The following is a 71,805-nucleotide window of genomic DNA, read 5'->3' as shown; positions in this document are numbered from 1 at the left end:
ACCAAGGCAGCAGAAATTTTAAAAAGAAAGATGTACTGGTTATGGATTGGAATCCAAATCACAGAATGTGTTAACATAAGAATATTTTATTCTACACTTCTCAAACATGCCATCATATATTCACCCAAAGCAGTAAATCCCAAGCTGCACAAGTAAATTATAAACAAATGATAGAAGCTGAAGTTTCCTCTCAAAAGAGACGAAAGAACAGATAATTTAGAAAGAACAGATTTCATTGGAACGTCAATAGTTTTCATGACACAGATACTTAAAGTACTCGTTTTCAACATTCCCATATAAAGAAAATTATAAAAGGTTTTTTTTTAAGAAAAGATAATTTGACAGATGGAGTCTTTTTATGGGATCAGTAGAAGTGATAAAATTGAATAAATTACCAAGATTTTATCTCCATTTCTGTAATTCTCCCTAAAGATTTAGAGAGATGGCAGATTGAATCAACTGGGAAATAAATTTGCATGTTTATAACATGTCTAAAACAGGAATTAAAGACAAAAACTGCTAACTTGTTTTCAAGAGTGGCTTGTCTTGTGGAAACCTGCTCTACTGAAATGAACACATTTCCTAACCAAGTCTCAAGGTTTATCAAATGGACGTGAGCGCAAAAGTTACGCAAACGTTGGTTGGGTGAAGTTTCCCGTCTGTTATTATCATTAGCATCAGAGGGAAAATAAAAATAATTAAGAACTAAGAAAATTGGGGAAACTCAGAAAAAGAATTAAATTCTAGGTAATTTTATATGTGAGATGACTTGCTTATGACGAGGCTATTCTCTCCGTTCTGTAATTTTTTTCTTTTTTGTTTGACACTATTCCATAATAACAGCTTCATAGATGTACTTTCTCTACATACCCATTGGTAAGAAAAATACATGGCAGGTAAGGAGTCCTGTGGAATATAGTCATCAGGTTTTTTTTTTTCTGCTTTATCTCCCCAAACCCCCTTGTACACAGCTGTATATCTTAGTTGCAGGTCCTTCTAGTTGTGGGATGTGGGACACCGCTTCAACGTGGCCTGACGAGTGGTGCCATGTCCGCGCCCAGGATCCGAACCCTGGGCCGCCGCAGCGGAGCGCACGAACTTAACCACTGGGCCACGGAACCGGCCCCCAGTCATCAGTTTTTTAAAAAGCAGAAAACCAACTCCTATTTCCTGGTATATTTTTGGCTGCTTACCCCTCTTGCAAATGTTTGCCTTTGTTCTTGTAGTCAATAAATTTTATAATGTGAACAGTGAGCAAATCTTACAATTTGGGATTCTTTATGCTTATGGATCTAATTGCACAGCAATGTGTTTGAAGCAGGACCACTCCCATCTCCAACTAAATCCATGGTGGGTGAAAAAAAAAAAAAACGCATGTTAGGATTTATTTTCCTATTGGGTGTTTGCCCTTTTTGGGTAGGATTCCAATTCTAAATTATTGTGGTTGCTCAGTATGGAAGAGAGATGTCAAGAGAATGTGACCCCAGGAAAATAAGGAATTGGAAAGAAATTGGTGCATCCAGACATAGCACATTGATGTCTTCCTTTGAGGAAACACAAAGATGCTATTCAGATAAAACACGACCCTAGAACAAACATGATGTTCACTTGGCTGGAGAGATGCTGAGAAAACTTTTGGAATTGTATTTTCCTTACTTCTCCAAAGAGCAGAACACGTCTGCTGGCCCAGGCCACCTGGCTGAAGGCACTCACCTGGAGACCTCCTGGTCTCTCCTTGGGCTGCGTCGCCAATGTCTTTCGAGAACAGGGGAGTATCGTTTCTTTTCTGGTGGAGTAGAGGGAGTGAGGCTTTAGAATCAGACTGGGGATAAATCCCAGTGCCATCAATTACCAGCTCTGTGACTTTGGGGAAGTCACCTGACTTTTCTGAGCCTCAGTTTCCACAACTGTGAAACTAGGATGATAATTTGTAACTTAGAAAGCTGCTGCGAAATTAAATGGGCAAAAGATGTAAAGCACTTAGCCGTTTCTGGCCTAGAAGAGGCACTCACTACATGTAAACTCCTTTCCATCCCTTCTCACCCATCTCCCCTACTGGGCTGCTTCCGGTCTGGGGCCAGGTTCTGGGAGCAGCCTGCTCTGTCCTCCTTGGCTTTGATCTCAGTGTCAGACCCTATCCTGGCCTCTCTCCAAGTCTAGTCTCATGTGCAGCTGTCTGCCTAAAGTTTTGAAGGTGTTCCTAGGCTAGAAATCTCACGGATGTTTTCTTTGTCTCCTTGCCCCTCTGCATCCTCTCCACTGCTTTCTGACTTAGTGATCCCACCCACAACTGTGGCTTTACCTCATCTATAGGGAAGGCTCCTAAACCCATTTCCTGTTGACTCCTTGGGCCAGTCTTTGCCCTCACTGTTCCTAGATCTCAACTGTTAAGAGGAAACTGTCTGCACTTAGCCATTTTGGAGACACAGCTTGTGAATGCCTATTAATGTCACCTGTTTATTGAGCACCCAGTGGATCCATGTCTCTGCAGCAGGATACAACACACGAGGGAAAAGATGTGATTCTTGCCACCAGGGACTCCTGGGTCAAAGAGGGTTCCAGTGCCAGGTACACGCATGGCATAGCTATAAACAGGTGTCACTGAAAATAGAAAGTTATTTCCATGGAAACACTATATCACCTTGGCCTTTAATGTTATCAGTGGAGCCAAGAATAAACCATTAGCAGCACTATGACATGGGAGAGGATAATAGAAAGAAAGAGAGAGAAAAGAAGGAGGGAGGAAAAGAGGGAAGAAAGAAAGAAAATTTAAGAACAGAAAAGGAGGAGAGAAACCATGAGGAAAGAGAAAAGCAAAGCACGGGTATATACAATATATAATAGTCTCCCCTTTTCAGTTACCATGGTCAACCATGGTCCGAAAATATTAAATGGAAAATTCCAGAAATAAGCAGTTTGTGAGTTTTAAGTTGCACCCTGTTTTGAGTAGCGAGATGAAATCTCGTGCTGATCCGCTCCGTCCTGCCGTGGACATGAACCATCCCTTTGTCCAGAGGATCCACGCTCTATACACTACCTGCCCGTCAGTCACTTAGGAGCTGTCTTGCTTATTAGATGGACTGGTGCGGTATCACAGTGCTTGCGTTCAAGTCACCGTAATTTTACTTAATAATGACCCCAAAGTGCAAGAGTCGTGATGCTGGCAATTCGGATACACCAAAGAGAAGCCATAATGTGCTTCCTTTAAGTGAAAAAGTGAAAGTTCCTGACTTAATAAGGAAAGAAAAAAAAATCATATGTTGAGGTTGCTAAGATCTACAGTAACATTTATTATACTATATTGTTATAATCGTTCTGTTTTGTTATTAATCATTGTTGTTAATCTCTTACTGTGCCTAACTTACAAATTAAACTTTATCATAGGTATGTACATGTAGGAAAAAGCATAGTGTATACAGGGTTCATACTATTGTGGTTTCAGGCATCCACTTGGGGTCTTGGATCATATACCCCACAGATAAGGGAGACAACTGTGCCACAGAAATCTCAGAATCCTAGTATTTTTGGGAAAGAGATAAATGTCACCTCGTCGAACTCCCATCTAATGCCTGAGTTTGCCCTCCAGCACTGCCACCCAGCTGTGTTATACTTCTGCCTCAAAAATTCCAGGGACAGGAAACTCACCTACTGATGAATGCTCCTGGAGCCCGTCCCATGCTGGACAGTGTTGACTGTGAGAATGTTCATCTGATGATATGTAGAACCTAAAATCGCCTTCCTACCATTTCTTCCACTGATTTTGGTTCCCTTCTGGGCCCTAAAGATAACCCACACTCCTTCCCCTGCCTTCAGGACCTGCGTGATTTGGACCCGCCCAGCTCTCACACTTCATCGTGTGCCGTTTCCTTCCTGTGTGCCGTGTTGGCTGGGGCTCCTGTCAGTTCCTCTAACACACCAGACACATTCCTGCCTGAGCCTTCTCACTAGAGTGCCGTCTCCTGCTCTTTGCATGAGATTTAAATTTGAGCTCAAGTGCCACCTTTCTCAAGGAGCCTCCCCTGCCACCATGGCTAAAATAGCCCACTCTTGGAAGGGAAAGTTTGACGACATCAAAAAAAGAATCTGGGCTGGCCCGGTGGCACAGCGGTTAAGTTCGCACATCCTGCTTCTGCGGCCTGGGGTTCACTGGTTCGGATCCCGGGTGCCGACATGGCACTGCTTGGCAAGCCATGCTGTGGTAGGCGTCCCACATACAAAGTAGAGGAAGATGGGCATGGATGTGAGCTCAGGGCCAGTCTTCCTCGGCAAAAAGAGAAGGATTGGCAGCAGATGTTAGCTTAGGGCTAATCTTCCTCAAAAAAAAAAAAAAAAAAAAAAGAATCTGATGGCAAAGCCCTTGTAAGCCAAGTCAAAAGATCAACAAAAACTATGAAAAGACTTCCATATTATATATTACAGGGCTAATTTCTCTAAAATATAAAAGGTTTCTATAATTCAGTAAGAAAAAGACCACTTGGCTTATTGGTGTAATGTGAGAAGGATAGACAAAGGATATGAACCAAACAAAGAACCCACATATGTTGCTCAAACATATGAAAAAGTTCAAATTCACCTATGGTTAAAAAAAAAAAAAGAGAGAGAGAGAGAAAGATAGAATTTGTCATCTATCAAATTGACAAAGATAAAACAATAATAATTTTGTATCACCAAGGGTATGGGAACAGGTACCCTCATATCCTGCTGGTAAGAGAGTAAAGTGGAACAACTGTTATAGAGGGCAAGTTGGCAATATTTATCAAACTTACAAACGCACAAACCCCTTCACCCAGTGATATTTACTTCTAGAAATTTGCCCTACAGATATGCTTCCGAGTGTGGGAATTGATATTTGTACAAAGGTACTCATGGTAGTGTTGTCTGTAATAGCAAGAGGCTGGACACAATACACCGATCTATCAGTAGGGGATGAGTAAGTAAATCACAGTGCATTCATTCAATAAGATAGTACACAGTTATTTAAAAGAAGGAGGGAGATGCTTTGTGGCACTAGGGTGCTGTGAGTTCATTTTGTATTCGCTTGCAGGCATTTTATATTTGCTATTTTGTATTTTTTTCTTAAAGAGGACCCCTCAAATTGTATCAGCTTCAGGGCCCTCAAAACCTGGATACGCTCCTGGCGCCAACACACCTGGGAGACATACACACTCGGGCAGTAACAGAGCTTCATTCCACGGTGACAGGAGGGAGAGGAGGATATGGAGGAATACGGGGGGTAGTATGAATATGGGGTGGGGGCGTGGGACTGGGGACAGGCATAGACCACAATTGAGAGTGAACAATTTCCACAGGTGATTCTGATATGCTCCACCCCTTAGAGAGTCACTACGACTCTGTGTTCAACCCAGGAGTCCCCAATCCTGCACAGCACCCCCGCGCCCCACCCCACCCCTTCTCCTGGAGGCTCCCAAACCCCTCTCCCTCTCAGATGAAGATAAACGCCTACAGCGAAAGCCCAGGAGGCCTTTATCCTCTTCATCGCACCTCCCTGCCTTGTCAGCCTGGTTCTCTGGGCCCCTGAGCTGCCCCTAAGGAGCTGGGACCCGCCATCCCAACTCCAGAGGTGTCTCCTCTCCCTGGCTTTTCCCACCTCCAGTTGAAACACAGCCACTATTCACCTCACGTTTAACAAGAAGACGGCAAAATACCCAAGTTCCCAGATCCTTCTAGAAGCCCCTCAGGCTTCCTGGAGGCCGCAGCCTCTGGACAGGTCTTATCGTTTTTAAATCGTCTGGTATTCACTTCCTGTTTGTCTTCCCCTTGCCAGTCTTCAGACGAACACGTGCTGCTGCTGGGGAGGTACGGAGAAATTTTGAGGAGGATGGGGAGTAAACTAGGCTGGCAGGAAAAAGTACGGTCACATGAATCAAGAAGCGAAGTCATGTGTTTGTTGTTGTTGTTGTTTTAACTACAATTTAGAAAAAAAGTGAAGGAGAGAACTTTGAAAAATAAAGGGGCAGACTCAGGAGTAGCTCCACAGTATTCAGTAAGACATGCTCTATTTACTTTCCTAAATTTCCCCCTCCATCTCTTCCTTCCTTTCTTTCTCTTTCTTCCTTTTTTCCTTCCTTCTTCCTTCCTTCCTTCTTTCCTTCCTTCCTTCCTTTGTCTTTCTTTTTTCCTTCCTTCCTGTTCAGGAATGAAAATAGCTAAAAACACTGTATACAGTTTTCTTTTTTATTATTAATATTATTTTGTGGTGCCTCTCAGGCTCTGTCTTCATTGGATTTGCCTTCAGACTTACAAAACGAAGGCACCTTCGGCCAGTCCCCACAGTGAAGATTCCAATTGATTTGAGGAAAGCAATTTATTCATTAATTAATTAATTTATTTAACGAAGATTAGCCCTGAGCTAACATCCGCTGCCAATCCTCCTCTTTTTGCTGAAGAAGATTGGCCCTGAGCTAACATCTGTGCCCATCTTCCCCCACTTGTGGGACAATGAGGGGACACCTGCCACAGCACGGCTTGACAAGCAGTGCATAGGTCCATGCCTGGGATCAGAACCAGTGAAGCCCAGGCCCCCGAAGTGGAACTCATGAACTTAACCACTATGCCACCTGGCCCGCTCAAAAGCAATTTATTTTTAAAAAAATTGAACCAAACCTTGAATACAGTTATACTGAGAGTAAACAAAAGAGATATGGCGTAAATGAGCTACTCTCCATCAATCAAGGAAACTGTCAGAAACTCCAACCTCTGTCACCCCCCCACAGCCCCTTCATTTCCGTGCTCAGTAGGAGCCAAAACTGGAGAAGGAAGCAGATGAAGAGTGAAACCAGACAGCCACCAGAAGGGCGGCAGACTGGGAGTTCTCAAGTCACGGAAAAGAGGCCGTGTTGCTGTGGATCACACTAAAGGGACACCGGCCTGCTTTGGATACAGTCTCGGCTCTTCAGGAGGGAGGTCCACACAGGTGGGCCAAGAGGGGGCACAGCACGAACTCTGCCTTTAGCCTCTCAGGGCTTTCACCGGCTGTCACCCGAAGAAGCTGGAGGGTGACACTAGCATCCATTGTGTGTAACTTACGGCTCTGATGGCTGGCAGGGGCCCTGGGGCACTGTCAAGACATCTGGGAACTAAATGGGATACTGAAGTTCTGGAAGTTCCTTTGAAGACCTGAAGCTGGGCAGGAGGTCATCAAAGACCTCTCAAATAGGATGATTAATCAGGCAGGAAGGCTCAAAAGGCATCTGCTTCTACTGCAAAGAGCTGGACACTGCAGAAGGACACCTAGAGCCCTTACTTTAGGAGGAAAGTAAGGCTGTGTTGTAACTGCAGAAGGTTGGCCCTTCAGGAGACCTCATGCTTACTGCCCCCACGAGTCCAAGCCTCAGATCTCACCACGACTACTACCAGAGCTTCCACCTTGTCTCTGCCACGCCCATCCTCCCCCACACATTCTCCACACAGCTGCCAAAGTCATCTCTTAAAAAAAGAGAATGAGATCATGTCCCTTAACAGCTGAAGTTTCTCCAACAGCTCTTGATCTCATTTCATAAATAAAAATAAATAGATAAAACCCAGGGACTGGCAACCTTTTTCTGTAGTGGGCCATACAGTAAGTGTTCTAGGCTCTGCCCAACATGTGGTGTCTACTGTGCCGTTGTACTGCAGTGATGAGCTCGCTGGGGTGAGGCAAATGAGTTGCCTAAGGAAACAAAGTTAAAGGGACCGTCACTCTCAGGGCCATGCAAGCGCAAGAAAAGACACAGACGATGCACAAAGAATGGCCGTGGCCATGTTCCAATGAAACTGTGTTTGGCCCATGGGCTGTATGCACCAAGTTCTCGTACCAGAGTCTTCGCATTTGCCCTTCTCTCTTCCTGGAATGCTGTCTCCTCAGATCTTTGCATGGATGCTGCAAGTGCTAGAGAGCTCAGTCAGCAGATTAAACGTATATTTGGAGAATCAGTAAAGAGAGAGCTCTAAAAATGAGAAAGTATTTTGGAACGAATTTGATTTTAGGTATTTCCCAAAAAGTATTCAAGTAGTTGTCATTGGGGGTAGCAGGTGGGGGATCAGAACTTTGTTGACATTTTTTGCACTTGTTTTAAGCCTTTTTAAAATTTTTAATCACCTGGGGGATGAGAAGGAGGAAGGACACCACAATCTTGTCATGTTAAGACCTCTAAAGTGTCCATGTGGCCCTACTGGCTCCTTTTGGTAACGATGGCCTCAGGTGGAGGGTTGCCTTCTCAGGGAAGCTTCTCCGACCAGTGACTCGATGGTGCCCCTCCATCACCTCTCTTAGTCTGCTGTTGTATTTTCTCACAGCACTTAGTCAGTACCTGAAATTATAGTGCTTATTTATGTGCTTCCTTGTTGACTGTCTGTCTCCTTGTGCATGTAGGCCTCAGAAGCCCAGGAATCCTGTCTGTCTTGTTTTCCTCTGCATCCTGCACCTAGTACAATATCTGGCACATGGAAGGCATGAAAGACAATATTTGTTGACTGACTGACTGACTGACTCAATGAACGAATATCCTTCAGCCTGACTGAAGGATATAAGAACGCAAGAGCTAAAAGTGTTTCAAGAATGGGATCCACTCCTAAGTGAAATTCTCTGCTTGTCTTTCATATGGCCTTAGAAGTGACTCAGATCCCAGCTTGGATAATGGAATCAGCTCTAGCTAATGGACTTAAATCAATTTAGGCAAAAGAAAATTTGTCAATGGAAGAATCTGGACCAAATCAGATTTGGTAGAACATTTTCTGCTACATCATGGGAAGCTTTTCAGCTCTTTACTTATCTGTCATCAATTTGGTCTGTTTTTCCAAAATGTTTAGTTTTTTCTTTCTGCTTTTTAGATTTTAATTAACTTTTGGCTTATTCTCTAGGGAAACATAAACATCCAATAATAAAAAATGTATTGAAAACATCAGATTTCCTTGAGTTCTGTACATGAGTATAGAAACAGTTAAATATGCAGTGCATTCGTTCAGTGTACAGTGAATATCTGGTTTATGGCATGCACTGTGCTGGGCACTGGAAATACATGTGAACAAGCTCCTGCCCTCACACTTCCGGAAGAAATAGGTGTAGAACAGACTCAAAGCAAAAAGAAAGTCAAGTTTTCATAGGCAGCATGAAGGAAATAAACAAGGAGGGGAGACGGGCAATGCCTACTTTCGCTAGGGTGATAAGGAAAGCCTTTTGAAGAAATAACACGTAGGAAATGATGAGAAGAAGCTATCTTTATGAAGGGTGGGGAGAGCATATTCCAAGGCGAAGACACCACACATACAATGCCACTGAGGTAGGAGAGAGCATGGCTTGTTTCAAAAACTGAAAGAAAATTGTGTGACTGGATCACAGTGAGTGAGGAAGACAAGGTACAATGATGAGCTGGTCACTGGGCCTTCATAGGCCATGTTAATGAGTCTGGATTTTATTTTAAGTGAAGGGGTTTCATAAAGAAGAGTGATACCATCTTATTTATGTCTAAGGAAGCCTGCTTTGGCTTCTGTGGAGAGAATGGATTGACGTGGGGCAAGTGTAAAAGTAGAGAGAGCTGAGAGAGACAGGGAGAAGAGGAAAGGTCGGAGTTACAATTTGGCAGTAGATTTGAGAGGAGTTGTCCTCAAATTTGATGCAGGAACTGAGAGTATGTAGGCTTATCAGTCAGTGTCCAGTTGGGAAAACAGAAATCATTCTAGGTATTTCAAACAGAGGGAATTTAACCTAAGGAATCAGTTACAAAAGCATTGGAAAGATTAGAGGAATAAAGAGGAGAGGTGTGGTAACCTAGTGATAAGCATCTGCAGAAAGTCAGGACCACTCCCAAGGCTAGAGGAAAAAAAAGGGAGGTGGTGATGTTATCAGAAGCCAGGAGTGCCTGGCATCTGACACTGTGGGAAGCTGCTGATGCTGTTGGAACTGGCCACTGCCCCAACCATTGATGCTGTTCCTGGAACTGCTAAAGGTTACTGGAACCCACAGATGCTGGTTGCTGCCACTGCCAGAAGCTTAAAGAAAAAAAGGGTCTCTCCCTCATTTTGTTCAATTTCCCACCAGTGTTTCCCACTGGCAGCATCTAACTGGGCCAGCTGGCAAAGGAGTCTGGGAAATGCAATTCACAGGATTCCAGCCACCTCCAACAGAGCTATGCACTTAATGGTGGGAACAGTACTTAGCATCGACAGGCCAATGATCAGCACACGGAAGAATTAAAGATTTGTTGTAAGTAGGAGAAACAATCCCATATCCTTTAAAAATACATTATTTCTGTCTTTTTACAAAACCAATATGTTCCCATTAGAGAAAAATTAGAAAATACAAGCAATAGAAGATAAAAAATTTCCATATTCCCACTTACCCAGCAATAATAACATCCTGGTCCCTGTCTCTTTCTTTCTCTTTCAAAAAGAGACTCTTACTCGTCCTTCGGTTCTGTAACCCACTGTACTAAATTTATGCAATAAACATTTGCTGGACATTTACTTTGTTACACTGGTTCCCAGTGTGGAATATTTATGTTCTACCAACATTTTCCTATTATAAATATAAAAAAGGAATTATCGCCTGGAAACGAATTTGCAATTTAAGAAAGCATTTCATAGTGAATACAATTGTAACCTCCAATTTGACTGTGATGAGATTATTTGCTTAGGTAGAAAGAGAAAACTAATTATTTTAAACATAAGGTACAATGCCAGCTCTTTTCTTATCCTGTTCATTTCCTTTGTTGGGGAGAAGAAAACTCATGGCAGAATTTCAGAGCTGGAAATGTACAGCGTGGAGGTGGGGAGGAGCTTTCCCTACAGACTGTGCTAGAACTATCCTGCTGCTCTGTTGGTCTGGTCTCCATGAGTCAGGCTTCTAACCAGGAAGCTGGTCCTCTGGAGCGTGCAGAAGGGGTGACACCGAGAGAAGGCTCTTTAAGGATAGACACTATTTATAATGGCTACAGGGCGACCATTTCTCTGCTGTTACCTGCTAGAATGCTTTGGACTACCGGTAGCTGAAAGCTGTGACTTATATTGGCTTTAAAAATGAGGAAATGTATTATCTCACACAACTGAAACTCCAGAGGTAGGACAGGCTCCCAGAAGAGTAAGATAAGCTGCTCAGTGATGTGACCAAGGTCCCAAGTCCTTTCAACACTCTGTTCCGCCTGCCTCGGTGTTGGCTTCCTTCTGAGCCTGGCTTCCCTCATGAGGACTAGATAGCTGCCAGGGGCCCCAGAGCTGCCTGTTTCCTTCCTCCATGTTCAGGTGGAAAGGAAAATAGAGAGACCCCTCCCTTCAATATAAATTGTTCTCTATAGTTCAAGCAGACTGCAAGTTTTCAATACTGCTACACATTAGAATCACCAGAAGTGCTTTACTACTTATTATTTTATGGCTATTATTTCATTAATTTATTATTTGTTGATGATGATGTATTTATTTACTTGTTATTTGATTTTTTTAAACTGCTGATACCTAGGCCTTATCGTTACAAGTGTTAATTTATTCGTGTAGGGTGGGGCCCAGCTGGAGGCAGCTTTTAGAAGCTCCCAAGTGATTCTAATGTACAGCCAGTGTGGACACTCACTGGATTAGGCTGGTTTAGGTCACCCACCTACCTCTAGACTAACTGGCACCAGGGTAATGCCATGAGCTGATTGGCTGAGAAAAGTGGACCTCAAAGTGTGACCCCCGACCAGCAGAAGCAGCTCCCGGGAACCAGAGTTGGAAACTCTGGGCGTGGGGCCCAGCAAGATGTGTTTTACCAAGCTTGCCAGGTGGTTCTGATGGATGCTAATATTTGAGACCCACTGCCTTAGACCAATCAGGCTCCTTCTCTGGAGCTAAGGAGGAGGTAGATACGTGAACAGGAGCGAGGTCTCTGAGCACAGGGAACCCCAGGGCACTGGAGTGGTTAGCAGCCCCCACTCACAGCTCCAGGCTGGAAGAGGGGAGGAGAGAGTCTGCGACCTAAACCTCAGATACCCCAGCTGTACAGAGAGGGCCTCCCAACGGTGCCACCCAGCCTCAGCCACCGCAATGGGCTGTTAGGATGGGAAGAAGGCATGTTCTGTAGGTGGCCATTCCTTCCCACCCTGAGAAATCTCTGGAAGTTTCTGTAGGAGCTAAAGGACTGAAATGATTGACTTGGTATACTTTCCTGAAAGCACTGTGAATTAATTTCAACTGTGTACACTTTCAACAGGATCCTGGAAAAGAAAAAGGGCAGTAGGTAAAAACAAAGGAAATCTGAACACAGTAAGGACTTTAGTTAATAATAAAATGTAGCAATATTAATTCATAAGTTGTGACAAATGCACCATACTAATGTGAGATGTCAACAGGGGAAACTGAGTGTGGGCCATATGGGAACTCTGTATAAATCTTCACAACGGTCTTGTAACTCTAAAACTGTTCTAGGGGCCGGCCCCATGGCTGAGTGGTTAAGTTCTTGCGCTCCGCTGCGGCGGCCCGGGGTTTTGCTGGTTCAAATCCTGGGCCCGCACATGGTGCTGCTCGTCAGGCCACGTTGAAGTGGCATCCCACATGCCACAACCAGAAGGACCTGCAGCTAAGATATACAACTATGTACTGGGGGGATTTGGGAAGATAAAGCAGAAAAAAAAGAAAAGATTGGCAACAGTTGTTGACTCAGGTGCCAATCTTAAAAAATAAAATAAAACTGTTCTAAAATAAAAGTTATTTTAAATACATTAAGATGTGAAATTCTAATAAATATATATAAAGCCTGTGGAAAAGGCTCTATAAAATTAAGCATGAAAGATTCTTTAAAAATGGGGCTGGCCCCGTGGCCGAGTGGTTAAGTTCGCGCGCTCCGCTGCAGGCGGCCCAGTGTTTCGTTGGTTCGAATCCTGGGCGCGGACATGGCACTGCTCATCAAACCACGCTGAGGCGGCGTCCCACATGCCACAACTGGAAGGACCCGCAACGAAGAATATACAACTATGTACTGGGGGGCTTTGGGGAGAAAAAGGAAAAAAATAAAATCTTTAAAAAAAAATAAATAAAAAAAAATAAATAAAAAAAAAAAAAAAAAAAAGATTCTTTAAAAACTCTATATTAATAATTTGACCAATTGTTTTAGGAAATGCTACAGATAAATTTATTAAAGATAATCTGTTCGCCTGAGTAAATAGCCCACTTACCAAACAAGTTTGCTTAGCAAGACTTTCTTCTGGAGATTTTGTGCAGCCCCAATTAGCTCCCATCTTGAGGCACCAGACTTAGAAACAAAAAACCCCAAACCTGTCCATATTAATATAAATACACTGCTGTATTTTTGTGATCTATGTCATGTTTTTAGCCAGAGCAAATAGTTTTTAGACATTTTCAGCTTTAGCAAGAGTTGAATTGGAAAATATTAATGAAGATTCCTGATATGTCACACTCCCCAGAATCTGCAGGTGGCCAGAATGATCAAACAGCACATGGGAGGCTTAAACTTGTTCATATGCTCAGAAATAATTAAAAACCGATGTAGAAAGCCACTTTCTTTTTGTCCCCTTATGCCTGGAAAGGAGTAGGAAGGCTGGACCCCGTAGGGAATGGGACATAATCAGATGCATCTTTCTCTAAACCCAATTCATAGGCATGAGCTCAGGCATGAATTCCCTTCAGCATTCTCCTCTTGCTTCACCAGCTGCATTTAAATTAAATGCACTTCCTGTGTCCTGAGGGGTGAGCCATGCAGCCCAGTGGACTGAGGTGTGGCTCATTACCAACGACTACTCTCAAGAGACTGTACATCACCAGGTTTACGCGGGATTCCTGGAAATACTGGGCCGTGATTGGAATGGAGCAAGGAACAAACCCTAATTTGTAGTTTGGAAGGTTACTCTTAACATAGTCAACGAAATAATTTATGGTAAGTTTTGCTCATCTCCCTTCTGTACCAAGTATCAGTAAGGAAACCAATAATTAAAATTGTCATTGCAGGTGAGAGTGTTATAATTAAGAGTTACAACAAAAAAGAGTACTTAAGGCCAAAAACATTGCTATACCAAGCAAGTGGCTCAAAATGATGTTTTTCCTTTGATCTTACTACATTGGAATCTCTCAGATTTTGTCAGCATTGTTATACTCTCTCACCGAGTGACCTTGGACAAATTCCTTAGCCTCTCCAGGCCTCATTTTTGTCATCTTCACAATGGGGAAGAATAATAGTATCTATTTCTTGGCAGTGTCATAAGAATTGATAGAAGTAACATTTGTAACACTTTTAGCACTATGCCTGGAATATGGTGCTACGAAAGTGTTTGTTTGATAAATCAATAAATAAGATAGCCCTAGCCCATACTAAAGTCATTCACTGTAATGGTAAACCTCTTGGTGATATGGCACGATAAAAACACAAAAAAGAATATTCACTTACAGCTAGCAAGGAGGGAACCTCAGCCATGGCAGGACATTGAAGGGTCAGAAGAAATGTAGACAGTTTTCATCAGACTCTCCCATATTATTGGTGGGAATGTAAAATGGTGCAGCTGCTGTGGAAAACTGTTTGGCGGTTCCTCAAAAAGTTAAACATAGAGTTATCATATGACCCAGCAATTCCACTCCTAGATATAAACCCAAAAGAACTGAATGCAGGTACTCAAATACTTACACACACACATGCTCAGAACAGCACTATTCACAGTAACCAAAATGTGGATACAACCCAAATGTCCATCAGCTCATGAATGGATCAACAAACGTGGTATATCCATACAATGTAATATTATTCAGCCATACAAAGGAACAAAGTACTGATACACAGTACAACACGGATGAACCTGGAAAGCGTTACACTAAGTGAAAAGGTCACAGAGCCTGTGATTCCACTTATAAGGAATATCCAGAATAGGTGGATCCACAGAGACTGAAAGCAGATTGGTGGGTCCCAGTGTCTGGGGAGTTGGGGAGTAACTGCTCAGTGGGCACAGGGATTTCCTTTGCAGTGCCAAAAATGTTTTGAAACTAGAGAGTGGCTGTGATTGCACAACATTGTGAATGTACTAGATGCCACTGAACTGTTCAGTTTAAAAGGGTTAACTTTAAGTTTTGTGCATTTTACCTCATTAAAAAACATACATACACAAATAAGACAAGAGTGAGGGCTCTCTTCATTCCAGTTGAGAAGACAGAACTTTTCCACTCACCACAGACTCCTTACTTAGGAAAGGTTCCTGCTGTCCAGCCCCTCTGGGCCCTGGTTTCCTCATCTATAGGAAAATGACATTGGACTAGGTGACCACTAGGATCTCTTTCAGTTCAAATTCCAAGGCAAAGAAATGCAGCATCCTTCTTTCTCCCCATCTCATCACAGGCTTGAAAATGACTGCATCTGCACTGCAGATGTACACTGGAAGACAAGGCTGGAATTCAATTACAGGGAAATTAATTTGTTTTAGTTATTAATATGAAAAGTATTTTAATATTCATTATTATAATGACACAAATTAATGGGCAAATAACTAAAACAAATGCACTTTAACAATTAGCTTGGGGCTTGCCACTCTGATGCTCAGCCTCAGAGCCCCTGCACGGCTCCAGCTTGTCTGTGTCCCTCTGTGTCATCACACGCTGTGCTTTTTGCCAGTTGTGGGAGCTCAGGCTCTTCTGCCAAGTGCGGTGCTGGCACCCCCACACTCATTTGGAGGCCCTTGATTGACTAATAGGTGCCCTTGGCAAGCAGGGATGGCAGCGAGGGATTGAATACCCTTCTAAACTACTCACACTTTGCCACCAAAGTAATCTAGAACAGCTTAAGGCCATGAGTGACAGAACCTGTGTTACAACTAGCCTAGTTAGAGCTTTACTCTAAAATCATTGAAATATTATTTGAACAGCAAGCCACGTTTACTCAGCCTTGGATTTAAAGTCCTGGGTCAACATATTCATTCCAGGAGGTGGGTACAAAATTTTCTGTATTTTACTGACCACCACCTCCTCCACCTGCTACTGTAGATTTCCGTTCCCCTGTAAATTCCCTCCTAATTATTCCTAGGAGTGTCAGGCATATCTACAAAGAACCTTCAGCTAGAAAAATTTCAGCTAGCGGCTAAGGTTTATGTCATTTCTCCCCTTTTTAATTCTAGCCCTCTTCAGGGATGTCTACTTCTGAGCTGCAAAAACCAAGCCAGTGGCTGCCCGGGTGGGCCCACATTCAGGCTGCCTCAGACCACGCTTCTCCTGGTCATGCCAGTATTCCCAGTGCCCCCAGAGGAGCTCACTAGAGGGGCCAGAGCAGTTCCTGGCTATGCGGGGTCCAAGCAGAGGTTCAACCCCCAAAGGAGCTCCTCCTTTATGGTATTGCATGTCCAGTTCACTCCTTGCTGCCGACGAAGAGTCTGCAGCGGTCACTTTAGGCCTCCTGCTCCTACCACTCAGCGTCCACCATGGCTGGATAGGGAGACAAAGCCACGAGACAAATACCCTGCAGGGCACTGAACTGCCCCCTTCACTGGCCTTTCATGTTTTGTTCTGGGCCAGGCTGATCTGCCTGACACGCTCTTCCAGTGAATTCTCTCCAGGGTGGCTCCCCAGCCCCTCATGCAAATAGACCCTTCCTACAGGCTTCCAGACAAGCCCAGACATGTCCGGATTGCACGTGGAGGTTGCCAGGGCTCAGGGTCAGACACGAGGTTCCCAGTAACTGTGTATTAAGACCTACTAGGTGCTAGGTGCTGGGGGCCAAGGATGAAGGGCTCCTGTCATCCTGGGACAGGAGCTGTGGGAGTTGAGATGACAGCTCCTTGAGGCTGGCCAAGTTCAGCCTTCACCCTAGTGGGTGCACCTCCTGCTGAGAGGTCGTACTGATGAGGATTTTAGGCTGGTTAATTTTTAAAAACTGCAGATGAGGAGCAAGCTCCGAGGACTGGAATTTGCTTGCTCTTTGAGAGATATTTGCATTTGTGAAGGAAGGGGGGATGACCTTGTAGGGACCTGAAATTGGCCACCCCAAGATATGTCTCTTTGGCATCGGGATTGTTTGGGGCTGATTGCTTTTGATAAACTGGGACAGGGAGGGAGGCTCTGGGGAATGGAACTTGCCCTGGTTGGGACACATTTACATTTGTAAGGTAAATCTCTATCTGTAAAAGGTGCCTCCCTCTCTGTACCAGGAAGAAGAGGAGAGATGACCTTGTCCCTAGAAACTCTTAATGGGGAAGGCAAGAACTTAGGTTGGTTGCTGTCTGGCAATCTCATGTAACTGGTTTAGGGTGGTGGCTTCTAACCTTTCTAACCTTTACTTAATCCGATTTGATTCTTGTCTAAAAGTCATGGGATCACCCAATGACCAGACCCCACCTGCACTGATACCATTTTAACTTTTTTTTCATGTTCTTTCCTTTGTCTTGTAAAGAGATGAATCATATACCTATGCCTTAAATTTAGCTCCAACCCCCAACTTGGGGCAGCAGAAGCTCTGACTGCCCATGGGTCCTGTCCCCATGCTACACTGTTCTCTAAATAAAAGAGCACAACTGCCAGATCTTAAGAGTCTAAGAAATTTTTCTTTCGACTCCTCGGCTCACCGACACCGCATCAATACCAGTGGTGCTAACTAATCACCGTCTTAGCGGAGAACCTCCTCTCAATATAACTAGAAGTTTCACCAAAGTGTCACTCCTCCTGAACATTCGTCAGCTTCTTACGCGACCGTGGGCCTCTGTTTGCTTCTTTGCATCATGCAGCAGGAGGGTCCCCTTCCTATCCCGCTCTTCATTCTTGGCCCCGACTTCCCTCCATTTCTGCCTCCCTATTTCTCCCCTCAGATGCAGAGAGGAGAGGGCGGTGGGAAGGAGAATAAAAGTGGAAAAGCTGTCCGGGATTGTGTCCAAAAGAAATGATACCTGTCAAACCTGTCCATTCATTTGTTCCACTTAACTCAAGAACCTGCATGCAAACTAATGTAAAATTAAAAATACGTAAATGGTTTTGTATGCCATTTGTGAATCTTTTTTTTTTTCCTGGTTTCTGATCTCTGGTGTTCCATAGTAAAAGGATTAAAAAAATCCATAAAGCCGTCAGCTTACCTCTGGATAACTACAAATTCTCCTAGGTGGTGGCCATCCCTCCCACTAACTGCAGCTTCTTGTGGGAAAAGTGGGGAGAAACCTAGAATACAGTCTGCCTTTTGGGGGACACAGCTATACTGGCTGTTCACGAGCACGGGAGTAATTGGAAGGCAGACTTTCAGAATATCACACTTTAGTAAGAAGCTGGAAAGACAAGTGGATGAAAACATCCAGCAAAGCAAAACACTGCGTTTCCAGGGTTCAATCGGGTGACATCCAGTCTGTCTTCATAGCGCACATGCCCCCTCACGGAGCACATGGGGCCTTGCACGCAATGGGAGTTAGAGAAATGTTTGTTAATTTTAGTTAAAACTGGGTTCCACTCAATCTCTCAGTGGCTTAAACCTCCTGACCCGGGTCAGACAGCAGAGGAAAGGGGAATAAGGAAAGGCACCAGGTAAAGCTAGAAGGAGATCTCTGTTTGATATATATATTTGTTCCTGGGTTTATTATTTTGTGACCAGCCCGGAATGTGGCAGTCAACTATGCTGGTAATTTTATTTACATTTTCAGGTTGGGATCCAGGTTTTCAAGTTTGTTGTGTGATTTTATGCAAAACATATGCAAATCGCAGCATTCTAAAAATTCCGTCTGTTTTCCAGCCCCTCCCCTCGTCATGAACAGACCAGGCTGGCGCCGCGTTCTCCGGGCTCCTCTCGGAGCGCGAGACCCTGCGGGGCCGACGGGCCGGGGGAAGGGCTGACCCGGGGGCGGTCCCGGGGCGGAGCCTGGGCGGGGCCGGTGACGCGCAGAGTCGGCCGGCTCCGGGGCTGGACCTCAGCCTCTCCCGACCCGGGCCGCCGCCGCGCCAGTGGTGGCTCCGCGTCCCCAAAAGGGGCCCTCCGACTCCTCGCTGGTCCAGTCCGGCGCCGGGTCGTGGAGCCCCGCACAACTCCTGCTGGTCCCCAAACGGGATCCCTCCTTCCCCGAGTTGCGAGCAACTTTCCCCTCTCCCTGTCGCTGCGGTGGCTCGGGGACCGTAGCCGCCGCAGGTAGCTGAACCCGGGCCACGCTCCCCGCGCCTCGGCTGCGCGCGCGTCGGTCGCTGCTGCTGTGGGTGCACGCTGGGGGTCCGGCGCGCTCGGCTCTGCGGGCGAGATGCCCTTGGGACACATCATGAGGCTGGATCTGGAGAAAATCGCCCTGGAGTACATCGTGCCCTGTCTGCACGAGGTTGGCTTCTGCTACCTGGACAACTTCCTAGGCGAGGTGGTGGGCGACTGCGTCCTGGAGCGCGTCAAGCAGCTGCACTGCAGCGGGGCCCTGAGGGACGGCCAGCTGGCCGGGCCGCGCGCCGGCGTCTCCAAGCGGCACCTGCGGGGCGACCAGATCACGTGGATCGGGGGCAACGAGGAGGGCTGCGAGGCCATCAGCTTCCTCCTGTCCCTCATCGACAGGCTGGTCCTGTACTGCGGGAGCCGGCTGGGCAAATACTACGTCAAGGAGAGGTCCAAGGTAGGATGTGCGCGGTTGCCGCGCCGCTCCTGCAGCCCGCGGGGACCGGGGGCACTCGGAGTCCGTTTGTCGCCTTCGCAAGGCTGCAAGCAAACTTTAGCTTTTAATCAAGAAGCAAGAAGTTAGTCTGATTCTCTTTTCCCCCTCTCCTCTGAGCGAAAATCCATGCTAAGGGTCTCAGGTATATAATTATAATGGCCTTCTCTGTTAACTTTGAAATAATGGCTCTGGTGGCTGGTACAAGCCGGACAAGCTGTGACTTTTTGGTCGAAGATATGGGAGGTTCTCGAAGGTCCAAACGAGAGACAGGTGATTAGAAACATTGTGTATTATCCGAGACACACGTGAACTCGTGATCTTAAATGTCTACTTGAAAGTCACATAACATTGCCCTTCAATTACGTTCAGAGCTGATGCCTACAAAAGCACTCTTAAAGAATTCTGGAGACGGTGTGCTTTTGCGAAGTGGCATTTGGTTTGTGAAGTTTGGCAGGTGCGGGAAGAGTTTGACCCGTGAAAGAGTCAAGCTCCTCTTCACTTTTGAGAGCTGCCCTTGGCTTGTTGCACCCAGGACACTAGTTAGATCATCTGCTTGACTGAAAATTCTCTCCTGCTGCTGAGCCCTACACCGCGCCACCTTCCCTTTCCTAACTATCAGTTGATGGGAAAATCACTCAAAAACAGCCAGTTAAGTGATCAGGAGAGGGTAGTCAAGTACCTCTGGAAAGAAACCGTGTTTTTGTTCACACAGTCAGAAGTGACTCTCTGGGTGGTAGTTTATCTTGGAAACGTTTCCAGGTAGATTGGCAGAAATATGGGAACATGTACCACCGTGATGTTGGTGCGTGTACATTACTTTGGCATAGACTAGCTGATCACTGTCTTTCTCCATATAATCCAGCCAGCTTTCCAGTGGCAGTTCTGAGTAATTTGTACTTCTTTTATTGTGGACTGGTCAGGGGGCCCTCAGACCTCTAGGAACTTTAACACAATGAGGCAAAGCCTACCAGTGTGAGAAGGAAGGTGAACAGTCACCTATGTACCATTCTTTAACAACGTTTGTGGTATTTCTCAATTTAAAATTGATCTTGTGATAAAACATATCATTCTTCTGTCTTTTGTCTCATAAGCTGCGAGGAACACTCTTTATTAGCGGCAAGTGGTGGAGACTGGACGTGTGTAGAAATGAAGGGGTGGGAGTGGGTGAATGGGGAGAAGTAGATTGCTGTGCACCTTTCAAGCCAGGAGGGCATGAATAGAATCCCTGAAAGCATGCTATTAATCGGATGAAAATAGACTAAATCTTAAAAGAAAATGGGGCTTTCTAAATTTTACTTTGATTTGGGGAAAATTCAGTTAGGTGGACTCTGTAGAAGATTGATGTTAAAATGTTTCTTTACTCTTCTTCCATCGTTTTGGTGGTGGCTAAGAGCCATTTGTCTTGATTAGTTTTGTTTTGCATTAACTGACCTTGCCTGTCTCGGGCAGGCTGGGGGAGGGGAATGGCTAGCCTCCGTGTGGCGAGGTGCTTGAGGGTTCCAACCTGGAAGAGCAGATGGCTTCTTATCAGTTTTTTAAAGTTTCTTTTAAACTTAAGTGTTAGGAATTCCACCCCCCACGCCCTCCTCCCAGCACTCTAGGAACAGAATTTGCTCTGAGGGAAGTCAGAATGAATCGGTAGAAAGAGGTCACTAACATCTGAAAGTTAAGGATTTCCATTTAGCTTTGACTTAGTAGACAGTGGTAGGGTTTTAGGCTAGAATTTAACTCCTCAAATTGAATGAAAAGCCCTGCGTATGTCGGGCTAAAGAAGAAAAACGATCCGTAGATAGGACTCTTCAATTATGGCTTATCTTCCCGGTAGAACAGATCACTTTTCAGCTAACTTTTCAGTTAACCCTTTCAGCAGGTGACTGTAAATTGAAAAGAGAAAATTCATCTTTTGTCCACTGAAGAGATTTCTTCCATACCCAGATTTCCAGCTTTCCTTCGGCTGTTTTGGCACAAAGCTCTTCATTCCTGCCCTTTAGAAAAATCACCTCTCGACTGGGATCTTCCCTGGCCAGCTAAACCAAATGCAAGCTAGGTTGAGCAAACAATTATTACAGTGAAAAATAAGAAAAAGCTTGATTTGTTTGTATAAAGAAGTTTCCTTAGTAATGTCTTGTGGCCTTAGGTCTCTTGTATGAAGTTCATTATTAAAGCATTGCAGAAACACTTCCAGATTTATGTGAGTTTCACCCTAATTTAACCTTCTTATTTACTTCTCTGCCCTCAGCTGAACGCCTTCCTCTGTGCTGCTTCCTTCAAGCAGGTTTTCAGTAAAAACCAAATTTTTAAAAGGCAGAATTTGTGCATTTATTTTAAAAATTTGTTTCAACTTTTTATTATGGAAATTTTTGACGTAAGTAAATGTGGAGGGGCTGGTATAATGAGCTTCCATCACCCATTTTCATATACATTTATTTTAGAGCAGTTGTTTTTAGGTACTTTAAATTTCTTGGGGTTATGATTATTAATGTGTTGATCCTAATTGAGTATTTTTTTTCTAGACTTTTAAAGATCCTTGAATAATGTAATCATGCGCTTTATCTGAAAGAAGCAATAGCAACAGCATTGGGAATAAAATAGGAATGTATACTGGACCTAAAATTGAATTGTGGAAGCGTATGGAAAGCAATATTAAAGGGTTCCCCCTCGCTGCCAAAAAAGTTGTCACTGGTCAGAATTTATCTACGTCCACTTTGCTGGAGAAAAATCCAAAGGAGCTGAAGACCCTTTGGGAAAGTAGTTTCCTATAATGTACAGCAGTATGGCGCCCCCTAACTGCAAGCATGGTCATTGCTCTCAGACAATCGAAAGATTTCTTATCTAACTCCCTTTTGGAGAATTTAGACCGTATCCAAGATAAACATTGGTTATAATTTGCTGCTTTTGCTTTGGCTGCCTAGATCAGGAAAATGGCTGTTTTCCAGAGAACGTGTAATTTACAGAACCAAAAGTCCTTCTGCTTGGAGCATCTCACTGAAGACTCCCTAGCTTGTAACTCTGGTGATACTAACTACCTTTTCATAAGCAGCTTGCTCTGTCTGGAACTGTGCTAAGCACTTTACAAACACTGTCTGTCTGACTTGGTCTTCAGAACCACCATCTTCAGCAAACTAAGTGATGAAATCATTTGCCCAAGGTCACAAAGTTGGTGTAAGAGGCAGTCTATCATAGGGGTTATGGGGCTTGGGGTTCCCAACCTTGTGGCCTTAGCTAAGTTACTCCGTTTTCACCAAGTGTAAAGTGAGGGATAATACTGTCTTAAAGCTTTTTTGGGGGAAGGGCATTACATAAGATGATGTGCGTAAAATTCTTAGCAGACTTCTGAGCCTTCATAAAGTTATGAGCCTGTAAATGGGCGACTTGGGATTGAACCCAGTTCTATCTGACTCCAGAGTTTGGGTTCTTGACTGTTAGGCTCCTGCTTTTCATCCTTGCATTTATTTAGCAAGTGTCCGCTCAGTGTGGGGTGCTGTGCGTGGGCCGGGGACACAAAGGTGACCGGGCATGACGCCTGCCTCCCAGAGCTCACATACACATGGACTTCTGAATTGTGGGATCCTCTAGTTCACACTTGATTAATTCTAAGGCTTAAAAAAAGAAAAACAACAAAATGCAAACTCTGAAGCAGGTCAGTTAAGTACATTTGAAGAAGAAAACGGAGTGCAGTGCTAGTGTTTTCCTACTGTTATTTGCAGGAAAAGTATTGTTAATAAGCTTGGTTGTTAGGGTCCCTGCCGGAGTGGTTCTGGACGATGGGGTGGTGGGGGTTGTATTGTGAACAGACAGATCGGTGCTCCCCTGGAAACAGTGCTGCGACGTGATGAAACAGCAGTAAGTTATGAATAAAAGAAAATGTGTTGCAAAGTGGTAGGTTTGTTCCTTTGTTGTTTAGCAATAACAGTTTCGGCCCACCCGAAATCACATCAGGAATATCCATTACTCAGTGGAGCTTAACATGGTTGCAAACTACTTGAAGCAAAAATGGGATAATGTATTTTGAAGACCAGGATCTCTCTTGGTATCCACGTGCAGGAAGTGCAGTCAGCGTTCACAGAATGCTGGAGCCGTGACCTGGGAACCAGAAAGGCCTTAACATCCAGGAGTGCTGGCATGTTAGTTCTTCTCTGGCCCCTTCTGGCCTCCCTCTTTCCTTCTTTGCCTGTGCTTCTCTGCTTTCCCTCCAGCTTTTACTGCTTTTTCTTGCACATGACTCAAGGTGGCTGCCGCACAGTGGCTGCCTCAGCCGCAGTTTGACATCCTCAGAGTCTTGACTACCATTCGAGGCTCCCTGTTCTCATTCCCTGGGAGAAAGTGTGATGGTCTCACTTCGGCTCAGGAGACTGATCAGCCTTGGTTGGGGTGGTAGTGGAGCATGTAGTGTGGGTGTCACACATGTGTCACACGTACGGTTGCTGGGGCCCATGAGAGGTGCAATTCTTCGAGCCTGGGGTTCGAAGAGTTTGACACCATAAAAGGTGTCTTTACAGTTAAAATCTTAAAAATCTTTCTGTGCTTGAAGTATTTTAGGGGGAGGAGGCACTGAGTTTGAAGTGCTGGAACATCTTTCTGTAAGGATGTGAGGATTCCTATAAAAGGTTTTGTATTTAAAAATAACTTAGCTCTTGGAGGAAGGAAATTAATCCAAGGAAATAATTTACAGAATGCAGCCTCAGTGACAGTGAAGTAAGTTCCTCCATTGGGTGAGTTTTCATAGTCTTCTTTGTCTATTTTGTTGAATGACACTTGGGAACAAAGAAAAGAAGGTGGGGTGTGTGTGTGTGTGTGCATGTTTACTTTATAATTTCTTTTGTTCCATTTTGGACCATTGGCCACTCCAGTACAACCTTATCTGCTTGCAGTGAAGTGGGAAATCGGGGGTATTAATTTAATTTATTCATTCACAAATCATTAAATGTCTTCCACTGTGGTAAACGTGTATGTGGATGAGGAAAGGGAGGTGGAACGAGATTATAAAACCATCTAGAGGTACAAACTTCCAGTTATAAATAAGTCACAGGGATGTAATGTACAGCATAGAGAATATGTCATAATATTGTCATAACTTTGCATGATGACAGATGATAACTAGACTTACCATGGTGATCATTTCGTAATGTATATAAATATCGAATCAGTATGATGTACACCTGAAACTAACATAGTGCTATATGTCAGTTATACTTCAATGAAAAATAAAAGAAGTAAGCTGAAAGTCGAGTGGTGTGAAATAGTTGTCACCAATTTTGGTTTCTCTTTTTCTGGTTAAACAGTCCTGCTTTTACACTGATTAGTCATTTTTGTTTCTCTTCTTCAGACTTTCTCCAGGTTCTCTATTTACTTAAAATGAAGTGACCAAAATTATACAGGACTTTATTTCCTTTTTTTTTTTTTTGAGGAAGCCTGGCCCTGAGCTAACATCCGTGCCCATCTTCCTCTACTTTCTATGTGGGATGCCTACCACAGCATGGCTTGCCAAACGGTGCCATGTCCGCACCCGGGATCCGAACCGGTGAACCCCGGGCCGCTGAAGTGGAACGTGCGAGCTTAACTGCTGCGCCACTGGCCCGGCCGCTATACAGGACTTAATGATACAGGTTTTTAGAGCTAGAGAGGTATCAGAAATCACATTCATCAATCCCTCAATCATTCAGCAGTCAAGTCATTTTTATATTTGGAGAGAGGAGGTCTCGAGAAGGGATTGAAGTGGGTCTCAGGCCTGAGCAAAGGTGCTTTAAAGAGAGGGGCTTCCCTGGCTGGGGTTGCTCCATAAGTCAGGTAGATTGGGAGACGCGGTTGGTAGGTTAATTCAGATGTATCAGCATTTTATTTGGGAATCTTAAATATCATTCTGACTTGAAATTGATAAACACCCCTTAGGTGGAATTATGTAGCTTATCTGTGCTTTGGACTTTTGGGGGTTATGAACTATTTCCCTTTCTGACCTTACTCAGCTCAAGGAAAAATTGGAAATTCTTCCCTGATTCTCAACTCTGGCTAGAAGAATTTCAGATTTTGTAGATAACAAGCAGCCTTGCATGTTACAACTCCATCCTGAAAACACACCATGTATGGAAGATGTCTCTGATGAACTTCAAGTAGGCGGTGGGGTTTAACCCATAATGAGCTGAGCACATCTGAGAAGCATCCCTGAGCGCCCAGCCTCCTGCACACCCAGCATCCGGCGAGTCAGGTTAAAGCTCAGAGGGCCCCTCACCCGTGCTCAGTTTGGCAAGACCTCTGCTTTTGATTGATCTTTGTGCCTCTAGTAAATTAAGTGACATTCTGACCCATGTCTATTGAACACCAAGGAGCAGCCTGCAGGTTAGCACTATGGGGCAGGTTGTGAATACTTTGTTAATTATGGCAGCAACAGACTTGATGATTCCTTTGTAGCTGTTAACTAATGTTGCTCTGAGAAATGGGTGTCGTTTTTTCTCTAGGGTTTGTCAAATGCGCATGTCCTAACAGTAATGATAGTTCAGATGTGTTCTGCTGGGCAACTGCCAGGGGTTCCCAGCGGGTAGCCGAATCCAGAGGCACTGGAATTGTAAATGCGACAGACAAATCATTTTACAATGCCAGACTAAGGAATTCAGCTTTGGCAGTTGGCCAGGAGCCGTTGATTTGGCTCAGATTCAGAGCTGTGTGTCTGTTTGCCAAGCACGATTAGTTAGCCTGCTTCATTGTACATAGAAGGGTACCCTGTTTCCCTCGATTATTTCAATCTTAAACCAGTGTCGAACTTACTTTAATTTTGTATCTTCTTTTGATAGTGATTTGTTGGTGAGTTCCTCTTCTTGCTTGTGGTGAGCTGCTGGTGACTGAGTGTCTCCCCCCCGACCCCCGCCGTCCCCACCCAGTCCCAGCCTTACACACACGTGGGTTTGCAGTTGTACCATGCAGGTTTTCAGATCCTGTGCTGGACTCCTTCACTGCCTCCTCACCCTGTCCTCACTGCACAGGAGTTCACCCTCATTAAGTCAAGCCAATGTTTGATTCTTTAGGAGAATAATCAACATTGATCAACACTTCTCAAGTTCTGGAGTAAAGGTATCTATCCCATATTAAATATTACTTTTCCGTCCAAAATGAGGCCAAAATACTATTACCACATAAAAATAATTCCAAAATACAAAGATTCAAGTAATAGGATAGTAGTCTTGATGATTTGCCAGTGGGAAGAAGACAAAATGAAAAACTCAATTCCAGGGGCCGGCCCCGTGGCCGAGTAAAGTTTGCATGCTCTGCTTCGGCGGCCCCGGGTTTCGCTGGTTCGTATCCTGGGCGTAGACATGGCATCGATCAGCAGGGCATGCTGAGGTGGCGTCCCACAGAGCACAACCAGAGGCACTCACAACCAGAATCTACAACTATGTACTGGGGGGCTTTAGGGAGAAGAAGAAATAAATAATAATAATAAAATCTTAAAGCCAAACAAAACTCAATTCCGGGTGTCAGTGACGTCTGTTTTTGGTTCTCGTAGGGGGACTTGAGGTTGTTTTGAGTATTCCGAGTAATACTCATCTATCTGAGCACCGCTTAGAAGGAGTCGACTGTTTTCAACAGTCTGAACTTCGTGTGGAGCTGGCTCTGTCCCCCAGACGCATGGAACAGAGATGCTGCCCGTGCCCTCCCTCCACCTCCGTTCCCATTTCCACTCATCTGTCTGGTCAACCTGAGGACGCTTACTCAGAAAGCTCAGTACCCCACACAGAATGGACAGTGAGTCTTTCTTTTGGATGGCTTTTTTCCTACTCATATTATTTTGTAGGTTAATTTGAGTGATTTGAGTGAATAAATAACACCTTTTTAAAACAAAAAATCTTGAAGATTCAGGCAGGAACAAGCAATATTATTGGTCAAAATTTGGCCTATTTTGTGCTGTTGTGGCTTTTTGGGTTCACTGTGGAACCTCAAGTTTTGTCTTTTTTAGAACTAAATTTTATTTTGCTTTCCAGTAGAAATCCTTGAGGAGGGAAGTATTTTAAAGAGACGTACTTCAACCATAAATCCTCCTGCCTTTGGTTCCCCCTTCCCCCTAGAATCTATTTCAGTGTACGTTTGCAAGGGTATATATAAGTGGTCCAAAACCCAGCTCTAATCATGCAGTCTCCATGCTTAAAAAACCCAGCTGCCCTCTCTCCCCATTGTCTACTGTACACGCTGTGAACTTCTGAGCATGTCATTTAAGGCCCTCCACAGCTGACCCTATTTGACCCCATCTGACCCCATCTGACCTTTCTATCCTTAATCTCCCGCTGACTGCCTTCCTTCCCTCCCATTCCCTGAAATGCTAGAAACTGATTGCCAGGCATACTGAGCTTCCTATTGTTTTCTCTTCAAAATCCATCTTCATGCCTTCTCCGTGAAGTCTTCCCTTCTGCTCCCTGGAACTCTGTTGGTGGCTTAATCCAGGCTGCTCTGGTACACTTATTTATTCGGCTGCTTACCCTAGCCTCGCTTTACTTATAAATCCTTGAAGGCAGAGACTCTTGGGCTTGAAATATACTTTTAGTGCCTCGAACAATCCTTTACAATTCATACGTGCTTATTGACTTAATTTCATCTTCAAAAAGAACTTTGATTTCAACGGATGTCAGGGTGTCAAAAAAGCTATAAATAATTTGTTAGGCCAAAAAAAAAAAAAAAGAGGTTTTGCAGCATGGTCCCCAAGTTGATGCCAGAATGTTTAAATATTTTATTACATTAACACGCTATGAGGGACTATCTCAAAGGAGGGGCTTTGGCTTTCTAAGGTTTTTTCCTCCGTTCTGAAATTCTCTGCTTGGCCCTAGAAAGGACCAGAGTCACACACAGATCCTGGCAGCTTCTACGTCCAGGTCTGGCTCACAGAAGCCCGAGAAGCCTGGGGCCAGGAGGCTAGAGCCCCTGGTAGGCAGTATCTCGGGACCTCCTTCTCCACTTCTTTAGGAACAAGGTTGATTTTTAGTTTTAATTTTAACTTAATGTAGTCAGCACCTGCTGCTAGGCACTAGGATCAACATTTCGCCTGGTATCTCGTCTCACTGCCATCTTGGGCAAGTCAGTTCTCTGAGCTTCCCTGTCCTCATCTATAACGCGGATACAATAATAAGGATCTACCTCCAGGATTCCAAGGAATTAAATGAAAACTGAGGCTAAAGTTTCATCTGAGAGGGCAAATAGGTGGGTTCAGTACCTCTTATTGGATTCCCGCAGAGAGCAGACTGTACCAACAGTTACACCCTGACGCTGACAGGACCCGATCCTCAGCAATGCTACAGAGTTACAGCTGGAACGTGTCCTGCAGGCTGGGCTGTAGGGCTCGCGCTGTAGAGCCTGTGCCAGGAGCCGCCCCAGGAATTCCTCTCGCTTCCTGCTCTCCCTCCCACCTCCTGTACCCTGAATTAACTCGTGCAGCTGACTAATTGACCTTTACCCTTTCTCATTTAGGGTGAGGCATAGCGTACAAACTCTTGGTTTTGCCACGAAGTAGCCACAGTTTGCAAAGTGTAGTTGTTGGACCAGCAGCATCAGCATTACCTGGAAATCTGCTGCCAATGCAAATTCTTGGGCTTCTCCCCAAACCTAGTGAATCAGAAACTCGCAAGTCCTCCAGGTGATTCTCATACGTGCTAACATTTGAGAACCATTGAATAAGATGAGTAAGAGGAGGCTACGTAGGGCTGGTGCTGTATCTTCCTACCTGATATTATTGAGAAAATCGGAGTTCAATCAGTTGATCGGATCTGAGCTCATTCATTGCGAAAACGAAAAAATGTAAGTGTTTTCAGTTCATTTGGGACATTTGTGAGAAAAACCCACCACCTATTAACATGTTAAGTACACACACGTGCACACAATTTTTGTATTATTTGTACCAATAAAGTTAATTTTCCAGAACTAGAATTAGAGCAGAATTTGGAATTGATTCTCTCCTGTTGTGTTGAATGGAGGGGAAAAGTCTTTGTTAATGACTCAGAATTGCTCCCCTTCGTGTATCCAGCATGGAGTGCTTCAAGGAGTGCAAGCTGAAGGCACAAGGAAGGATGGGAAAGAATCCTAGTGACTTGGGATGAGCACAAACTGGAAAACAGCGCCTTGTAGCAGTTGAGTCTCTCTGTATTGAGCATCTATTATGTGCTGTGGACCGCACACAGAAGCCTAGGGGGGTTTCTGGCCCTCTGGGGTGAGATGGCTGCCTGAGGGAGGCCCAAGAAGGCTCAGGTGTGGGGCTCTGGGGGGAAAAGCTGACAAATGAATCCAGCTTGACTGGAATCAAAGGTCTGACTAGGTTGAGGTCAGATCACAGCTACCACTTGCCTTTTCCTCCCTCTGCATGGGGGGCCTTGATTTCCCAGTTAAGGGTTTGAGCCTGTATTTGGTAAGCCACGAGAATCATTGGAGCGTCTTGCATTGTTGAGTCGAGGGAAGACAATTTCGTTCATGGGCGGTCTGGAAATAATAGCACCTGTTTTCAGTTAACAGTTTTTTCCTCATATTTTAGAAGCAGGGTTTAGTGGCAGAAAGACCACGCTTAGTTCTATGATGTCCCGAAGTTACTTTGTGTCTCTGACTCTGTTTCCACATTTGTAAAATGGGGCTTATATCTGTCTTGGAGGAACATGGGGACAATTAAATTAACCATCCCTGCTCCCTAGACTCAGAGCCAGGCACTCCTTTATTTCCAGTCCCTTGCTGCTCCCCAAATAGTTTGTACATTTCTCTCGGAAGAACCTTTTTACTTTCCTCTAAGAGGTCTTCTGGATCTCGCCCCTCCTGCAAGACACAGTGGGTGTATACTCAGTGTCTTCTAATTTGTGTTATTTTAGAAAGTTTGGCCTTTGGTGAATTCTCATTAATGTGGTAGAAATAGAGATAAGACGTCTCCTAAACAAGCTTTGCATCTGAGTAAGGGAAATTTATCTCGTCCCTGGGAGTCCTTTGAATTTACCAGGTGCTGGATCTTGTCTTCCCAAGGGAAATGCACTCATGTATTTCCTTTAAAATTTTTTCTTCTAACTTTGAAACAAGCCTGAAAACCTTGGCAGGTGTTGACCTGAGCTAATAAGGAAAGGTCCTGGAGAGGCTCACTTCCTTCCCTAGAAACCCGGGCGGGCCGGGGAACGGCAGCCTGGAGACGAGGCATGAGCTCGTTGCAGACCAGTCGCCTCGGAAGCGGATATGGGCCCTGCAGGCACCACAGAAAGTTGAGAGTGGGGTTGAGTGTCCTGTAGTGGGAGTAACCAACAAAGACACCTTGGACAGCTGATGCTTAGGGAGTCAGATACTTCAAGCAGAAGCGAAGGAAGGTCTTAGTTCCCTCAAAAGTGGGGTGGGTTGGTTCATGTTCGACATTAGATCAGCGTGATGGTAAATCATGACCATGATGAAGGCCTCACACTCTGCAGTTGGACTGAGTTCGACAAGGCAAGTTACCTACCCTCCTTGTGCCTCAGTTTCCTCATCCGTGAAATGGAGATAATAATGGCTCTTGCCTCTTGCGTTATTAGGAATTTGAATGAGGTAACATTTGTGAAGCACAGAGAACAGTGTTCGCACGTAGTAAGCACCATACCGAAGTTTGCTTGGTCCATAAACGTGCCCACTGAATTTTGTGAGCTCTAATTTTAACCAACTTGCTGTGTGTCATTTCTTTCCTTCAGCAGATATGTTTTTCCAAGGGCTGAAATGCAAATGTAAATACAAGATCTGGTTTCCTGGAAAGTTCTTTAACTTTATATTTTCCAACATAGTTGCAGAGTCCGCTGTTAATACTCTTAAAATTCACTGGGAATTGCAGGTAAAGTGTTTTCCTGGTTTTTCTTATCTGAAGACTATTGGCTTCAAGGTATTTTTCATGACGTGTTTTGATAGGTGACTATTTTTTTTTTTATATTACCCATTAATAAAACCTTGTCTCCTCAATTGTAAGTTATCATGGATTCCCTCAAGTATTTTAGGATTCATTTCAGATGAGAGTTTACAGACAACCATACTGAATTCTCTGACAGTCCTGCAGTCTCAAACATTCTTTTTGTCTGTTAGGCTCAGAGCCGTTAGAGAGCTACAGGTTTTCTTTTTCTAAGAGGGCTGTTTCTCACATCAAAAGAAGTTAAATATTGCGAATTCCTACCTCCATCATTGCCTTAAGGATTACTCCTGAATGGGTTTGCATAGGAATAAGATAACGCCTAGGTTCATATGATAACTTCCAGGGTTAATGACTTCTCCTGAAGGCGTGTGAGCAGTGTGACTCAGGGGGGATGGCTGCTGCTCACCTTCCCCCTAACCAGGAAATTCAATGGGACCATATGTGTAAAGCGCCACCATAAAGTGCCACCTGGACTACGTGGGTCTTCAGAATGGCAGCCATTATGATTTGGGGAAAGGTATCAGAATGGATGTGGTTAAATGCCTGTTTTAATGTCCTTACCCCTGGGCCTGGCCGACCTTTGCTGATTTCATAATTGCAAGGAAGTCCTTATTAAAAACATTTCTCTGGTAACTGGAGTGGTGACGGGGGCGGGGGGCTCTCCTGTGCCCGTTCCCTCTGCGGTCTGCCCCGCGGTGTGCTCTCGGGTGTGGGCTGGCTGCCACCCTCACGCAGCGCACGTAGCCCTGTCACTCAGCCGTCACTCTGCTGGCCGAAAGCCAGGCCTCCCTGGGAAGGGCCGCCTTCCCAAACCCAAACAGCCTGTATTGATATGTCGATGTTCCCGGGCCTGTTTACTGTGCTTAATTGCAGGGCTCTGGCTGAATCCCCTCCAACGAGAGGAATTAACCACAATTCAGAAAGGAATGATAATAGTCTCTTTAAATTCCTGGCCTTTGAGAGTTTCAGTGGCTTCTTGCGGGAGGGTGAGTCACTCAAGTTCATGCATGAAGTGCAGGATCCTCTGGAATAGAAGCTTGGTCTAGTACAGCTAGACTTTACAGGCCTGTGAACCTTCTGTGATTTTATGAGGACTTGTGTGTGTGTGTGCGTGCGTGTGTGTGTGCGCGCGCACGCGCGAGGCCAGCTCTGTAATGTAAGAGTCTCAAGGAACTGTTATCACTGAGCTAGGAGAAGTTTCCAGCGTCTGGGTAGTTGTTGATGGTTGTTTGCATGACCCTGAAGCTAGGACCTCAGAGTAGACTAAAATGGTGAAAAGGTCGACGTGAGGACAGGTCTCCCAGTGAAGATGGCAGATCCCTTGCCCTTACGGGCACGATGCTGTTGGGGGACCAGAAGGGCCGACAGACCCCCCTCTCCAGAGCAACTGAGAGGGCTATAACTTCTTTTCATTCTCAGAATTACTGAAGTTCCTGCATTGCTACAAAATTCAGGTATGGGGGCGTGAGGATTATTGTTCTAAATTGGAGGTGAGGTTATAGGTAGCAGTGTTCTGGGTACCTAGGTTCAAAGAGGAATTTTTAGTGTGGATTTAGGGCAAATGAGGAAGGCAGAAGTCGTTCTCACTGTAGAAATAGAATAGTAGAAAACATTTTAATGAATGACTTGGGGTTTGTTGAAAGGCTTGCCTACCTGACAGATGTCTGACTGTCATTCTGAATCTGAATTGTCTGGTCAGATGCTGAAACTTTGGGAAGGGGAACCTGGTAGCTGGACACAGCTCATGTTATTGCCCACCAAAAGCCTATTTCCCATTTCCCCCTCATTTTGTTACTTCAGCCTTTCACTAGAGGCACCAGGAGGAAGGAAAAGCTAGGCTTGCTCTTAACCAGTAAGATAGATAATAAGTGAGATGCCAAGATAACTTGGTAGTTTGCACAAAGTTTCCTACTTTTTTCTTGAAAGTGCTTGCATGATCTACAACTGATTTCTTTATGCCAGTCTAGGTGAAGTTAGAATGAATACATAAAAATCCTAAAGCATTTTTTTCTCTTTTTGTTTTTTTTTGAGGAAGATTAGCCCTGAGCTAACATCTACTGCCAATCCTCCTGTTTTTGCTGAGGAAGACTGGCCCTGAGCTAACATCTGTGCCCATCTTCCTCTACTTTATATGTGGGAGGCCTGCCACAGCATGGCTTGATAAGCAGCATGTGGGTCTGCACCCGGGGTCTGAATCAGCAAACCCCGGGCCACCGAAACAGAACTGGCAAACTTAACTGCTGTGCCACCTGGCCGGCCCCTTAAAAAACTTTTTATGCATCTGAGCTGTTCGTCATCACATGACAGCTTACTTTTTGGTTCAATGTCATAGGAAAGATGGGATGGGCAGCAAAGTGAGCTTTGTTCAGTGGCATTTTCTTGAACTCTTGGAGAAAGCCTTGCACAGTTGCTATCATCTTGTAAAGATGCCTTATGAATATAGTGCTTTAGGAATTTAAGTGACAATGGTGGGTCCCACAAGATATCCTTGAAGATTACACACTCCTGAACAGGGAAGATGAAGAAAGGCTAAAGCAATAATTCCAGTTTGCTTTCCATGTCCTCTGGATTTAAATTCGTTGCCCCTGTGAAGGATTTTTGGAGTTCTCTTATCTCACCCCTTGTCGGAGCCAAGTGGAAAATAGTGGAAAATGACATTTTGGCTTAATTTATCTTTAGATTTTTTTTTTTTTTTGGTGAGGAAGATTAACCCTGAGCTAACATCTGTGCCCATCTTCCTCTATTTTATATGTGGGACGCCTGCCACAGCATGACTTGATAAATGGTGTGTGGGTCACGCCTAGGATCCAAACCTGCGAACTTGGGCTGCCGAAGCAGAGTGCGCAGACTTAACCACTATGCCACCGGGCCGGTCCCTAGATTTTTTTTTAAAAGAGCAAAACTTGCAAAGGTCATTCTTCTTCTGGTTTTTCTCTCACTCCAGCCTCTCCTATGGTGCACCTGCATATAGCAGTTTGAATTCTTAAAGATTTTTTATTTTTGTTTTTCTTTTTAAAAGCACACCATATGTGCCTTTTTTCCACTTACTAACAAACCGCCCACGCCCCCTGATGAATTACCAAATAGTGTCCCTTCCTCATGGATGCCTTTATGAATATGGGACATAAAGGTACAACCGTGGGGCTGCTCTGCTCACTGTCCACATTAAATGTAAGTGTTAAAATATGTGTGAACACAAATGTCCCAGAAAAATAAGCCTGGGAGTATAGCCTTCAGCTCCTCCACCTACAGCTGATTAGAAACATTGGAAGTTTGTTACCTAGGCTGTTGTCACCCGAATATAAATTAGACTCATTTCTGGCCAGAAAACTTCGGCTGTTACATTCTCCACTCTGATGAGTTGCTAGGCTGTTTCTCCAAGCCGAAGAAGGTGCGTGGTCTCATGTCTTTCTTCTCAAGTCTTTACACATCTAATTCGCTGCACAGTAAGCGTCTTATGATGGAGAGGAGAAGGATCTGGGGTCCCCATTGCTCTGTCCAGAGCAGACATGAGGGAAGGAGTAGAGGGGAGGGAGGTGTGGAGGAGGCGTGTGGAGTGCGGATGGCGCTGGAGGATGGGGCTGTGCCTTGGGACAGGAAGCGTCTGAGCCTGGTGAGGAGAGACGGGGACGGTGCCCACTTGGAGCTCCAGAGCTATTGCAGAGTAGCCTGACTTCTTAGGAGACCTCAGACGGCGATCTCAAAATTCGACAGGATGTATTTTTTGTGGCCCTGATTTAAAAATTGGGGTCAAAAATATTCAGGACAGTTTATATACAGATCCCGTTCGGTTGCCTGCTACTCTGCTAAAATCTGAAGATTTTGTAACACTGGGCGCTCACTGCAAAGGGCAGCAGATTCCCTGGTGTGGTAGCATCGCACGTAGTTCAGAGTTCTGACACATAGAAACCTGATTGGCTACAGGCATTTAGGTTACTTGCCAACGCCCAAAGCTGTTGGAGTTTGCCAGCCTGGATTTGAAGTCACAATGCACTTAAGTAGAATTGGATTCCTGAAGGGGAGACATTCTGGAGCCCCAGGTGGGGGGAAGACAACGAGCATATCATCAGGTTTAACAATAGCCAACGTTAACCAGCAGTTAGTGGGTGCAGGCCTGCACTACACATTTTAATGGGTCGTCTCCTTATTCCTCATAAACCCATTTCACAGATGAGAAAACTGAGGTGTAAAGAGCTTAAGTACAGGTTATTCTGTACTCAGGTTGCATTTTATTGAAAGTATGTTCTGCTCGAGACCATTCATAATTCAAAACAAATCCTTACAAATTTTGCCTGGTATTTCTGCTTAGCAGGTAGAGGGGGCTAGCATTTGGCAGTGGACCGAAATACCAGTTGAAAGGTCACTCAATCAGACAGCTTTGAAATTATGCTATTCTTGACAATTTTTAAAAATGGATTCACATTTATTGCAAATTTTGCAAATAAAATGAGAGCATTAAAATCAGCATTTTAATTTACTGAGTTAAAATTCACGTAAATGCCACCTTATTATAACTTGTTTAAGGTCAAGTCATACTAATGAATCTGACTCCAAAGTCATGAGAGATGTAAAATACAATTCTATAAAAATCTCTTGGGGCCAGCCCGGTAGCGCAGCAGTTAAGTTCACATGTTCAGCTTTGGCCGCTGGGGGTTCGCTAGTTTGGATCCTGGGTACGGACACGGCACTGCTTGTCAAGCCATGCTGTGGTAGGCATCCCACATATAAAGTGGAGGAAGATGGACACAGATGTGAGCTCAGGGCCAGTCTTCCTCAGCAAAAACAGGAGGATTGGTGGCAGATGTTAGCTCAGGGCTATTCTTCTTCTTCAAAAAATCTCTTGTTGATTGTTGTTAGATAAGTGCTGAGTCTAACTGGAGGCTGGGCTGGGGCACGTGTACCCCTTCCCAGCTGTGGATCTAAAATGATCGTCATTGCTGAATGGACAATGGAGGTCACCGACACCAACTTTTTGAAATGGTTTATACATGCGATCTAGCATTGGAACGGACATCCTGGACTTTAATTTTTCAACTTTACCTTTGGGATTAATGAGACATGGTTTTTTATGAAGCCAGCTTGACAATAACTGTAACAGATCCACTGTTTTCCACCTGTGGCATTTGGGGAGCAGATTTTGTGACTTGGATTTGGCTGTATATCTGTGGACATCTTCAGAGAATCCGTACATGTGTCCTGCCTCAACGTGGCCGCCTAGGTGTCTGGAGCACACATCTCTGGTCTGGAGCCAGCCTGGGAGGGGTTCACCCCTCTGCTCATTTCCTTTCGCTACAAAGCTGTGGAGAGGCCTCTGGGGATGGTGGGAGGGGGGTGTCCACGGTGAGGTCAGAGGAAGGAATGGTGAATGCATAAGGGGACCTGTGGATTTATCTGTACATCCAAGAATAGGACTATATTGTATAGTATATGTGCTATTGTAGGTCACACTAACATGTTATTAAACCTCAGTGAATTTCAAATATTAATCCAGTCAGGAAATTTTGGCAAATAAACAGTCTACAGTAGATGTGGCATCCTTCCTATCCTCCTGATCAGTGTCATTGTTAATTGCCTGGCATATTTATCACATGATCATTGAAGTAGTCTGGCCCCCGTTCTTACTGTTCTGAAGCATTCTCCTCCTTTATACCGTCTGAATCCCTTCCTGGACTCGTTGAGGTCTCGATAGCAGTGCGTTTGACCCGATCAGTTTCCGGGGTTTGTTTTTGCCCCGTGCACAAATTGGCACAGAAATGTGTGACTCGTCATTGAAGTGAGGCTTGCTTCTCAGTGCATCCTTAGCCTCCTGGTTTTGGACTGTGTCAAAGACCAATCAGTAGTTGGGAATGTGCCCAAGCCAAGACCCATCTCCAATGGCTCTTGTCCAGAAAACACTGATAAAATTGGCCTGTGTCATTTTGACAGGCCCACCGAGGCCCACAATGATTTCCTTCCATTGTTTCAGACTTGATGCTGTGGCTTCAGGAACAAGGAGAACGGGTGAAGATTCACTCTGGCCAGAAAAATTCTCTGTTCCTCTCGCTTAAGCAGTCAGATACTTTGCTGACAATTAGGAGTTTTAGCCTCCTAATAAATCCCCTGGAATGTGCTAGCTCCTTCTCTGTGTGTGTTTTATAAATGCTGCAATTTGTAAGGACTATATTGTTATGAGTTTGTATCTGTTTTTTCAGTGTTTAAGCTGAGTGCTGAGGCAGATAAATACTTCACAGTGCCCTGAGGAACTCTGTTGCGTTTTCTGGGGCTGATGCTTAGATCAAGTCTTAAATCTTCTCGGACTTTCAGAGGCCATATAACCCAAGCCCCTCTTTATACAAAAGAAACCGAGCCTGGGTTCACACGATCAGTTGCAGAGTGAACTAGATGGCAGGCATCCAGACCACTGACCTTTTCCTTAGAGTGGAGCTGTTTAAGAATGTAAGATTGTGTAGCGTTGATGGAGCACTTTTTCTTTTCAAGCCTTCACAGTGGGGAGAGGCTGAGATGGTGGGGAATCCAGGCTGTAATTGTTTGTGGCTTAAGTGACTTTCATTATTGGCTCAGTGGTGGCTCTTAGAATCCTAATAGCTGCTTCCAGGGATGGGTAATTACCGCATCCTCATCCTCACAGGTGACTTCTTTTATCTCTTCTTCCCCAGCTAGGCCCATCATTTCTGTCTGCTGCCAATCACCTTTCCCCAAGCCATCCTTTGCTTGGTGGTACCATCATTTGTTAAATCTTGATTGCAGTAGCCTCAAAATTCCACCTTCTGGAAGATGTTCAAGCTAACAGCCTAACTTCAGCTCTAAGACGACATTGCATTCATGTTTTAGATGTTCAAAGGCAGGATGTGGGGATTGCTAGCTGAATGGGGGTATAAAGTTTGAGAGAGATGGTGATTTAAGCTTTAAGTTCATTGCAGAGCCAAGTGACCGTTCAGCCTTATTATTCCAGTATGCAGTGTGTGTGAAGCCTTTAAAGCTCCATGCCTAGTTCAAGTTTTCAACGCTACCATGGGAGTGGCCCCCACAGCATCGAAGCTGATTCATGGAGCCATTAGAGCACAGCTTTGGGCCTCTACCTGACTGATCCTTTAAGCAATGAGACTGCCCTGGCATTTATAAGGGAAAGTACAAACTGGATTGCTACCTGCATGTTTGAAGAGAGGTTTTTAAAATGACAGAAATCTCTATTGATCTAGGTAGAACGTAAACTTACTCTTTAGAGGAAAGAGTCATTTGCTAATTCATTTATTTATTTATCTATCAGATTTTAAACAGACACCTTCCATGTGTCAGGCACTGTTCTAGTAGAATACATCAACAAACAAAACGGGAAAAATAGCCCTTTCCTCATCTTCTGTTGCCAGTTCCAGTAGTTCCAGTATCTTTCCTGCATATATCTCATGCCTATAAAAATATTTTAGAAATAGGGCAGTGTCCTGTGAAAAGAACTAGCTTTTTGCACTTTGCCTATATTTCTCTACTCCTTGCTGTAATTTTTCCATGGAACAATTAGAGATTTGTTACTCTCTTAATAGTAATCCGCTGATAGTAATTTCCAGAAGGATTGTTGGTATGGCTTCCTCCACCATTGTTCTAAGACAGTGGGTGATTCAGTGATTCGGGAGTCCTTGTTGAGTAAGCATAACCCCTAAACTCCATATGGAGCGATTCTGAATTTGTGGGTCTAGGGTGGGAACCCAGAACCTGCTTTTTCCAAAAGGAGCATTGAAGAAAGCTCCTAATGACAATGTAGATGCGTTACTGTCTAAAATGTTTTAGAGCTATGGAAATATTGTTGACCCACTTTCCACTGGGCTGAGCCATGTGGTGTTACTTGGCTGTTAATCTTACATGCTGAGGAGTCCAAATTTATGTACTGTACCTGCAATTAAGAAGCCAGCAGCCACCTATAAATGTCCCATAGCACCCAAGGAGACTGTGTTACTCAGCTGTTCACCAGTGGGAGAAGGTTGTTTCAGCTTTGTTAACCAGCTTTCTTGGGATTTCTCCATAGGCGATGGTGGCTTGCTACCCGGGAAATGGAACAGGTTATGTTCGACATGTAGACAACCCCAACGGTGACGGCCGCTGCATCACCTGCATCTACTATCTGAACAAGAATTGGGATGCCAAGGTACTTTGGAATAATGGGAGGAGAGTGTGGGGTTAGAAACTGTAGGAAAGGAACTCAGATGACTCAGAGATGGGTTAGGAGTTCATAATTCCTGCTGATAAAGCTTTTCTATTTTACGTTTTCCTTTTTCCCCTCCCATGGTATTAGTACTTAAGCTGATGAGATGAAAATAATGGATATAAAGTTAATTTGATGGAGGGTACGTAGGGTCGTTATTAGGTTAGAAGAGAATTTCTTATTTTAGGAATGGCAATCAATGTTTTTAGTCTAATCCAGAGCTGAGATGACTGTCAATGCAGAATAAGATATATACTTTTCCCTTCCAGCAGCAACATTGAGCGGATTCCACAAAAATAGAACTGTGGGCTATAAAATCATCCCCAAGCGAGGTTTCCCACACAGTCCGTTCTCTTGGGGTGATACATCTCATTGGTGGCTGCTTGCCATGGTTTACTACAGTTGTGAATGCCAGAGGCTTTATGGCTGATTTTTATATTTTGGAACTTATAGATAGATAGCGATATGAAGTCTGGTTCCACGCTTACAAACGTTTGTCTGGAATTTGTATGCTTTCTGAAAGTTAAGGATGATTTAGGAGTCTGAGAAGTCAGAGAACTTTTCAAGCTTATTTGGCTTTTGGACCTTCTGCGTCTCCATTTCCTGTTCATTAGGGCAGATGCTAATACTGCAGGGATATTTTATCTGGGGTCAGAAAAACTAAAGCTGGGAAGCCAGGGAATCAGTGACAAGGCTCGTCTTTTCTCCCTGTTTGGTAACATGACTGGACTATATTCCTTAGTTGTCCTGTAAAATCTTGAAAGGTGATGTTGTAGGCAAAAGAATAGAGTTGTCAGATCAGTGATAATAAATTGCAAAGTTTGAAATCGTTGAACAAATATTTGAGTGCCTGCTAGAGCCAGGCCCTGTGCTGTGGGGGGACCCTGAGCCTGAGGCCTGGACTCTCCGTTGGTGTGGGTCTTCCATTAGGACAGATCGGGGATACGTGTAAAAAAAGTAATTCAAGAAAGACAGTGATATATGTAATAAAAGGTACAGATAAGGAAGCCTGAGAGTTCAGAAAAAAGAACATGTAACTTCCAACTGATGAGATCGCATAGGAGCTGGAGGAGTTCAAAAGAAAGCTGTAAATTCTACTTGAAGGGGATGTTATGCGTGATGACTACCCTAGAAAGCTGTTAATGTTAGATTGAACCGTATGAAATTGCTGGGGGGTTTTGTAGGTCAAAAACAGTCAAAAACTGGCAATTCTGTCTGATTCCACCTAATAGTACTCCATTTTGTATCCGTGGGCTTCATGATTGTGGGGGTGGGAAGGCTTCATTTGGTCTCAGGTGAATAAGGAGATGGGTCTAGCCAAGTCTGAAGTAAAATTTAGTACAAAGTAAAAGGTTGAAGTAAAAATTTGGAGTAGTACACACTTGGAGTGGAGGTTGAAAGATGGCATGGTTTCTAGACGAGGCTGAAATATCATTGTTAATTAACTATGTGTAAGGCCAGGAAATAATCCACCTTCTTTGTGGCCCTCAGTTACACGGTGGGGTCCTGCGGATATTTCCAGAAGGGAAATCATTCATAGCGGATGTGGAGCCCATTTTTGACAGACTCTTATTCTTCTGGTCAGACCGCAGGAACCCACATGAAGTCCAGCCTTCCTATGCGACCAGGTAATAGTCGCGGCCACGCTTCCTCTTGAGAAGCCTCTCGTACAAACCCCAGTCCCCGGAGAATTCTCTAAACTCGTGTCCTGTGCACATGAGGGACCAACGACACCCCAAAGCTGAGAGCAAACCTGTTTGAAATCAATAAAAATTGAACGGGAAACTTTGGGTTCTTTAGTACACAAAACCTAACGTCAGTTTGAACTAGCAACACATCGTTTTCCATTAGTGAGCATATTGGATTCCAAATTTCCCGGGATGTTTTTCTCTTCTCTCCTTTCTCCCCCACCACTTCTTGAAACCCCCTGGAATTGAACTACCCCCAGAGAATGTCAGCGGTCACAGATCGGGAATTCTGTCTGGTCAACTCTGGATGAGTTGACAGGTTGCTGTTGCAAGCAGAGAAGGAACCTTGAGAAAAGAAAGAGGACTTTGTCCTGACTTCTTTTCCTTTTTACCCTTTCCTTAGCTTAAAATTGGTTTGGGCTCACTGTATTCATTGTGTTCCAAGAATTGGATTTTTAAAAATCCTTTCTTGAGATCATGCACGGGAAGATTTTAGGAGTAACTGAACAACTTAGTATTGTTTAGTATTAATCTAGAGACCCTTGGCATAATCTTAATTTCGAATTCTGCCTCGCACTTACCTTTGTTTTATGGCCAAAGCTGTAAACCAGGAGGTATTGGAGGCCGGCGGTATCTGGTGCGGCTTGAATTGGGAATAGTGGTTGGGGGCAGGGAGAGAGAACTTGCCTAGAAGGATAATGACTAAACCTTAACAAGCCTAATTAAATTAAAATCACATGTGTAACGTGCCTAAGATTTATAAGTATCCCCCTCCAGAAATCACAGATCTGAGCCCCACACAGGGTTGCATATTAAATGTCAAATTGGAATGTGCCCTAGGTGAGCAGGTAACTAATTCTACCACCAAATCTGCTTGTGGCTTGTTTAATGGGGTACAGTAATTGGACTGTGTCATTCATGCCAGAATTCCCTTCTTGTTCCTAGTTCTTTGATGACCAAAGTCACAAGGGAAACGTTAGGAAATGTTGATGGGAAGCCCTTGAAAAAAAAATCAAGTGCTATAGAAATTCTAGTAGCTAATAATAATTGTAAAATGAAACTTTTTGAAAATTCACGCCTGAAATGATGGCTATTACAGTCTTTCTTATAGATGGAATAAAGGAAGTTAATGGGAATGCAGTAGATAGCTTGAGGGCATCCATTACTCCATTGCATCTTTGCCTCAGTGTCCAAAACTAAAGAAAGCAAGCCATGCGTTTTAAGGGTCCTGTCATTTAAATAAGTTATTCTTCAAAGCTTCACCCAGATGTCACCTCCTCTTCTCTGTGCTCTCCCCACCAACTTGGGTTTCCCAGTCTTTGGCAGAATGTCTCCCTTCTAGTCCTTTCTGTGTAGATCGTCTTGACTTGTTACATTATTTCTTAAGTCGCCTGTCTCCCCTGCTGGAGCCTGTGCTCTTAGGGAAAGAGGCAGATGTATTCGCGTGGTCATTTGAATTCCCATTGCCCAGGATAATGCCCGGCACATACTTGGAATTCCTTACATATTTTATTACATTTAAATAGAATTGAAACCAGAGAAGTTTATTTTAAATTAAAATTAGGATGGACTTCTAATAATAGAGAACACTTTAAATGTTGGCTTTACAAATGACTCTCATGTGAGACTTACAGTATTTTTAATTTTTTTGGTAATATTTTTAAACATATATCTGCTTATTTTTCACAGATACGCTATGACTGTTTGGTACTTTGATGCTGAAGAAAGGGCAGAAGCCAAAAAGAAATTCAGGAATTTAACTAGTATGTGTTTGATATTTTTCTGTGATTTTTGATCAAATCGTTCCATTTTATATATATTCTAATATACTCTGTTCAGTCTCAGCTGTGGCTTAGCTTCCTATAATGACATCTTGATGGGCTTAATCCTGAAACTCTGGCCTTAGCTCTGCTGGAAAAATCAGAAAAAAAGGACATCCCCCGTGAATGCCCACTGATTGGTGACCGTTTATAATAGATGGGAAAGAGTTTACTTGTTATCATTAATATTCACCTATCAAACATAACATTAAATTTTGCTCATGAAGGATTTTGGCACATGAAGGAAATACATTGGAACCCAGCTATAATGGTTAATTTGTTATATTGGTATGGGACCATACTCTTAATATAAAAACTGGGCTCGTGTAATGTAAACTGCATATGATCTAACACCATTCCTGTCCCATCCAGTCAGTATCGTAAGGCAGCATTTCCCAAATGGTGCTGTTAATCGGGTAAGTTGATTTGCAAGAAGATATATTCCTGGTCTCCAAAATGTGGGAAATATTACATACTGTATCCCTCTCTTGAAGAGTCACAGTGCTCATTGGCATATTAATCAAGAAAAAGGAATCTAAGAAATCCTGCAGTAAAGTTATAGGTCACCTTGCCTAACCCATGACTCATTTGTACTGAATATCTATTAATAACAAAGAAAACACTTTTTGCTAAGCCCTATCAGGAAGCACTTTGCTCAGCTTTGTTCTGTAAAATGGGAAATATTTACTGGAGGCTTTTGGGGTGACATTTGTGACATTAAACTCATCAGATCTGGCTCCTTACCCTCTTCATTTTCTTTTCTGTCCCCAACCCAGGAAAAACTGAATCTTCCCTCACTGAAGACTGACCGAGCTCTGAAATCCGCTGGCCTCATTCCTTTTAGTAACAGTTCCTGAATTCCCTTTAAGAGTTGAGATCCAAAGAAGGCCTCTTCAGTGACTCGGTGACAAGAACCCCCCCTATTGCTTGCATCATTCACATCCCTGTCTTGCCAATGGTACTTTGGGTTTTCTTGCCAAGACCTCATCCACCTTCAGACACTCTCTTTGCCAGATGAACTCATTTGCTAACCCCAGAAATACCTGCAGACGACCTAGCTGGCCAGTGGTTTAACTGATAGCTTTGGAAATACTGGCCATCAAAAGAAGCGCTTGGAACCACGGGCGAGGGAATGAATCCTACTTGCACTTTATGTATGCTTCCTGATTTGAAAGGAGGAGTTTGCAAAGAAGAAAAATGGTGACAGATGCCACCAAGAGGCATCATTGAAGCCTTAACAGCAGGAAACAGAAATTTGTGTCATCTGAACAATTTCAGATGTTCTTAATCCAGGGCTGTTGGGGTTTCTGGAGAATTATTACAACTTAGTGACGTTATTACCTCTAGAAAGGGCTGCTGTCATAGTCATCAATTTTTAAGTATCCTGTGGGTAGACACTCCTTTTTCTGGTCCTACAACCTGGACTTTCTGTCTCTGCCTCATTTTGCTGAAAATACAACTTTCTGATCACAGATGACAACACCATTTATTTTCTGTTTTTACTTCTTACTTAGAGAACCTAATTCTCCAGAGGCAAAAACTAGACATTAGTCGTTTTGCTTGCTTTGTTGAAATGGAATTTGAATTTAAGTTAAAGGGAAAAAATCTAGCTGGTAGTTTAGAGTCAACAAGCTCTGATGTCAAAAGACCTGGGTCTACCAACATACAATAAACATGTGCACCTTGAGCAGTTTGAGAGTGGAGATGGAGTTGGGAATGTGGGCATTCCTGTTTCTCAGTTTTCCTTTTTGAGGAACTCACCCTTCTCTTTAACAAAATAAGAAAATAACAAAAAGTAGGCTGTTGTATTTTAAAAAGGAAATGGAAATAAAACAAAAAATCCTGAAAAGCTGTTGGAGTTCTTCCACGTTTTCTGTCCCCAATAGCATTATTTCAACAGACTTGACTCTCCAGATCCACTGAGATTGGCAGTGTGGCCAGAATCTTGGAATTTGCTAGAACTGTGGAAGGTTCTACTATTGCGGTAAGCACAGATAATGCTGCCTCAAAAACTCTGTGTCAAGCACCTATTTTATAAAAGTTTCTCTTCCTAGGTTTCAATTCCATTTTCATATTTTCAAAATCCCTTTAATTTCTTGCTTGAAAAATCCCATGAACATTAAAGAGCCAAAAATATTTTCTTTTGCCCTTTACAGATATATAGACTTTCCAAGAAAGAAGCTTATTTTTTCTATTTCTGGTTTTGGAAAGTTTCCAGATAAGACTTGTTTTGATTTTCACGATGGCTCTATTTTTTCCCATAGTGCTTATCAACTTCTCACTTACTATGTAATTGACTTATTTATTATGTTTATTGTGTTGTATCCTTCCTCTAGAGAGTAAGCACAATGAAGACAGGGATTTTTGTATGTTTTTAATCAATGGAATGTATTCCCAGCACCTAAAATAGTGCCTGACACACAGTAAGGGCTCAGTAAATACTTGTCGAATAAAGTCGCTCTCCTTCCTTAGTGTTGTAATGGTTTGCTTCATTTCCTCCATCTTTGGCAGGAAGGGCTTGCTAGAATTTTTGCATACACATGTTCCTCTCATTGTTGACTTACAAATTTAAACTCAGAGTTTTAGAATGCTTTGGACATAGTGTCATTTCATATTTGTTTACCTGTTTGAACAACAGGTCATTGACCACTATGAATCTGAAAATGGAACAAAGGAGAATTCTGCCCTTCGCTATCCTGGGACTGGAGGAGTGACATGAGAGTAGCTTCAGATAGGTCAGAGCACCTTCCTCCTTCGGAACAATTTTGAAAAACTTCAATAGGATAGAAAGAAAGAGGGTTGTTTATTAGGAATTTTATATTTCGTAAAATTGTAACTTTTTTCCCACAATTACTAATGTCATGAGAGTGATAGTGACAATGTTCTGAAAGAATATCATGTCGTTCCAATAGTATGTCTTGTATCTTTCATTTTAGTCAATATTTTGCCTTGCCAAAAGATCTGACCTCTTAGGCCCTGCTTATTCCTTTCAGATAAACGTCCTGTAAACTAATAAACAATGTAACAAATCAATTTTTAATGCACTGATTTTTCATGGCTGACTTTGAGTCCTGGAAGATGAATCTGGAAAATACGACTCTGATAGTGTCTGCTTTTTGCTTCTCTCTTTGACAGCCCACTTAGGGGAGGACTTAGCCTTGCCGAAGAAACGTTATTTGGCAAATAATCTGATCAATTTCCTGTATATTCCTGGCAATGAAATGTTAAGAGCCTACCTCAGTGTTACATCACCTATATAGTGCAGAGTCCTTGGCAGGAGATTAAATTTTGAACCAAAGATCCAATTTCATGGAGATAAAAAGTCTTACCTAAGTGCATTAAATAGATCTGTAGTAGAGTAGTTAATACCAGTTAAATGCTGGACTGTCTGAATCATGAATTATCCATTCAGACATGATTTTGTTTTTCTTCTTTAACTCGGGTTTTTCAGAGGCTGGGTCATCCTAATTTCTTTTGGCTTCTCAGTCTTGAAATTTCCTGTGTTTTAGAAAGCAATGGTGGGAAACGCCATGCTGGATCAGCAGTTTGTATAAAATAGGAGTTTGGACGTGTCAGGTACTTTTGTGTTTTATCAACTGTGAGGACAAGCACAAGGGATGTTCTTGGTAAAGTTATTTTAAATAAAAATAATGTGAAATTGACATAGCTGCAATCTTGAATCTTTTGAAAGGCATGAAAAGAATACTGGTTAGCAGGGTGGTTAGAGACTTGTCAAAACAGAGTGAAAATGAGTAGTTGTGTTCAAAACGAAGCTGGCTATAATTGAACTCTGTTGGCTAATAGATGCTGGTTTATATTAAAGACCCCCTAGGGACTGGCCCCATGGCCAAGTGGTTAAGTTTGTGCACTCTGCTTCGGCGACCCAGGGTTTCGCCAGTTCAAATCCTGGGTGCGGACATGGCACCGCTCATCAAGCCATGCTGAGGCGGCGTCCCACATGCCACAATTAGAAGGACCCACAACCAAAAATACACAACTATGTACTGGGGGGCTTTGGGAGAAAAAGGAAAAATAAAATCTTTAAGAAAAACTACAAAAAAAGACCCATTCTGCTTTCAGACCGTCTACACCCATCCAGTTGTGACTTTTCATACGCTGCTGTCTCACCATGTTGGTAGTTGAGGCCCTTTGCGAGTCTGCATTTACCACGGCCTATCTCGTTCACATTTGCAAGGCCAGGATCAGAGGTTCATGATATAGGACGATTGGTAAGATGATGTCACATACTCAGCACCTATTATGCCAGCCTGTGCTACGTGCTCTCAAGTGTTTATTCTTTGCAGCCACCCTGAGACGGCTCTTCCTCTTTCCAGATGAGGAAGTGTGCTCAGAGCAGTTAGGTGGCTGGTCAAAGGTTACACGGTGATGGAGCAGCAACCAGGCTTTGATTCCAGACTTCCAGCTCCTCGGTCCTCATTGTCTTTGATGTCTCCTTCCTGCAGAGGAGATGCCAAACAGAAGAGCAGGAATGAGTGGAGTTGGGAGAGGGGGAGCATTAAATGCTTGCTGCTTGATATTTTTACATTATGTTTTGGTTATCAACAAGGGTTTCATGCCAGCATCCTAAAGGAAGGTCAATTACTGAAAATAAACCTCATGAGCAGAAAACACCAACTTCTCAGTTGAATTCTCACTTGACTTTGTGATGGGGTCTTTCCTGCATGCCTCACAGGATTGTGGGGGAATCTGGGCTATGCGGCCAACACTGGCCTCTCAGGCGAATGCTGAGCAAGAGCTGGATGGCGTGTGCCGTCTCCCACAGAGCAGAGTGAAGCAGTGTGGGCCGTCTGGAAGCACAAACAGATTGGGATTTCCTGGGTGCAATTTGGAGGGCTCTCAGCAGATCGCAGCACATTGGGACATTCAGACGGTGTGCAAGTGGCCCTGCTCATCTCCCTATGCCAAAGCACTCGGAGGGGAGGCAAGGCAGCAGATCTCTCTTTCTTATTGATACACCTAACTTTCCAGTTCAGGCTTGGGGTGGAGCTGAGGTGTCAGTGGAGTTTTGATCCTGACAATTCTCCACCTGATAAATGGAAACTAAGGGGAGAGACAAGGCGTGTCATCTTAAGGAATACTTTATCACCACTGAATGACAGCAAGTAGAGATTTATAAACACTGTTAATTTTCAAAGGCATGTGGGCAGTTTCTACCCACTCTTTTTAAGGTGGCTCCTAGAAGGATATCATTTTCATTTCTTTAAAACAAACAGCTCCGGGGCAGGACCCGTGGCCCAGCGGTTAAGTTCACGTGCTCTGCTTTGGTGGCCCAGAAGTTTGCCAGTTGGGATCCTGGGCGCGGACATGGAACCGATCATCAAGCCATGCTGAGGCGGCATCCCACATGCCACAACTAGAAGGATCTACAACTAAAAATATGCAACTATGTTCCGGGTGGCTTTGGGGAGAAAAAGAAAAAATAAAATCTTAAAAAAAAGTGATAAAACACAGCTCTTTTGCTCCCTTAAATACTGTGAAAGACTATGAGTGTTGAAAAAGCATCAGATTTCTTTCTTGAATCTTGTTAGTTTGACTTTTGGTAAACTTAGCACTTAAGAGAGTCAGCTTTTTTGGAAGTAGTTGCTGCTTATGCTCCTGAATGCTGAGATTTCTCAGAAAATTTATAAAGACCATTTCGTGATGTCTCTTTAAAGTTAAGAGAAACATCTCACAGAATGGCTGTTGTGTTTTATTGTCACAATTTTGCATACAGACTTAAGAGCAGTTGTGAAGTGAAATTCATTATTTTAGGAGCAGATAAACACTGGGCCATTAACAGTTTAACAAGTCGTCTTTGTTCTGTGCCTGTTTCTGGAGGGAAATTGGCACCTCCCTTATGACGGATGCGGATGTAGAGCTGGAGACAACTTGGGGCTGAGGAATAGTGGGGACTTCTCACTTGGCATTCCAAGAGCTTCCAGGGCAATGGGAGTTAAGAGAGAACAGGTCTGGGTGTGGTAGGCCCGTTTGGAAGACAGCTTTGGAAGCATCCCAAATTCCCGTGGGATCCCAGAAGAGCTGTAGGTCTACAGGGTGGGGGACGAGGGGTGGGGCTAGGGGGTGGGTAGCTGTTCCTAGTGGCCAAGAGCCGGTTGAGGATGAAGGAAGCATAGTGAGCTGCTGAGGAAGGGCTTAAGTATTTGCCAATTACCTGGATTTTGAAAAGTTCATTGGAGGCCAGGTTACCTGCCTTACAAATGCCACGAAGTAGGAATTCCCCAGGAACCTTTTCCATTGACCTTTATTTTTCTGAAAAGGTAATAAATGCACTTGGGGAAAAAAATCAAATCATTTGGAAAACGTTTAGTGGGAAAAACATCTCCCCACCAACAACAGCCCCTTGGTCAGTTTCTTCTATATCCCTTGAGGGTTATGGGCCCGTCCTGGAAAGTCAGCACCTCCAGACGGGCCCTCCTCCCGCACGGTTGGCGCTTTGCTGGGTCATTTCCTCTCATTTTTATGCTTATTCATCCTGTGGCCTGTGTTCTCCTTGACATGCCCTTTTTTTGTCCACCCTCCTGTGGGGAGAGATAACATTCTCAGGACTTAATTCTCATCTGATAAGTTTTATTTTTAACCAAGCTCTACATCCTTTCCTCTTTGCCTCTCGCTTTCATGAGCCCACACTCTTCTCGGCCTTTTCTGGCTTTCTCCGAAGGTGTGAGCAGAAAGTCTGGTTGCAGTATATCCCGCCAGGGTTCTTCTGTCCCCAGCAGCCCCTCAGGGTACTGGAAGCCTGGATCTGCTTCCAAGCCCAGGGAAGCTTTCTCCTCGGCACACATTCTGGTTTTTCACTGGCCAATTCCCTCTTACCTTCTGCCTCCCCTCTGGGCTGTCTGTACATTTCCTTTTGTCAGGAAATTCACGTTATCTTGATAAAGGAAACACGCTTTAAAAAACAAGACAGCTGTGACCCGCAGTGATGAGCTTGGACTGAGGCTCCCGTCAGCAGTGGCCTTGCAGCTCCTTCAGGCTCCCACAGTGTGACAAAGCCATGACTTGACCTGATGATTCTTGGATTGAGATGAATGGAAGCAGCCAGTGTCCACCCAATGGAAGGGAAAGGTTTTGTTTTGTTTTGGATTTTTGCTTTTGTCATGAGACCTCTGACTGAGCCTTTCCCAGACAAGTATGTTAGGAGTAAACTGTGACCTCAACTACGTAAGTATATATATATATATATATATATATATATATATATATATATATTCTTTTTTTCTCTCCGACTTTTGACACACCACTCCCCCCCCTCCCCAAATAGGACCAAATATGGTTATGGCTGAGAGTTTTCCAGCCAACACTAGGGTGAAGAGGAAGTTTCTAACCTGGAGAGGGGAGCCGAGTCTGCGGGGACTGGCCGCATTCCCCAGGGAGGGCTGTGCATGGGAATGCTGCTCGGGACTTGAACTGCACGGCCTCCAACTGCATTTCGTTCTCAGTGGACCCGTTGTCTCTCAAGTATCGCTTAGCTCTGTCGTGCCTCATGTACACAGTCACTAATAGGCACTTGGAAACAAAAGCTAAAAAAAAAGAAAAAGATCCGTGATGTAGCTTCGCAGGCTGGAAGGCTACTAGCAAAGGATTTAAGAAAACTACTAATAAAATGTAAGCACTTTTTCGTAGTGTACCAACCAGGGGCCCAGCAGGAAATGGATGACACACACAAATTAGGATATTGGAGGAGAGTTCAGTAACAGGACTTTTGCCCAAGGTGGGGAGGGTATAGGGAAACCACGCGAGAGAGTGCGGTACCCAAGGCTGTCACCGCAGGTGGTGCCCCCCCAGGCAGGACAGCTTGTGGAAGGAAAGGGAGGGAAGCAGTAACTGAAACAGAGAGGCTGCCTAGGGAAGCTCCCTCACAGGATCTGGGACCTTCACAGGAGGAACCCAGCTGCCCCACGGGACCCTGCAAGAAGGGAGCCAAACACCCCGCTCTCTTGCTTCCTTTTCAGAGCTCCTGGAGCACACCCTTGGCTAGGCACACCTAGAAGTCACAGTCAACCAAGCCCATTGACAGAGGCACAGGTCAGGCTCTGGTGGCTCAGAGCAGGGGCATACGGATAGAGTGGGGACGAAAAGAAGATTGTCAACACAATTGGCCTCCAGAATTCTACAGGATGCAGCCCTGCCCGTCCCTCAGAGCCTGTCTCTTACTCCTCTTGCGCTTGTTTGCTATGTTCCCACTACACTAAACTTTTTCTGTTCCTCAAACAAGTCAGGCTGTTCCTGCCTCAGGGCCTTTGCACTTGCTCCCTCTACCTAGAGTGTTCCCCTACTGCTTTGCATGGGCAATGCTGGGTCATTTAGATCCCAGCTCCTTCAGGAGGATTTCCACTCCTAAAGTTCCTCCCATCTCACTCTCCAGTCATTCTATCTCACTATTCACTTTTATCTTTACATTTAAAAGAGTAATGGAACAGTTTTATTTTTTATTTACTTCTTTTGCTGAGCAAGATTAGCCCTGAGCTAACATCTGTTGCCACTCCTCCTCATTTTTTGCTGGAGGAAGATTAGCTCTGAGCTAACATCTGTGCCAATCTTCCTCCACTTTACTTGTGGGTCGCTGCCACCGCATGGCTGACAAGTGGTGTAGGTCCCTGCCCAGGATCCACACCTGCGAACTTGGGCTGTGGAAGCAGAGCATGCCAAACTTAACCACTACACCGTAGGGCTTGCCCCTGGAACAGTTTTATTTTAAAATGTCAATATTCTGGGGGCCAGAATGCATTGATCTGCAGAAGGCGCAAGTGACCGCTCCACTGGAGAGGTGGTGTTCTTGTGCTCTTCGCCATGGCCACCGGCACCGTATTTATCTATAGGGCCCTACAAAATTTCCCCCAGGAGCTTCAGAGGGGTTTTCCCTCTGCTCCGATCGCCATACCCTGACTCATTCTCACTCATGTGGATACAGAGCAACCAAAATTTGAAGTGACGACTTTAGTTCCCCACCCAAGGAATTGGCTTGTGGCCCACACCAGTGGATTTCCCTTGTCTTTCAGAAGGGCCCCACCGCACTCCTTTCAGGTACCATCGAACAGGGAGTGAGCCTTGAAGAGCCAAGTCTGGGTGGGAGCAACTTGAAGACTGTATCATCCTTGATAATTCATAGTGAGCTTCTGCAGCATGATCTCATTTAGGAAGGGGCCGGAAGCTGTTCGTAATGGCCTTCCTCCAAGGACCGTGACTTCCTGACATAAGCTGGCAGCCAGTACACATCTGCCACCATCGGACAGGGCAGACCTCCATTCTGATGAGTGGGTCAGAATTTTTTCATGATCATCCTGTTTTTGAGGACAGACGGTTTTGGGTCGGGCGCCAGGATTTTGCTCCAAGTTCTGCTGCTGACTGGGGGGCCACCATGCTTATCTTCTAGATAGGGCTTTCGTAGAGCTTGGATACAAGGGGAAATGCCATGGACAGCCAAGAACAGACCAAGAACAGTGGAAGGCTCCCTGGACTAGCACTGGAAGCAGAGAGAGCAGCCAGGCACTAAGAAACTCTCAGGGCAGCCCTCTGCCTCTCTCGCCCCACTGAGGTGTTCCTTTTGGACCACAGTACTTTAGCTATACAACTTTCCTGCTATATAACTTTCGGACTATGTGACATTCCAGCTGCTTTCCTGTTTCCCCATTCCCAAGAGAAGAAAAGGATTTTCAAAGTTCCTCTTTTTGGTCCAGACCAGAAATCTGGGCTGACTGACCTGTGGTCAGGTGTCCACCAGGTTCTGGGTGGAGGGGCTGGGATCGATTCACACTGTTCCCTATAGGGCTGTCTCTCTCAGAAGAGGATGTGGGCAGGACAGGCCCTTCCAGATCACACAGGGCCACATTCACTCTTGGTCTTTGTTCAAAGCAGAAGTGAAGTAATTCTAATTACTCCACACTTAAACAAAAGGTGAGAGCTATGTTTTACTAAAAATACACTTAAATGGGGGTAGGCTGCCTATTGGCCTCTTCGCATGTGCACTGATTTATGAGTCAGATTCACCGTTTGACATCCGGGCTCTGAGACATGAGACGCAGGAAATAGGTTTCGGTCAGTGGAAGCAGAGCAGAAGGAGGTGGGCTCAGGGAGCTGGGACAGCGGACAGGGGCAGAGGGCCGGCGCCCTGCTGGGTGGCAGCAGCTGAAGGCACTTTTTCTCATTTCACACCCTTTCCCGCGGTGGGCTCTGCCTCGTGCCTCACTTGCCTCGTGGGTAAAGTGGAATGAGAGTGTGAGTAACGCCTGACCCTGACGAGCAGTGAGAGCTGCACAAATTAGATCATGTCTCTAAAACCCGCACGGGAGGCTGGTCTAGGGGTGACCCACGCAAATGAAAGTAATATTGTTATGAAGTTTCATCTTCAAGGAGAACAGTTACATCATGATCATTTCTTTCCCTATTCAATTATGGCCAGCTGCTTCTTAGGAAAAAAAAAGGGACTGCATTTACTGTAGGTCCTGCTTTGTATTTGCCCCAAATCCCAGCCACGTGTTTCTCCTGCTCACAGTAGAGAGCCATGGAAATAGACAGCATCATAAAACAGATATTTCAAGGCTGTGTGAGCCCCGCCCCACCCTTTCTGGAAGGCGAGGCATTGGCGACATTTAACCACCTGTAGGGGCTGAGCTCCTTCACAGCTGCTGCTCCTTTTCTGAACAAACAGCCAAGCTCAGCTGGGAGGCGTCCTTAAAGGTCAGCTCCTCCTCCCTCCAAAGCTTGAATTTCTCCCCATGCATCACTAGTTGTGCCTTTTTTTTCCTGCAAAACCAGTCACCACACTTGAAGCAGACTGAGCACCCACTGCCCATGGGGTAGGAAGAGTGGTAATACAATGGCTGGAGGTCTGGCCCCATGAGCTGGGTCCTCCTGTAGTATTTTCAAGCTTGGAAAAGGTACAGCACTGAGATAAGGGGAGGAAACCCTAGCCACAGAGGTGAGATGCTCAGTTTTGACCTTCTTGGGTAAATGGTGCTGCTTTTTGGATGATAAACAGCACTGACAGGCAGGGAATGCTGCAAGCAGCTGAACACAACTATGGGCGCTGCGTGTCTGTGAGATGTGGGTGATTCGCTCAGATGCTGAGACAGCACTGGCTGCTTGGGGTCTGACAATTTATTTGTCAACAATACTTCATAGCAACCTGACAGCTAGTAGAGAGGCAACATGGCATATTGGAAATAATGTGGACTTTGGAGTCAGGCCCGATTTTGAATTCAAATTCAACTGTTTCTAACTGGGCAATTTGTGTAAGTTATCTAACCTCTATGTGCCTCAGTTTCCTTTCCAATTACCTTGCCTGCACTCCCTCTAATGATTATATGATAACCCATTTACAAAGTATTTCCGGTCCCCATGAATCTGGGCTCTACCAGCTTAGAGGACAGATGCTTCCTCCATCTTGGATGGACAAACCCTTCCCCGAGGAGGCACAATGATATTTCTATTGAATCTGAATGTTGGGAGAGCCACTTGACCATTTGTGGCGTCAGAAGTCATTACCAGGTAAACGGGCAAAAATGAATAACAATACAACCCAGTGTAGACTCGAGTGATGAATGAAACTGTCAAGGGGGAGTTAGGGTCTATGCTGCCCAAGAAGAATTCAGAGAACTATGGATGGCAGATATCCAGAGCTCCCCCTGGGGTCTGTCTACGGACGACCATGCTCGTAATAAAGGTTAACAGACAGCTCTAGCCACACTCCCCAGGCAGCACTGCCTGGGGCTCAGCCCTAGTGAGAATGCGAGTTTAGGGTACTGCGCCGCGTGAAGAGCCCAGACAGCTGTGGAGCTGGTTGAAGGAAAAGGCGGTGCCATGGATAGTGAATAAGTTACAGTTACTACTAATATACTGCCTCCCAGCGCCAACTCTGCCCGTCACTGCCTTGATAATGGAGCGAGATTCTGTAAACATTTCTCCTTTGCTGTCGGCCGCAATGCTAAACTTTGTCAGTAGAGGGCGCTGGAGGGACATTGCAGGAGGAAAAGGGCCCCTTCTGTTTACAGTGTTTCTGTCTTGCTTGCCCCATGGTTGTCCCAGGAATACGTGTAGGACACTTGGTGCCACTTACCCTCTAGCAAGTTTTATTGCCAGTCCTCAGCCCATTGCTCTGCCTGTGGCACCCCGCGGGAGGCTTTCTGCTCAGCACTGTCGGCTCACCCACTTTGGGCCAGCTCTGGCCCCTGCACCTAGGGCGCTTCTCCATCCTGTGGGCTGCAGCCTGGTCCTCAGGAAGGAGATGTGAACTCCAGCCTGGGGAAGGGGCTGCTCTTCCAAGTTTGTTCCTTCCTTGGCTACTCTTCCTCAGCTTCAGGGTATTCCTTATCCATTAGTATATTCTCTCTGTAAATAGTTCTTTACATTAACCTTCCCTGATGAAATTCCTATGTAGTTTCTGTCTCCTACTAGGACCCTGACTGATAAGGAATTGGTACCAGGAGTGGTCCCAGAAGATAGATCCCTCCCTGACACACACCCACTACACTCACCCCCCCTATGGTATTTTGGTATTTGGGCTTAAGCGTAGTGCTCAGCTGCTTACTGATGGGAAATGAGATGCTAGTAATCAATGGGATACTGGTAACCTGTGGCATGCAGTGGAATCACAATTCATCAGGCTATCACCTGTAGTTAATTGTGATGCAATGTCAATTGCTTCGGAATCCTGAGCAACTGCTGGACTTGACTGTTGTGTCGGTAATGATGACTACAAGGACCGTGATGTGGGGTGGGTTGCCCTGAGTACACTAGAGCATTTACAGAGAGAAAATGTCAAGCTCAGGTCCTTTAACTCTCAGCTCAAGTCATGGTCTGACTACAGAATGTCAGAGAGCTTCTGTTACAGCCCTACAAGAATTATTTCTTGTAACCACAAGGCTGATATTGCTGAAATCAGATGAAAAATTTAATTATGTGGGTTGTTGAATTACAATTGCTAAATTCAGAGTGTTGCCACATTTCTTATGTTAAAGTTGAGGGCATTGACTGGGAGAGAGTGGGATTCTGAAACTTGGAATGGGAATATCTGGCTAGACTTTGATAAAACTAACAATCTTGAGAGGCCAGCCGGGAGTGTAGCGGTTAAGTTCGCTCACTCTGCTTCAGCAGCCTGGGGTTCGGCCAGTTTGGATCCCAGGTGTGGACCTATGCACCACTTATCAAGCCATGCTGTGGCAGGCATCGCACATATAAAATAGAGGAAGATGGTCACAGATGTCAGCTCAGGGCCAATCTGCCTCCACAAAAAGAAGAGGATTGTTGGCAGATGTTAGCTCAGGGCTAATCTTTCTCCAAAGCAAACAAACCTAAAAATCTTGAAACCCCCAGCTCACCCTAAGATTCCCCAGCCAGTGGAGTACGTTACCATCTGCTGTCTGAGGAGACATGCTTTCCTTTGCTTGAAAACCCCGTAATAACCTTATTTGGAGGCACATGCCTTGAAAGGGGATGCTCATTCTCCTCAAGACCCCACACTCATCCCTTGTTACCGTTAATTAGCTTTATGACTAGGGTCGATTCCCAGCATGCTCCAGGGACGGGAATATGCTATGACCTGGGAAGAAATAACTTACACACTAAACGAAAGGTAAGCTTTTGCTAATCTATCAGGGGAAACCTGGAGAATATGGGAGCGGGTTCCAAGGGTGTTAGACTTACTGTGGTTACAGATTTTCCTCCTTCTTATATTTTTACAAGGCTTTTTGCTTTATGTACTTTGAAATTCTGGGGATAATGCGCAACTATATGTGATTTTTGTGGATTGTAACTTTTTGAAAATAAAAATATCCCTCTTGTTTTCTCTTCGTGATTGTTACCTTGAGCTCTTTTATTTGAAATTAATATTCTACTCACCTTCTTCTAGTTAGCATTTTTATGGTATATGTTTTCTTCGTCCCTTTATTTTCGACTTTTTGGTGTCATTTTACTTTAGGGGTATCTCTTATAATAGCCCATAGCTTTGCTTCCTCTCACACAAGTGTCTGTTACAGTCACTGAGATGTTCCGATCGACACCCCACAGTTTACCAAGCTTCTTGCTTTCTTGTTCGTTCCTTTCCTGTCTTTGATCACTTTTTTTGTTTGCTTGCTTTTGTTTTCGTTCCTGTCTTTTACTCTAGTGGCTTAGAAACAATAAACTATATTTTCCTAGTAGTTAACCTTAAAATTTTGATGTGTGTCCTCTGGAGTTAATAGTTTCCTATCCTGTAGAGTTAATCAGAATCTATAGCTTCCGCTTGCACAAAATAATCATGTTTGTGTGCCTTCCGTTCCTTCTTCCTCCAGCCCTTCCACCTCTCGTGTTAAGATGATAGATATTCATTCTGTATATTCAGATTTTTTTTCTGTAATGAAGAATCTTTAGAGGTTTGGTTTTAGTTTAGTTGCTTTATTGATTGCCATTGTTTTTTTGTATTCTGTGTCTTCCTTTTGGATTCATTTTTTAACAAGAGAACATCCTATAATTTTCACAAGGTGTTCATGGGTGCCAAACTTCAGGTCCTTGACTGTCTGGATTTTTCCTTCTCTACTCTGAATGCTGTTTTGGCTGCTTGGTCTATCAGTAACTGAGACTGGGGTTAAAATCTCTCACCACGAACGTAGATTTTTATATTTCTCCTTACAGTTGTATCAATTTTGGTTTATATATTGAAGTCATTTTTTTAGACATACAAAATTTTGGGATTTTTTAATATCTTATTTGTGAATTGAGCTTTTTGAAAAAGCGTCATGAGAGAACTCTTTTTCTGGTAATGCTTTTTGTTTAAAATTTGTCTTGTCTGATATTTATAGAGCTGCCCCAAGCTTTCTTTTTTAAAGATTTTTTTTTTCCTTTTTCTCCCCAAAGCCCCCCGGTACATAGTTGTATATTCTTGGTTGTGGGTCCTTCTAGTTGTGGCATGTGGGACGCCACCTCAGCGTGGCCTGATGAGCAGTGCCATGTCTGTGCCCAGGATTTGAACCAACGAAACGCTGGGCCACCTGCAGCAGAGCGCGCGAGCTTAACCACTCGGCCACAGGGCCGGCCCCCAAGCTTTCTTTTTTAAATCTTCATTTTCAATCTTTTGGCATCCTTAGGTTTAAAAGTGGCTCTTCTGCATATACTTGAATTTTTTCCATTTATCTAGTATAACAATCTTTCTCTTTTAAGTGAATAAAAGTTTCAGTGAAATTTTCCCCAACTTTTTGTTTTGAAAAATTTCAAATCTATAGAAAATTTGTGAGAATAATCACCAATTAGATTCACCAATTATTAACACTTTGCTACATTCTCTCTATATATGAATATGTGTACATACAAATGCATATGTATAGATACATGAAATTCATAAATATGTGTATTATGCATATATATATATACACACACACAGGGACTTTTTTGAACTGTATGAGAGTTGAGACTTTATCAAGAACATGAACATTCTCCTACCGCAATATAATTACTCACTTCAAAATTTTAGCATTGATACAATATTATCATCTTAATATACAGTCCACATTCAGATATACTCAATTGTTCCAATAAGGTCTTTAAAAAATTGCCCCCAACCCAGTAGCCAACCAAGGGTCATCAACTGCATTTGGTTTTCACTGTTTGTAGAACAGCTCCCAGTTTTTTCTTTTCTTTCCAAAGAATCCAGCTCAGCTGGTTTGCAGGATATCCCTCTGTTTGTATTTCTCTGACTCTTTGCCTCGGTCCAGGTCAACATTTCTGTCAGGAGTACAACACAGATGAACAGTGTTGCGTTCTCCTCAGTGTGGTGTCTTAGGGGTGCCTAAACATTATTACTAAATTTGATCACATGGTTACAGTAGGTGTCTGTCAGATTTCTCCACATTCTGCTCTTATCCAATCTCTTACGCAATATTTTTCATTCGCTGGTGATTTTTACTGTTGTAAAATAATGATTTTTCATTTCCGTCATTCCTTCTACACTTACTTGTTGACATTCTACTCTAAGGAAAAGCTTTTCCTTCTCTCCTCTCTTGCCCCATCCCTTTTAAAGGAAATTTTTAGCATCAGGGTGGATTCATGGATTATTTTGTTTATTCAGTGTTACAATCTATTCCTGTCATTATTTACTTTGAGGTTTAAATTATCCAAAATTTGGCCATTTCGAACTCTTTCAAGCTCCCATGCCAAGGAGTCCTGTGTCCTTCTGATAGTATCCAGCAGTTTTTGAGCACTTGTTTACTCTCTGGTACAAGATCTTCCAGCCTTGCTTTTTGCTTTCCCTATCTATGTCCTGAAAACAGTCATTTCTCCAAGATGTGATGATGTTCCTCTGTAGTGGAGAAAAGGATTCAAAGCTAAGATCTGGATGCTAGGTGTGTTCCTTGGTCCAGAGATGTAATTGCTCCCAGGTCCTTTCCGTGGAAAGAGCTAAAAAATCTCATTTATACTGATGATATCCCTCATACCATTCTAACATCACAGGATTTTTCCTTTCCTGCCCACATTCAATATCTGTACCTCTCTCCCCCAACAATGAGAACCTGGGTTCCCAACAATATATTTGCTCAGTCCTGTGATAAACTCAGAATATTTCATAATTCATCAACAACAAGCTTACTAAGTCAAGTTTAAGATTTCTTTGCTATTTTCTTTTTGTCCTTAGACTAAACTGTATTCCATTGGGGTGTATTTTCAGAGTACTGTGTTCAGAAATTATTTAGATTTTTGCTTCTGTGTAATTTTGTATCGACGTGATATATGGTTGGGTTCTTTTGTTTCTATTTGCATTCACTTTTAGAGTTTTCCCCATTCTTGCTTCAATTTATTTTTTGAATGCATACAACATCAACACAGTTCGAAAGTCAAAACTACATAAAATGGTATATTTAGAAGTCTCATTCCCTTCTCTACTCCTTCCACACCATGGATACTAATCACCTCCACCCTATAAGCCACTGATTTTATTTCTCATTTATCCCTTCTGCTTAATTTTGCAAAAATAAACAAATGTATTCCTATTTTTCCTTTCTTACACAAAGAGTGACATAATTTTTTGTATCTCGCTTTTTTCACTTAAAAATATATCCTGAAAATCACCCTATATCAGCTCATGGAGATTTTCCTCATTCTTTTGTACATTTCAATTAAAGTAAGTGTGATCACTGCTTTATTTGGGCTTAAATCTAACATCTTATTTTGTGCTTTGTGCTTACCCTGTTTTATTGTATTCTCTCCTTTCTTGCCTCTTTCAAATTTTTGTATAATTGCATTTTTCCTCTACAAGTTCAGACATTATACATTCTTTTTCTATTCCTTTTAGATGTTATCCTAAAAATTACAACATGTATCAAAGTCTAAAGTTAACTTCACCCTCCTTCTGGAAAATGCGATGACCTTTCTATATTTAAAACCTGCAAGACCTAGTTGCATTCGATGTTTCTTTAGATGAACTTACAAAGCTTTCTCACATCTCTGATCTTCAATTTTGAATCAGACTTTCTTCTACCTGAAGGAAATCTGTTATTTGGGTGACAAACTCTGTTTTTCGTTTTCTGAAAATGTCTTTATTTCACCTTGGTTCTAGAAATATTTTCACTGGGAATAGAATACTAGGTTGACAATGATTTTCAACATCCTAAGAAAAGCTCATTCTACTGTTTTCTGTGTGGTTGCTGTCAGTCCAACCCTCCTTTGAAGAAAATCTGTTGGTTTTTCTTGGCCTTCATTTCAGAGTATCCTCCTCGTCTTTGGTTTCCAGCAGTTTTCCTATGATGTCTCTAGGTACGGACTTATTTCTATTCTGAATTCTGGAATTCATTGAGCTTCTTGAATCTGGATTGGTTATGGGAAAGTTCTCAGCCATCATCTCTTCAAATGTGGTCTCTGTCCCACTGTCATCTTCTTTGGAGGTCCCAGTGGAAAACTCTTGGCTTTGCATCTGTACCTCCTGCTTCTTACCAGCCCTTCTGTTTATCTCTCTGGGCTACATTCCGAATAACTTCTTTTGATTTTTACCCCTATTCATGAGTGTGCCGGATCTGTTATTAACTTAGCCAGTGAGTTCTTGACTTTGTGGATTATCACATTTTTTAATTGTAAAAGTTCTATTTGGTTCTTTTTCTCATCTGCAAGATCACTTGGTCAAAGTTCTCTGTTCCCTGCAGATATTTTCCAGCATAATCTTATATATTTCTTTAAATGTAATAAACAGAATTCTCTTATAGTCTGAATATTTTGTGGATCTGCATCTGTGCACTTGTGTGTGCACACGTGCATGCATGATTCTTCTTTTCTCCCTCAAGGTAACTTGTTTTTACTGTGCATCCTTACCACTGATTCTGGACTATTACACTTGGAACCTTCTCTAGGAACGTGGAGAACTAGAACAAAGCTGCAGTCTTCCAGAGAGTGTCTGAGTTGCTTCTGCTTGGCACCTGAGGGCAATTCCAGTCCTGGACCCCCCTAAACCTAGTTCAAGGTTTGAGGTCTGGGTCCATCTGGGAGAGATTTCACAGGAGGCCTGGATTCCTCTGGTTCATCCTCACCTTTGGGCCCCTGGCTTATTGAGGGGAGAATGTCCAATTAGACATCCCACCTCGTTGAGTCTGAGCTTTGCTATATGTCCCTTTTGCAGCGAAAGTCATTCACATGCAAGTTTAAGTCTAGGGGAACAACAGATCCCCTCAGAACAAAAGGAGCTTCTGTGTCCATCTATCTCTGGAGTTCCTTTTGTTCTGGTTATTTCTAACTATGTTGTTAGCTCCTCTTACTTTTGAGAAAGGTATGTCTGTTTTTCTTTTATTTTGGGTTTTTCTTTGTTTTGTTTCCAAGAGGGCTCATCCAGATATTCCAGCCCAGAGAATCTGAAGTCTTGCGGTTTCCTCTGACCATTTATTTCTGCCTGTTTTGACTTTTGGAGGGTGGATATTCTTCTGATTTTGGTCTGCTCATAGCAGTTTCTTATTTCGCATGGCTGTGTGGGTATACACATAGATAAAATGACAAAATGAAGCTGTTCTGGACCAGGCACCATATTAAGTGCTTTGTAATCACTTCTTACAACAACCCCAGGAGATGGTAGAGTTGGTGGTGGCTATTGTTTTTCTCATTTTTCCATTTTACGTAAGAGAAAAATGAGGTTAAGTAATATCCATAGCCTCAAGCCAGGGTCTAACACCACAGCCTGGGCTCTTAAACACTTCACCCTAGAAGTCCCCATTTACAGCAATTTAGCAAGTTACTGTAATCAAAATCATTAGAGATGATTAGATTAGTCAATTAGATGATTGACTTAGAACTCAATTTTGACTCAATATGCACAGAACTAATTTTCACTCAATATGCACAGATACTGTAATACTCACAGCCTTGTTAGTCAAAGCCATGATTCCTACCAATCCTTAGCTTGTGTGTATGTGTGAACACAGGTCTGCACATCTCACTGAACACCATCAACACAGACACCAGTAAATCCTTGGCCAGGGCAACATCATTTCCTTTTTATTTCTTCCCTGTCCCTCTAGACATTTAGTGCAGAAGGAGGCAGTAGGTTCATTAACTAAGTCTGCCATCATGCTGCAATCTTGTGTTAACTAATCATTTTTTTTTCAATATAAAAAGGTATTAAGGGTATGAATTTTCCTCTCTCTGGTTTTGGCCATTGCCATGTTTTTTTCTTTGTCCTTTCTTTTTTTTTTTCCTGAGGAAGATTGTCCCTGAGCTAACATCTGTGCCAACCTTCCTCTATTTTGTATGTGGGACGCCACCACAGCATGGCCTGATGGGCAGTGCATACATCCTGGGATTGGAATCTGTGAACCCTGGTGGGGGGGTGGAAGTGGAGTGTGTGAAATTAACCACTATGCCACTGGGCCGCCCGCCATGGGTTTTTGTGTGAGATTATACAGTGCAGTGGTTAAGGACGTGTGCTTTAGAACCAGGCTGCCTGGGTTCAGATTCTGATTCTGCTGATTACCTACATGACCGTGGTCAAGCCGTTTGACCTCTATGTGCCTCAGTTCCCTCCCCTGAAAAAGGGAGATGATAACAGTATGCATCTCCTAGTGTTACTGTGAGGATGAAGTATAAAGGAGTTAAATTGTTTGACACACAATTGAATGCTTACTCTTAGTAATTAATATTTTCATTATTTCTGAGTAGTCTCTAACTTCAGGGTTTATTTTTTTCTAATCCAAGAATTTTTTTTGTTAAGATTTTCACGCAGTTAGTGTAGGCATGTTTGTTTTTGTTTTTACTTCCAGTTTTATTGTATATTGTAAGTGTTAAAGGATTTCAGTAATCTAATACCTAAACAAATTTTGTTCCAGAAGCATTTGAGAGTCTCTATTTTCTAAAGAATACAAAGTTATTTGTGTACATATAGATTGCTATTAAATAATCTTTGCTAATGTTAATTTTCTATATTTGTTAGTCTACTAGGTCTGAAAATCAGAAATTCCCCACGATATATTTAGATACATGTATTTTGGATTTAGGTCGTTTTTGTTTTAAAGATTTTATTTTTCCTTTTTCTCCCCAAAGCCCCCCAGTACATAGTTGTATATATCTAGTTGTGGGTCCTTCTAGTTGTGGCATGTGGGATGCCGCCTCAGCATGGCTTGATGAGCGGTGCCATGTCGGTGCCCAGGATCCAAACCAGTGAAACCCTGGTCACCTAAGCGGAGCGCGGGAACCTAACCACTCAGCCACAGGCTGGCCCTTAAGTCATTTTTTTTTTTTTTTAAAAATACTGCTCTGAGTTATCGGATTTTTCCGATCTCTGCTCAGGGAAATATTTTTCTATTCAATTATTCTTTTTTTGTCTCTTTTAGAGAATCTCTGAGATTTTCACAGAATCTCTGAGAGTCAAATTTTAGTTTAAGATTAGGAAGCTCTTTCTAGGAGCTGGAGGAGCCCATGATGGAGTGAGCGAGCTGAGGTCGCTGTCACTGCCTTGGCCTCGGCAGAAACAGGGACTGTCACGTTGAGATACTGGAGAGAGAGAGTGGTGGAAACAGATGCAATTCAGCTTGCTCTTGCTTATTTTTAAACCATAATATTCCTTTGACTTCAAATAATCCAGCAACTTTTCTCTTCCTCCTGGCAGCCTGAGGAGAAAGCCCAAAGAACTAACTGGAAATAAGATTCTGTCTGAGGAGCCAGGAGGAGGGAAGAGCACTCTCCCAAACCTTTGGTGGGGGGCAGCCCGCGCTGTCACAGGGCAGCTCTGCAGAGATGGTGCTGGGAAGTTCGTAAGAGGTGACATTGCAGGCACGGTGCCTGCTCGCTCTGGGCGGCCGTGAGAATGCTCCCTCTCCACACTCTCCCTGTGAAAGTTGCTAGGCAGCAAGGAGATGAAAGTGTTAGAGGATGTGACCGTTTCCTTGCAACTCTTTGTCTGTTTCTACCTACACAGAGCAAAGCAGCTTTCCTGTGGGGATTTATCTTCAAAAGCAATGCATTCTTGTCTTTGCTTCTCTGCCTACATTATTAGTCGTAATGGAATGGCCCGGTTTTCTAAGGCTACCAAATCAAGGGAGCACTACATTTAACTGCGTGCGCCGCACCTCCTGCTTCGAATGTCTTCCCCTTCAATCGAAGGACTTTCAAGGTTGCTCGGTGCAGAGTGCGGTACTGCACGGGGGGAAGAAGCTGATTTGCTGCCAGACTTTCTCTTGTGCAGCTCTGAACTTTTATTCCCACATGGGCGCTTTTCTGTTTTTTGTGTAACAATGACATCCTTGGTCCACCATGGGCTGGATTTATCTTTCTGAACCGTTGATCCAGCGGTGGTGTGGGTTTTTTCTCACTTACTCTTGATGTAGCAACTATTATATCTGAAAAACAATTAGCTGGTTTAGGAGGAGAAACTTTGGCTCTCCTATCCTTTACCTGCCCAAATCTTAGGTGTTCAAGACAAAATTAAATACTACTTCAATTTTATCCTTGGTCTTAATTTCCCATTACACTATGTTGTGAGTTTCAAGGAACTCATCACAAACTGCCTTTGTAGCTATTAGCGTTTTTTTTTTTTTTTTTTTTTTTTAAGATTTTATTTTTTCCTTTTTCTCCCCAAAGCCCCCCGGTATATAGTTGTGTATTCTTCGTTGTGGGTTCTTCTAGTTGTGGCATGTGGGACGCTGCCTCAGCGTGGTCTGACGAGCAGTGCCATGTCCGCGCCCAGGATTCGAACCAACGAAACACCGGGCCGCCTGCAGCGGAGCGCGCGAACTTAACCACTCGGCCACGGGGCCAGCCCCTTAGCGTGTTTTATTTTGCTTGGTTTTGTATATATCTTTGGGGAAATAAAGTAGCGAGTGGAATACCTTTTACAAAGCAGTCTCTTTATAGCGGTTGCATGAGTGAGTGAGGACAAATCTGATTCTGATCCCACTTCTGATCACCACTGTGATTCCGATGCCAATTCCAAATTCCAATGTGTGTGATGGGGCCACCAAGCAATTTCTGATACAGCCAGGTGTCTTACAATTTAACTCAATTCTCACTCTGACACTATCTACCTGGAGATAACGTTGGATCCCACAGGTTAAGGGCACGGTCCTACAAGAGTGTCACCCCTGCCCGCTTCAGACACTAACTGCAAATCCAGATTGCCGCTTGGGCTCCTGACCAATTGGCTATAGATAGGAGGTTCCAACAACCTCTTCCTTGGTTTTGATTAATTGGCTAGAACAGCTCATAGAACTCAAATGTTTTACTTTATTGTACTTACATTTACTTACTAGATTACCGGTTTATTATAAAAGGATATAACTCAGGAACAGCCAGATGGAAGAGATGCACAGGGCAAGGTATGGGGAAAGGGCACAGAGCTCTCTTCCAGCGCACCACTCTCCTGGCATCTTCATGTCTTCACCAACCAGGAAGCTCTCTGAACCCTCTCCTTTTGGGTTTTTGTGGAGACTTCATTACATCATCATGATTGATTAAATCATTGGCCACTGGTGATTGAACTCAATTTCCAGCCCTTCTGCCCTCCCTAGAGGTGGGGCGGGGTGGTATGGGACTGAAAGCTTCCAACACTCTAATCACTGGTTCCACTGGCAACCAGCCCCCAACCTTAGGTGCTTTCCCAAAGTCACCTCATTAACATAACAAAAGCTACCTTTATTGCTCTCTTCGAGGGAGATTCCAAGGGTTTTGTGTTCTGTTCCAGGAACAGGAGGAAGACCAAGTATAAATTTCCTATCACAAATATCACAGCAATCAAATCTGAAGGGTTGTTGCTGCTGTTTAGCAATGTGCTGTCACCATCTGAGCTAACCAGCCCCTGGACAAAACTGTATTTCCATTAGCTTCCCTCTTAGGGCTTGTGTGTGCATGTATAAAATTTTTGTTTTAAAGTATGATTTGGGGTATCTTTCCCAGGTGTCTGAGGGCTGGGAGTAGGTACTGCCAACATTTGCCTCTGAGATTCTCCCTCTTCTGTTTCCCGTGGCTTACCCTCTTCTGGTGGACTATTTTCACTTAAGTTGTAAAGACCTACCAACAAGGTCTACTCACTTCTTACAGGCCCAAGGGGCATTCTACTGCTTTGACCATCTGTCTCAGCCATTTTTCATTTCTAGTTTAACTTGTCAAAGGTCTTGGGTGCCAGTACACTGTAGCCCCCAAATAACAGCAGATATTCCTATGATCAAATTAATTAACAGATTCCACTTTCACTTATAGTCACTTCTACCATCATGTGGAACGAAACTTTCGTCTCTTTAAGCAATGACTTAGGAACCTTGTCCAGGTCTCTATTGGCTGATCACTTAACCAGGATTTTTTGAGCATGATCATTGTGCCTTGTACCACTATGCACATTATTGACTATACAGAAGAAGTAGGTTCCCTGAAGGAGTGTCCAATCTTGTTGATTAGGTAGCATATACCCATATGAAATGCTCAGTGAATGGGACGGTGGTGTATGAATCAACACTATCAGCTACTCTAAAGAGACTCTTCGTCAGTGCTCTTTGTGCTGCAAGTCTGCTTGGAAAACAAACTGGGGTTGGGAGAGCATTAGTACCCCCAGTGCTGCTCAAACAGTGAAGCTCCAACGTGATTTCAGCTGGGAATCAAGGAGGACTCTGTCATTTCAAGAGTCTGGAAGCCTTGAGGACAGCAGCCAGCACTCAGGGAGCCTCAGGTCCACAGCATTGTGGCACCATCTTCCTGTGGTGTGTAGGATGCCGACATCGAGGAGGAGACTGAGGCAGAGGGCATGAGCACACTTGTTCCTGAGCACTGTGAGGCTCCCTTTGGGTCGTCCAGGAATGAATGAGGAAGATGAGATTTGCACCAGTAGGTGGGGGTGATAGTCCAGGGAACCTGGGATATTAATGTTGCCTCAGTGGGAATTGAGTCTACAGGGGGTGCCTGAGGACATTTGGGTTAGAATAAATTATTTCAGGAGATCCCATTTCACCTTTCCTACTGATGAGGATCAAGGCTGCCCCAGGGAGAGAAGCCCAAGGTGACCTCCCTACATACCGATCTATAGATCTATATCATCCTCCGGGAAGCATAGGACGCCCTGACTTAATCCAATCTGATTTTTATCTAAAGTTACAGGACCACCCAATAACCAGACCCCACCTGCACTGATACCATTTAATGACTTTTTACGTCATCTTTCCTTTGTCTTGTAAAGAAATAACTCACATACCTATGCCTTATAAATTTAGCTCTAACCCTCAACACATTGCAGCTCTTACTGCCCATGGGTCCTGTCCCCTTGCTACTCCATGCTGTTCTCTGAATAAAAGAGCACTACTGCCAGACCTTGAGAGTCCAAGAAATCTTTCAACTCCTTGATTCACCGAGCCCGCATAGTTTCTACAATTCTTTTACCCTAGTGTTTAAGGGACCGATGTCCAACGCAAGAGTTTTGTAAATTAGTATGTCCGTTCCATTGACACATTTGGAAGCTGGAGAAATGACCACTAGGTAGCTCCATGGACCCAGCAGACCCACTGTGAGATGAGTAGGATTGGGTGAGAAATCCATTTATTACCTGATCCCAAATACCTCTGCTCTAACAGGAGGTCAGAATGGTGCTTTAGTTTTCTGGGTATCAATGTCACCTTGGACCTTGGGCACAGCAGTCCCTTAAAAGATCAGTGTCCTCTTCGTCCCCCCAATACATGGCTATCTGAGTAAATGAACATAGACTTCTTTTAGGAAGTACTCTGGGAATCACAACTGTATACAACTGATGTGGTATTGAAGCTTCCTTTCCTACATATATATTTAATATTTACATTATTTAAAACTGACAGAAAAGTTGCAAGAGGAGTATAAAAAATTCCTGGGTATCTTTTACCCACATCCTCCATATGTTAACATTTTAATACATTTGCTATATCCTTCTCTTGATACATAGATAGATAGATAGATGTATATATGTGTGTGTATATATATATATATATATACACCATTTTTTTCCTGAACTGTTTGACTAACTTGCAGCATGCTTACCCTTTATTTCTAGACACTTCATTGTATGTTTTCTGAAGACAAGTAATTCTCTTAAATAGCCATAGTACAATGATCAAAATCAGGAAATTGACATGACACTATTATCAGAAATATAGACTCTATTCAGATTTTACCAATTGTCCCAATAACATCCTTTATAATAAGAGAATATCCAAGGTCATGCATTGCGTTCAGTTGTCGTATCTCTCTGGTCTCCTTTAATCTACAACAGTTCCTGAGTCTGTCTTTGTAGTTCATGAAATTGACATTTTGAAGAGTACAGACCAATTATTTTGTGGTGTGTCCTTCAATTTGGAGTTGTTTGTCTCATGTTTGGATTCAAGTTACGCATATTTTGGCAGAACTACCACTGAAGTGGTCTTGTTGCCTTCGCGGGGCATCATAGCAAGAGACATGTGCCATAGATTAGTCCCATTACTGGTGATGTTAAGTGTGATAATTTGGCTGAAGAAGTACCTGCCAGGATACTATTATACACTCGGTAATTAATAAATATCTTAGGGGGCAGTGATACTTGAGACTATGTGAATATCATCTCCCGTTTCTTATCAAACTGTCATGCACTGTTTTGGCAATCACTAGTGATTCTTGCCTGGGTCAAGGTGCTTGTTACATGGAGGCTTCTGATTTCGTTATCCCTTCTACATTGATTGGTTGGCTTTCTATTGCAAGAGCTTTCCCATCCCTCTTATTTATTTATACCATTGTAGCGCCCATGGATTTTTACTTTATTTAATATGTTTTAGTTCCTTACTATCATTACTTTGATGCTCAGATTTGTCTGTGCCCCTGACTTGTCTGTCCTCTCTTTCAATCAGTGGATTCTGGTTCTGAGAACTGACTTGGGTCTGGAAATTGGGCAAAGGATCATGACTTCCTATCGGGGCATCTGATCTCAACTTTCTGCTCCTACATTCTTGGTCTCTGTTAGTAACACTAAGCAATACTCCCTTGGCTATCGGTATATCCCGTCTCTAGGGACACTGCGCTCTATAGATCCATATAGGTCAGCCACCACTGGCTACTATTCTGACTTTGCTGCCCAGGATGGTAATTATGATCACTTAGCTCCTTGTAATTAAGCACTGCTACCAGCCCTCTGCTGTTTTGGAGTTCTACGATCCCCACAGCTAGTCAGGAACCAACATCGAAACAGCATCCTCTGCCTGCAGAGGACAGTTTACAGAAGAATGCAACTGCTAAGCTTCTTGATGATGCCGGTGACCCCCCCCTCACCAGCACACTTCATATTGTCTTGATAACCAGAGTGATCTCTGGGCTTTCCCAAGGAATATAGTGGGTTTTCTGGTGAGCAGATTATAATCAATCCATTTTAGCATGCCCATTTCTCTGAGCCTTTTAATCTTCCTCCAGAGTCTGCCACAGTGGGTCTGGTATCCTCCTTCCTTTAACGTGGGTCACTACATTTTCCAGGCTTGTAAGAACCATTCCAACAAGGGATTAGGAAAAGTCCCTGGGGCCTTATCAGGGTGTTAAATCTTGTGTCTTGGAAGAGCATCCCCATACTGATGAACTCCCTTACCCAGCTTTCTATTCTACTCCCCATGATTCAGCATCTTCAAGATCCACATCCAGTCAAATTCTCACCTTTCTTGTGGGTATACCTTTGCTAGCTCCTGCAGCTCCTTCAGTGTGTAATCCTTCTCATCCCTTAGCGTGCCTGAACTTCTCCCAGTGGGCCATGCTGAGATTTGACCCCAGTTCTTGGTCCGAGTTGAGCTGTGGGAGCAGATCCTGGGGAGGGCAAGCATTGCCCAGTAAGGTACCTGCCTTGACTGAAGATTCTGCATTGACTTCAAACAAGGGGTGGCTGCTATCCTCTAATAGGGGAAATGAGCAACTTTTACAGGCCCACAGGGTTCAGGGAAATTTGGGGTTCAAGGCTGTCAAGTGTGTCTCCCCAGATAACCCCATTACAAGTCTCAGGGTTCTCCTCCTTCCTATCAGGGCCCTGACTTCGGTGTAGAAGATGTGTCAGGGCTGAGAATTCACCCTCCTGGTGAATTTTGGTAGTCTTACAATTAATTCCTGAGCTTGGGGGCAGGGAGACCACAAAGCATGTGAGGGTGATGGAAGATGAGGTCAGTGTCTGCAGTAGCCTAATTTCACAGGCTTCATGATTAAGTTTCTGGTTGGTGCGTGGCTCTGAGCTACCAGTATCCACAGGAGCCACAGATTAGATGCTGGCCGAAAGGCCCAGAGTTGGCAAATTCCTCAGACTGGAATCTGGCTCCATTCTGCCTTTCTAATGTTGCTCCCCAACTCAATACTCCTGTAGCCAGGCTGAAATCCTCCCTGTCTGGTCACACTTGCCACGCTCGATGTGGAGCCATTCCTTCTTTCATGCTGTTCTTTCTCTCCAGAGCTGCTGTCTTCTTTTTTCCCTTCCAGCCTTCTGAAATCCATCATCTTCTTTTAAGGCTGAAAAAAATGGACCTCTCAGCTTTTTCCTAGGCATCGTTCCAAGCTGGGATGCCTCTCTCCCACTGGACGCTGAGCTCTGTGGTCAAGCATTTCACTTTAAACAGAACAGGATTGAGCAGAACTTGTCTTCCTTCCACCTGGCTAGATTCCAGCTTGCTCAGTTGCCCTTAAAAGATTTTTTAAAAAACATGATGATGTTTAATTGATTATATGTATATAGTTTTTAGTCAAATTGTCCCCTGTCTGTTCCCCATTCAGACTTACAACAGGTAATTATTTTTTGACTTTTAAAGCTGTTTCTTTGGATATTTACCTCCATATTTCTAGATGGCATACCTATACTGCTATTTCCTATTTGATTTAAGTTTGGAATATTGTTGGATTCATACTTTAAAAATGGAGATTTATACCATGCCCCTCCCCACATTTACCCTTCCCCCGCTCTCTCAACAAATTTCTATCAAGCCTTTTGGTTGGCCCAGTGTTCAATGGTTTTGTTGTTAAGCCTGTGGACCTGTTATTCGAGCCATGCCATGCGGTATTCCATGATTACATTTTCATGCTTCTATAACTCTTTGTTTTCCCTTGAGTTAATAATTGTTACTTTTAATTTTCTATGAACCTCTGAACACTCCAACAGCAGGATAAATCCCATCTCAATGTGTCTGAACATAGCTAAGTAATCATCTTTTTTCTTGGAGACAGACCTCCTGAGAGTCGTCCTTCGGCTCCCACCTGGACTGGCTGTAGTCAGGCGGGCAGCACCTGGGCATCCGTGGAT

The 71,805-nt window shown here is 43.8% G+C and overlaps 1 protein-coding gene and 1 long non-coding RNA gene across 2 annotated transcripts; one reads left to right on the top strand and one right to left on the bottom strand.

Annotated features, from left to right (window-relative positions):
- Positions 1-18,776: 18,776 nt before the first annotated feature.
- Positions 18,777-46,777, top strand: EGLN3 (egl-9 family hypoxia inducible factor 3). The gene is made up of 5 exons (XM_008526304.2): positions 18,777-19,508; positions 39,431-39,550; positions 41,099-41,235; positions 42,985-43,058; positions 43,892-46,777. Exons 1-5 carry the CDS (start codon positions 19,152-19,154, stop codon positions 43,921-43,923), a joined length of 720 nt encoding a protein of 239 aa, XP_008524526.1. The 5' UTR covers positions 18,777-19,151; the 3' UTR covers positions 43,924-46,777.
- Positions 46,778-47,389: 612 nt separating this feature from the next.
- LOC139084710 (uncharacterized) lies at positions 47,390-55,702 on the bottom strand. Its single transcript, XR_011542349.1, has 3 exons — positions 55,192-55,702; positions 50,462-50,656; positions 47,390-47,572 (listed from the first exon to the last, which is right to left on the bottom strand). It is a non-coding gene; the product is annotated as an uncharacterized lncRNA (long non-coding RNA).
- Between the last annotated feature and the right edge of the window lie 16,103 nt (positions 55,703-71,805).

This window comes from Equus przewalskii, chromosome 1 (assembly GCF_037783145.1).
Source record: "Equus przewalskii isolate Varuska chromosome 1, EquPr2, whole genome shotgun sequence".
NCBI classification, from domain to species: Eukaryota; Metazoa; Chordata; class Mammalia; order Perissodactyla; family Equidae; genus Equus; species Equus przewalskii.
This window is presented reverse-complemented; position numbering and strand designations above follow the sequence as displayed.

Bases quoted from the DNA above. Each gene is read 5' to 3' on its own strand.
- EGLN3 (XM_008526304.2), top strand. From the start codon at position 19,152: ATGCCCTTGGGACACATCATGAGGCTGGATCTGGAGAAAATCGCCCTG. The intron at 19,509-39,430 runs GTAGGATGTGCG...ATTTCTCCATAG, and splicing joins ACGTCAAGGAGAGGTCCAAG to GCGATGGTGGCTTGCTACCC. The intron at 43,059-43,891 runs GTATGTGTTTGA...TCCCCAACCCAG, and splicing joins GAAATTCAGGAATTTAACTA to GAAAAACTGAATCTTCCCTC.